Here is a 72,089-nt window from a genome sequence, read left to right as displayed (position 1 = left end):
ACAACAGTCCAGATTGCCTTACATAAATAGTTGGTTTTCAAAACATCAGAAATCCACAGAATTGACGTTACAAACATTTCTGTATTAATGTTCATTTTGATTAGAGACCTGTCTGCTCCTGACAGCTTCCTGTCTTGGATTCTAAGAAGAAATTGAGCATCTCTGGAGTTATTCCAATTGTGGTGAGTCAGCCACTAGGCAAGAATTGCCTCTCTCCATCTACAGACAAATCACTGTCCAGAAAAGGACACACTTGCAGAATAGTTGATTGATTATATCTGCCAAGACAGAGTAATCAGCCCTTAATAATTCTGCATCACTAGGTCTGTCAGATGATCCTGGGCCAGAAGGCTGAAGATCGTGTTTAATTTAGGAGAGATGACTGAGGTTCTGCTTAGTCAACAAAATGATGGACTGGGTATTAGGTCTATCTTGCACCTTACTGACATAAATTGGTATAGTTATGCTTTAACTGTATTTTGAGAGAAAAGTTTTATTTTAACAGGAAGGGTGATATGTAGGAGGAGCTAAGGTGGGAGGAATAAGGAGAGGAGGAGTAAGGAGAGGAGGAGGAGAAGGAGAGGAGGAGCTAGGTGATGAGAGAGAAAGAGGGGGGGGGCAGACATGGAGGCAGATGTTCACATGTCTCTGCCAGTCAAAGATAGTTGATATATCTAGGTTAGGTATTAGGTTACACTTCTGATTGATATTGAACATTACCAAACTTATAAAGCCATTGGTTAACATTAAAAAAAAAATTGTATAAAAGCAAAAAGGAAAAGGAGGTATGGGATAGGGGTTTTCTAGGGAGGGGAAATAGGGAAAGGGGATGGCATCTGAAATGTAAATAAAATATCCAATAAAAAAAAAAGAAGGCATTTCAAATCTTACTACCAACATTTCAAGGGTTAATAGCCATATGTAGTGAGTGAAACCCATCTTAAACAGCCCAGCTGTAAAGGCCAACACAGGACCTGACTTTACCCCGTGACTTACTGTGAATAGGGCCTATAAATTCCTTTGCATTGTTTTTTGAAAAGATAGTTTGGGTGGGATTGTCTTTCTGGCTGAAAGTATCCTAACACGAGGCCACGTGGCTCTTCTTGTTATTTGAGGCATTAAAAAGTCTCTGGTAGAGATCTTTGCTAGCATGTGTTCCTTGTTATGTAAGCTTTGGTCATAATGGCTAAGAGTACTCCTTGTGTGGTCTGAAGATGCTGTTTCTGCAGGAACAGCCAGGCATCTTCCTGCATACCCCGTGGTTACAGATTCAGCTTCCTGGGGAGGACCTTGCTCCTCTATGAACATGCTTGTTTACTGCCTTTTCTCTTTCTGTTTTTTTTTAAAATCACTGTGTCTTACCCTAAATGGGCCTTCTTTGCTTGTGATCTGCTCTCATGGGTGCAGGATATTTCTTCATGGCAGAAGTAGTAGATCCAAATGTTGAGATGGAAGCTCAGTTAAAGATGAATGAGCAGAATCGAGGGAACTCTCTTGACCACAGTTTGAGGTGCAGGAGGACAGAAGGACTTTAAACAGGGTTGTCAGTCTCAGAAGTTGGTAGGGAAGCCTGGTGTGATGGTGCAGATTTGTAATCCCAGAGCTGGGGAGGTGGAGGCAGGATGAAGCCTGGGGTTTGCTGACCACAGCTGGCCAAGCTCAATTGGCAATCACCAGGTCAATGAGAGACCCTGTATCAAAAAAACAAAAACAAAAACCAAGGCAGACAGCTCCCGAGGAATAACACCAGACACTGTCCTCTAGTTTAAACACACACACGCACACACACACACATATGCTAACACTCAAATGCACACCTGTACCCACTCACTCACAGAAATCAGTGGAGATTTCACAATGAAATTATTTACAGAGTGTTTCTTTTCCTTGGAAGTAGCAGGCTTAGGTAACTGAAAACACCTGGGCTTGCAATACAGCCTTTCACTCTAAGAACTGTCAGTGTTAGGATAATGAGCTCATCCTGCATCCTCCGATGCCTGTTCTAGGTGATAGGATTCAAGAGTTAGTGATGTTAAATGAGCATCCTCAGGACCGTAACCTGCTCTCCCAAACGTTTGTTTAGCTATCCACAGAAGTTGCCATCGTAGTCCAGAGTTCGCATCTATATTCCACCCAGCTTTCCCAGTGGTGTCTTACAGAATCACAGCCCACTCAGTTCTTAGAAATAGAGTTAATAAAATACACTGTCAATGGCAACCTTGACTCAAATCCCTAGGGCCCCTTCCCCTTTCACCATGTATTCTTTCTTTTGGGAAGTTTGTTCAATGGGATTTCATTACATCTGCCTGACTACCATCATAACCAGGACACACAACTGTCTTAATTAGCCCAAATAAACTTCCCTGGTCCTGACTTTAAATCTTGGCACAGAATGCTCTTTTTGATGTCACTTGGACATTATCTGGAGGGGCCCTCAGGAGGCACTCTCCTCTCACTCAGCATGAGGCCCTAAGGATCCATCCATGTGTTTGGTTGTGTACACCAATAGTTCTTGTGTTTTTATTGCTGCGTTGTTTATCATTGTGAGGACATACCCTGTGAAGGACGTGTGGGTGGTGTTAAAATTAGGGCTGTTTACAATAAAACAAAGACTAAACAAATAAACAAATAAAATGTGTTCTGGACGTTACACTTCTAATTGTTTTTCTAGTTCTATGAGCTGAATTTTGATCTTTAGTAATTGTTAATATTTATTTTTACGTGTGTAGGCGTGCATGACTATTATGTGCCCTCCATGTATACAAGAGCCTGAGACAGCAAAAAGAAGGCATTAAATTCCCATGAACCTGGAGTTACAGAAGGTTGTGAATTGCTAAGGGGGTGTTGGGAACTGAACCCAGGTCCTCTGCAAGAGTAGTAAGTGCTCTTAACTGCTGAGCCATCTCTCCAGGCCTTACTTGTTATTCCTATTATCTTTCTACAAACCTTACTTTGTAGTATCCTTCCCCTGGCTAGCAGAGACAGAAATGATAGGAAGAAATACAGGCTGATTCCCAAGTCTTAGACCCTTCCTCACCAACCCGGTTGACTTTGTAGATCAGACATATCACCAGGGAAGATATTTCTAAGATCAGTTGTTCTTAAGGAGGCTCCCAGAGCATGTTACCTGGACCCTGAACACCCATCAGATAGACTTCTAGCCACCCCATTGCCTGACCTGCTGAGCCAGCAATTTGCTGGTGGGGCCCGCAATCTGTTTTAATCTTTTTTAAACAAATGGGTAAGGTAATAGCGGCAAGGCCTCATGCTTCCAACAAAAGGAGTGGTTTAGAGGTTGGTTGTGCACAGTGCACAGGCCAGGCGTGCAGGGAGCTGATATTCCAGTAGGTTGATGGACACTGACCCAAATCTCTGTTTTCCCTTTATTTGGAGACCGAGAAAAGGCTAGCTAGTGAGTCTACATAATCTGATACATTTTCCTATGACACTTGTACATTTTCTTCCTTCCTTCCTTGCTTCCTTCCTTCCCTTTTTTCTTTCTTCTTCCTTTTTTCTCTTCCTCCTCTTCCTTTTCCTCATCTTCTTCCTCTTCCTCCTCCTCCTCATTTTCTTTCTCCCCCTCCCTTTGTAACTCTGGCTGTTCTGGGACTCAGTATGTAGACCTGGCTGGCCTCCAACTCACATAGACCCACCTTTGCCTCCCAAGTGCTGGGATTAAAGGTATGTGCCACTCTGCCTAGCCACTTGTACATTTTCAAAGTTTCCCTTTCCTCCTTTGGACTAGGTAATGAACTCCTGGAAGATTGACATGACTTCAGAGCCCCATTGGGGAAGTTCTGGCCCTCAAAGGAGGCCACTTTTGTGGAGCCTCTGCTCCTTTATTTAGATCAGTGGGAAGTTCTCCTTTGCACAGTAAGTTCAAAAGTTATTCAGATAACTTAGTGGGTGAGTGCTTGCTGGTCTTCTAGAGAACAGACTTCAGTTCATTCTCCATGGGTGTGAGCACACATGCACATCTTGGCATACCAACTCTCCAGCCACACACACCCCGCCCCAAATCTTAAAAAACAAAACAAATAAAAAAAAAAAAACCCATTGCATTCATATTGCAGATGGATTTTAACAGCATTAAATGTACCAGGTATAGAATATATAATAGAATAAGATTCATTCTGACCTTCGGCCACATCAAGAAGCAGGGAATTACTGTGTTTGTCAACTTCTTCCTGAGTATTGGATTCCTAGTCCCTGGACTCCTTAGAGGATATATATATATTATTCTCCTTCCTTGCCATCTTTCCCAGAGTCTCAATCAAAGCTTCCGTTTTCCTTTGCAAAACCATTAGACCCCACCCCCTTTATGGATGTCGTGAGGATAAATGGATAAGGACAAGCGCCTCCCTCGATTTTGTAATAACTTTGGTAGCTCCGCCCAGAGATATGCGGCCACTTCTTCCTCACTTTGCTTGAGGCTGGCAGTGCGAGGCAGGCAGTTCAGGTATGCCATGGGCAGTGTGTGGATGGCGGATCTTCACCTCTGTGTGTCCTGTGGAACCAGTCAGGGGTTTGTCTTGCTGATGATTTTCCTGGATGCCTGGCCCTGAGTGTGTGTGAGTGTGATTAGTTGGGGTGATCATGGGTAGTGACCCATGGCGGGCTGGCCAGATGTCTTCTGAGGAGCAGGCCAAGGCCATTCTTCAGTTGCCTTGTTCAGGAGTAGTTATATGTTCCAAGTTAAGGGGTAATGGTTCAGGTCAGGGTAATCCCAATAACTTCTCTTCATTTTTCCCCCGTGTATTCTGTTATATATTTAATTATTACTTTTGAATTTATCCTGACTTGTTAAAAAGCAAAAACTGACAGCCGGGTAATGCTCACAAGTCTCCAGTCCTTGATGGGGAGCATTTTCCTCTGGCCAGGGAGGCGGGGAGAGGGATGGGAGTGAGGTTGTTTATTGCAGAGACAGATCTGTCCTGGTCCCAAAGCATAGAAGGATGGGGGCCATCTCTCCCCAGCTTTATCCTAACTCCCCTATAAACTTTTAAAAAGAGCCTTTTGTGTGTTTGTGTGAATTGGAATTCTAGCCCCCACCCCCACCTCCCCAGCACACACACAGGGAGAATGGAAGGCCAACACCCGCCCTAGCTGCTTCTCAGGGCAGATTCTAATTCCTGAGTGTGAAGTCGGCACCGACATTCAAAGAAGCGTTATTATTTCATCCAATTTAAAGCCATGCCTGGTGCTGAATGGGTGAGCACCTAATTTCACCTTCAGAGGCAATTGGGAAGCTTTTTGTGCTAAGAGGAAAAAAGAGAGGATTCTGGAGGATAATTGATTGAAAATCCCTTTAAGGTGCCAGAAAAAAAACCGGCTCCCTTCTAAAAGGGGATGAATGAGGTCAAAATATATTTGTTAAAAGTGTGGAGGGGGCCCTGAAAGCCTTAATTATTTCTTTGGAGAGTCATGTCTTTTAAAGATTTAAACAAAAGCTTCAAGAAGGTAGATGCTTGGAGAAATTGCTCACTGCTTTAGAGAGGTGAAGTCAAAAGGAAAGCGGTTACTGTTTGACAACGGTGTGTCAACCGTGTGTGTTCTTCCAACTACGGCACCTGTGCTGGGAGGAGACCCAATAAGACTGCCTGGCAGCCCTGCCCCAGTCATTGTTTGGCAAGAAGTGGGAGCCACCAGACACACATTTGCAAATGAGGGCAAGTATGGAGGCTGGCTGGCCAGTGAGCTCCAGGAATCGGCTTGCACACCAGGCTTTCTTTACCATGAATTCTAGGGACTGATCTCACACATGTCCTCAGGCATGAAAAGCAAGCATTTTACTAATGGAGCTATCTCTCCAGCTCTTTTTTTTTGTTGTTGTTTGTTTGTTTGTTTTGTTTTGTTTTCGAGACAGGGTTTCTCTGTGTAGTCCTGGCTGTCCTAGAACTCACTCTGTAGACCAGGCTGGCCTCAAACTCAGAAATCCGCCTGCCTCTGCCTCCCAAGTGCTAGGATTAAAGGCGTGCGCCACCACAGCTTCTCTCCAGCTCTTATCTTTATTTCTTAACCTCTAAGGAAAATACTATTTCCTTTGGAGCAGAGTGCTGGCTGGGCTGTTCTCTAGATTTAGACAGATGTGTGTTTGTAATCTCTAGTTCTCTACTCCTTAACTTCATGCTTTCCGGCACATTTCTTTATCATCACCTGTGAAGTGGGGGACATGTTATCCCTGACAGATGTTGAGAACCAAGTGAGGTGCTGCTGATCCCCATGTATAACAGATGGTCCTCTGCATAGCTTGTGCCCCACCAGCTTATTAAGGGCAGCTCCCTGCAACACATTGGCTTCTTGCTCATAAATGTATCCCAGTGCGTCCCAGTTCATTTGGATGAAGTCCCATGTGCTTTATCTTAGTCTGAGTGACAGGGCAGTCACCCTGTCATCCCCTGTCCTTTGGGACCTGGGATGGACTATCTATGCATTGACTTTCTCATTGGAAGGGATCTGGCATCAGTCCTAAGACTGGCAGTCCTGGGAGTAATTTTCATTCCAGCCCCTTGTCATTTGCTTCATATCTCAGGGATTGGTGTCCTCCGTGACAGATGTTGAGAAGGGAGTGTCTTGGAGGAAGCCATCCATCCAGTGCCCTTGCATTGCTGTGTGTTTCATTTTGTGAATTTATCCTGTTCTGAGATTCACCCAGGAGCTATTCCTGGTTTGCCATCTATTGTTTTTGTGGCAAGAACTGACAGTCCAGAGTGAACCCTCTCGCCTCTTTTCCAGCTGGGTCAGGACCCTGTGTGGTGTTTCTGGCTGAGAAGAGTCGCTTTGTGGATGGTGGCTGGGGAATGCCTTCTTTGGGAGCTGAAAGACAAATAGAAAAGGCGACAAAGCCGGGTTGAAAACACATACCCAGGAGGTAGTCAAATTAGCATATGCAAAGATTTCTTGAGGGATTTAAAGAGTGGATGACCTGAATAGATTCTGAAGAGACCATTCCTTTGGAGCCTGAGCTTCAGGGAGGCTTACTGCTTGGGAAAAGGCTTCTACAGTGCATCTGAGTTTTGCAGGCAATGGACCTCTGTTTCCTTTTAACAAGCAACATGGTGGGGGGGGGGGTGTCTAGTAAGAAGTGGCAAGAAATTGCACCTCTTTTCCACCTTCCCAATGGTTTAGCAAAGGGAAGGGGGCTTCCTGGGGGATCTGATTTTCTAGGTGATTGGAAGCCTTCTGCTCTAGTTTCTTTTCTGTTGCTGTGATTAAACACTTTGACTGAAAGCAACCTAAAAAGGAAGGGCTTTACGTGGCTTACATAATCAGGCCACAGTCTGCTTTTGATGGAAGTCATGGTAAGAACTTGAGGCAGGAAGCATGGAGGAATATTGTTTGCTGGTTTGCTCATTGAGCAGTGCTTAGCTTTCTTATACAGTTCAGAACCACCTGCCCAGGGAATGGTGCTGCCCATAGTGGGCATGAGAATACCCTACCTGGACAATGCCTCTCTCTGATCACTCCAGGCTATGTAACCATCAAAGCTACATAATTTACACATGCACACACATATGCACACACAAATAACTTCTAGCAGGCAGATTGGATTTTGTAGTAACTAGGGATTGGACATCTTGACAGAAAGAATTCTAAGACTATTAGAGTTGTGGCAGCTGTAGTTTGATTTTCTAATTGCGTCAACCCCTCCATCCCACTTTTGGGTGCCTGGGATACATGTCCTTGACTTCTGGCTTTATTCTTGTTTTCTAAATTGGTAGTGTTCAGTTTCAGGAGCATATGTGAGCACTGTTTAAGACAACATTTTAAAGAATACTTGTTTTTGAAAAAATTTAAACATGTATATAATGTATTTTTATCTTATTCACCCCCCTGTCTTAGTTAGGGTTTTACTACTGTGAATAGGTACCATGATCAAGGCAACTCTTATAAGGACAACATTTAATTGGGACTGGCTTACAGGTTCAGAGGTTCAGTCCATTTTCATCAAGGCAGTGACATGGCAGCATCCAGGCAGGCATGCTGCAGGAGGAGCTGAGAGTTCTACGTCTTCATCTGAAGGCTGCTAGCACAGACAGCTAGGACTAGGATCATAAAACTCACACCCACGGTGACACACCTACTTCAATAAGACCACACCCACTCCAATGAGGCCATACTCTCTAATAGTGCCACTACCTGGGCTGAGCATAAACAAACCATCACACCCCTCTCCCTCTTACCATATCCTTTCAATGTCCCTCCAAGGCCCACCAGTCTGTTTCCCATCTGACTTCATGTCTTCTTTTTAAGTTCTTGTTATTGTTAATGACTGACTCCAGTTAGTATTGACCATGTGCACACGGGTGTGAGACGATCCACTGAGGATAGCCACCTACCAGTGGCTATATTCCCAAAGAAAAGTGACTCTCTGTCCCTCAGCAGCTACCACCTGTCTATAGCTCTTCAGTTAGGGGTAGGGCCTTAGGAGACCCTTCCCTATCCATGCTGGGCTTTTGACTGGCTTCATTTTGTACAAGTCTTATGCAAGCAGGCACAGATGTTGAAGAATACATCAGCCAGGTCAGGTCTAGGAGTCAGCATTTTGCAACTTTTCTCCCCAGCCTCCAGCGGTTGCATTACTTTTGCTAACTCTTCTGTGATGTTTGGTGAACGTTGGTCAAGGGGAGATTATATAAATGACCCATCTTGTCCTTGAGCACACAAGTCACTTGGTCTAAGCACTCTGAGTTGTGAATCTCTGCACTAAGCAATACCCACCATCCAAAGCTTTTCTGACCCACATTTACAACAGTGTAGATGTATGGATATACACATAAATATAAAGGTGGTTCAGGGACGTGACCCTTGATCAACACACTATCAGTAGGTTCTCCCCTGGGGCTATAATTTCCCTAATCATGCACCAGACATAAGAATTTCTATAATTAGAGGCATTTCTAAAGTGTGAGCTTTTCTGTCCTAGGAAAATTGGGCTGTGCTGAGGTGGAGCCCCTAGATTCTTAAGAGGCTGAGCCAATTGCAAGGTAGAGTTCCTAAACCTGGTTCCTCCTTCAATCACCCTGACAGCTTGGGAGTGACATATCTACTTTTCTAGTCCATCAGACCTATTCAGAGTTGAGGGCTACAAAGATGGTCTAGGAGTTTACATGGTTCTAACCCTCCCCAGGCAAGTCTCCTAAATATTTTGCTCTAAGCTGCCTTTCATTCTAAGAAATGCCTCTCATTCTAAGAGCCTAATGACATTTTAAAAAATAAATCCACTCTCGGATGAAAGTCTCTTATGATGCTCATTACTGGAGGTGTCCTTGTGGTATACACCTTTCTTAGTTATCTCTGGAGCTTCTGTGAGGTGTGTGAGATTCCTGCACCCTCTTCCTCAGCTCTTTCCTTTCTCTCCCTTTATTTTATTCCTTTCTGCCCTTTTGTCCCTCCCTAGTTTTTCCCTCCAGAATTAAGTGCTGTGGATTCACTACACTTCCTAAAAGCTCATATGTTAGAAGCTTGATCCCTAGGGTGGTGATCAGGGAAGTGTTGGAACTCTTTATAGGTGAAACTGATTGTGAGGTAGTTATGTCATTGGGGGCGTGGCATTGGAAGGAAGGATGTGATTCTCAGGGGCTCACACAGGCTTGACCTTGATAGGACAGCTGGCCATTGTCTTGGATTAATACAGGAACCATGTAATGAGAATGCTCTGAGGTAGATAGAACTGAGCTTTCCAGCAAAGCCACAAGATGAAAGATGTGAGGCCATGGTGACAGGGGTGTGAGGGGACTGCTCACTGTGTGTCAGGAAGCAGAGACGAATCCTGGTGCTCATCTCACTCTTTTTAAACAAACATTTTAAAAGCCTTGTTTTGGGTAGGTAGTGTGATTTTACATTTTCTAGATGAGTGAATCTATTTGTGGCACAGAGTCTACAGGAAGATGTCCTTTTCTATTGTTCTCTGCCTTATTCCCTCACTGCCCCATGGGGCATCTCATCCCCCCTGGGGTATCTCATTGCCTCTGGAGCTTGCTGTTTTTCCTCTAGGTTGGTAGTTAGCAAGCCCCAGCAGTCTTTGTCTCCTTAGCCCCAAGTGCTGGGGTTACAGGTGTGTGTGCAGCCATGCTTGGCTTTTTATGTGGTGCTGCACGGTAAGGATCTGAACTTAGATTCTCATGCTTGTACAGCAAGGCCTCTTATTCACTGAGCCATCCTCCCTCCCCCATCTCCTGAGAGAGAGAGAGAGAGAGAGAGAGAGAGAGAGAGAGAGAGAGAGAGAGCGAGCGCACACTCGAGCGGGTTGCCTACATTTAGGGTGTGTCTTCTCACTTCAGTTAACTCAGTCTATAAAGTCCTTCACAGTATGCCTAGGTGATTCTAGACCCTGTCAAGTAGACAAGTTAACTATCATGGGTAGTAAGAGTTCAGTGGTATATGTCACCATATGAGGCTCTGACATAAATGAAGCATATAGTAACATGGTAACATTCTTAAACTAAGCACCAGTAGCAGAAGCAACTTAGCAATCTGCCTGTAAAATAATATGTAGCTATTTCTCAGTATGGAGACGACATGGTCTTCATGACCAGGGGGATAGCTTTATGTTCAAGGTTATGGACTTTGCATATAGCTCACACAGTTTCAAGGTTTATGATACCTACTATAATGTAAATACTTGCTACACTCTGTTTAGGGAAGAATGACAAGAAGAAAGCCTGTATTGGATTGATATAGAGGTAACCATTGAAGGGCTAGAAGAAACCAGTGCTTTAGGAACAACTGGTGAGGGACTGAGCATCTACTGATGGTTGGGTGTTACAGCCGCGTGTGCCTGCACATCAAAGCATTTACTTGGATTCAGTGTAGTGTTCTGCATGGTGAAAACTCATATTTTGATTTTTAAAAAAAACTTTCTGGATTTTTTTTTTTTTTTTTTTTTTTTTTTTTTGACAGGGCTTTACTTTGTAGTCCTCACTGACTGGGGACTCATGTTGACCAGGATAACCTTAAATTCTTACAGTGGCCTGCCTTGCCTCGTGAGCCCTCCTAGAGGTTTTTTTTTTGTTGTTTTTTTTTTGTTTTTTTTGTTTTTTTGTTTTTTTTGTTTTTTTGTTTTTTTTTTAACTAAAGTTGGATGACTCCATAGGATATAGCTTTAGGATAATTATCACTCTGATGAAATACCGTGACCAAAAGCAATTTGGAAAGGGATCATTTCATCTTATACTTTCAGGTAGACAGCTACTCAAGCAGGGAAGGAACCTTGAAGCCAGAACCTTGTGGCTGGAACTGAAGTTGAAACCATGGAGGAATACTGCTTGCTGACTTGCTCTTTATGGCTTCCTCAGCCTGCTTTTTTACACAACCCAGGACCATCTGCCCATGGGTGGCACTCCTATCCTTGGCTGGGCCTACCCATGGCAATCACTAATTAAGAAATTGCTCTACAGAGTTGCCTACAGGCTCTGGTGAAGGCATTTTCTCAATTGCCATTCCAACCTCCCAGATATGTCTAGGTCCAAGTCAAGTTGACAAAAACCCAACCAAAACCATGAAAGATCTTAAGCCATTGAACCATAATTATGACTTGATCCTCAAAGATCCAGATGGATAAAGGATATTACTATAAACTGCTCATATCATTTTTATGGTTCTTCACCATGTTTTTTTTTTTTTTTTAAAGGTTTCTTTTAAACTTTTATGTGTACATGTTTTACCTGCGTGTATGTACACATGTGACCTCAAAAGTCAGAATAGGGGCATTTGATTCCCTGGAACTGGAGTCACGGGCTGCTGTGTGTGCTAGAAATGGAACCTGGGTTGTCTGCAAGAGCAGTAAGTTCTTTTAACTGCGGGGCCATGTCTTCATCCTTAGGGTTTGGGTTTTGTCTAGAGGGACAGTGACAGTCTGCTTATCATTGCACAGTGTCTCCAGAGCTGAGTAAAGAGGGCGTGGTGGTGGGACACGGGTAACTCACTGCTTACCTGGTTCAACGCTAGGGAAGAACTCACCTGCTGTCTGATGCAGCCCCGAGGTTATGGGGGAAGGGAGATAGATGGGCAGAGCAGTGGGATGACGGCTGTGACCTCACAGACTCTCTGCGCTGGTCCGCATGAGGAGCGCAGCTGCTACATTTACCCTTCTAGGCACCACCTTTCACCAATGCACTCTCAGTGCAACAACTCTTTACATAAGAGGCCAAAGACGCGTGCACATGTAGAACTGGCAATGGTTTCTGGGGTACAGCATCTGTATCTCAAGATGGCTGTCAGGGCTCTACGTGAGCTCTCTCAGTGTGTTGCTGTGAACACAAATGAGATGAAGTGATGGATGGAAGTCCTAGAGTTACACGCAGGGATAGGAGTGGCAGTGTAGGGTGACGAGAATGTTAAGTCAATTACTGCAGACTGGGCCTTTAGCACCCTGTGCTGGAGGCTGAAAGTCCAAGACCAAGGTGTGAGGCCTTTGACTTTTCCCGAGGCCTTTTCCCCTTGGTTTAGCAATGGCTGCCTTCTTGCCTGCCCTAGTATACCGCTTTTCCTCTGGGCATACACTCATCCCTTCATGCTTCATATTCCTTTTTCCTGGAAAACAGTCCTGCACCATTCTAGACCCACAGGAATAGCCTCATTTAACCTAAATTATCTTTTTAAAATGCTCTGTCTCCAGTAATGGGGGAGCAGGGCTTGAGCCTATGGCTCTCACAGGGATACAACTCAACTCTAACACGTTGGGTGTCTGTACAAAGGTTTTTCTACTGTGTGCTAACATTTCCCCTGATTTGTGGCAAAGTTCGCAGGGTAAGCCATCCGCTCTTTATTCAGCTGAACTTGATTAACCCTTCCTTCTTCCCATACCTCTGCTTCCAATGACATGTTTCCTCCGCTCATTTGTGTCTGCCAAAATTCAAATCTGCAGCACACACCAGAAGTTAGCCTGGGCTATTGCAAACTCTCGACATGCCTTCCTCATCCCAGATGTCTTCATACTTCAGGGTATGTATAGAGAACACACAGATACAGGGTCTCAGACATCCTCTTCCCACAGACACACAAACACACACACACACATACACACACACACACACACAGATGTTCATACATAGAAGAGACATACATACACATATATACACACAAACACACATAGACATTCACACACAGATACACAGATATATACATACATACATAGACACACATATGTACAGCAAGACATGTAACTTAGCTCTTCGGTTGTTCATGGTTCCTCCTTTAGGCACTAGCGTCTGGGCACAACCACAGATCCGCCTGAAGGTTGCACTTGCAGGTATTAACACACTGTTTAGAAGCTTTAAAAAGGACAGAAAGCATAACTTGGCCTCTTTACCCAAGTGTCACACATCTTTAGAAAGCCAGCACATAATATCTGACCTGATGACCCTCATTTGGGCTTGTCTATCTCCAGGGTCCCCAGAGACCATGTCTTGGTCTTATGGAAACAGAACCTTCAGTAGACCATAAAGTAATTGCATGAAAAAGCTTTATTGAGGTAGGTAGCATGGTTTTATGGCTTTGATAGGCTACCAATAGCATTTAATACAAAAGTAGAGGATGGAAGATGAAGGTATCCACCAGAGATCATTTTATCCAATATACATGGAAGTGATAGGCAGCAGGCCTGGTGGTCCCCAAGGGGGACATCATCCTTTGGTGAGTCAGGAAGCAGTAGTCATAGCAGGAGTGTCTCACCTGTGGTCAATGTTTCAAAGCAAGAGCCACAGATACAGGCTGAGGGGTGGCAGTGGGCTCTCCTTATACATGGCTAAGGGGGTTAAAGATGAGCTAACTCATGTCTTTTCTGTTTGTTTGCTTTTGGGGAGATGGGTAGTCACTTCTTCCTGGGCTTCCCTAAAATAGTAGGGGTAGGAGTTCTGGCATACCAGGTCTGTGTGGCATACACAACATGACCTGTTATTACTGACATGACCACGGTTCACACGTAGAACCTTTGTGCTCTTTGAAAGTTAGACGTTACCTTGCCGTGAGCATCACTAATCTGGGACTTTGAAAGGAGTGGGAATCCTTGAGGAGTGTTTTGGAAGACCGCAAAGCTGTGCAGGAGAGAAGAGGGCACGTTGTGTTCCACAGAGTGCTGTCCTCTGCATTCTGACCCTACAGGCCCAACCTGTTCTCGTTGTTCTACCGTATACATCCTGCTTACAAGAAGCATCTGTACTGCCCCACCCCCTTTTTGTTACTGTAATTACATACTCTAGGCAGACTGCTATATAAAGACTGAAGGTTTATTTTAGCTCATAGTTCCGAACATATGCAGCATAGGGGCCTCATTTGATGATGGTATTAGAGGCAAGGTGGGACAAAGCAAGAAATGGGAGTGGGAGAGTGTGTGTGTGTGTGTGTGTGTGTGTGTGCACGCACACACACATATTCTTTTGACTACTTAGCAATTATCAGAGCTCTACCCTCATCTAATTTTAATTAGATAATGACCTTCTAAAGATTCTACTTCTCTGTTCTATGGTCAGTGAGGTTTCCACCTTCTCAATACTGCTCATAAAAGATTAAGCTGGGTACCCAAGGGCATTCTCAGTGCCATCCTTGCCCTGGGGGATCTGGAGTCAGAAGTTCACTAGTTCCCGATTCCAGTTCCCAAGCTTTGGGCAGTGAGTCATGGAGGGTCCACCACATTGCTTATTAGGACACCATGGAGGGGTTCTGTTGGTTCAAGGTCACTTATATCTTGGCCTTGGAAGTCACTGTCAAGGTGACTTCTTTTACGAATGAGGTTGAAGCTGAAGCTTTTTGACTAGTTCCTGATTAGTGAGCATTTTATGCAGGATTGTTTGCCTGCTGTTCAGGGAGACCTTGGAGCACTTAACAGTAGGTTTGCTAAGAAAAAAAAATTTTTTTTTCTCCCACTTTTAAGTTTAATGACGGATGTATTTGTTCTCTTCAGGGGTCTGGGTCTTTGTGCATTTTCCATTTAAGTGAGATCATGCTACCACTTTACCAGGCTGAAGCCCAGCAATATGACAGTCGAGCTTAGCCTAGGCAGCCCCCTTATGGGCCAGTGCATGGCTTTTATTAGCATTTTTGAAATACTGAAGGGAGTTGTGAACATTCTCGTTTTTTTTTTGAGAAGCTTTGAGGCCTCAGACTTGCAGGGTGGGAATGAGGCCTTCAGCTCCCTTTGAAGTTGTTCTGCTGTGTGGTCTGAGTGAGGGAGAGAGAGCAAGGCAGGGAGAAGCATAGTGTGTCCCATGTGGAGCCTGCCCTGGTGGGGTGCATTCCTGGCATACACTTGGTGTCACCACAGTATGTCAGGGCGGGTTAGTACATTTCAGACCTTGGCCTTGAACTCACATGTCTCCTCCCCTCCCCGATAGATACTAGGAATCTTGTTCCTTCCCTTTTTGGAAAGGTGGAGCCAGTAGGAAGCAGAGGTGGGGGTGGGAGGCTGGCATATGGAAGATGATGCAGCAAGATGCAGCATTCGAGAACCAAGTTTAGGACATTGCTAGGGAGAAAAGGAAAGGAGTTCCCCCAAGAGGGTAGGCTGATAGGAAATCACTGAGCAATATGGAAGCCACAAATGAAAGATGGGGGGGGGGAGGGGCAGGGGGGAAGGCGATAGGAAAGGCAGGGAGGGGGAAGAGGGAGAGAATGAATGGTCTGGTTCACCTTTATATGTTAGATCAAAGTGACTACCTTTTCTTCTCTTCCATCTCTTCCCTTCCCCACACACTCCCCCCTCTTCTCTCCCCTTTCCCTCTCCTCCCCACTACCTCCCCTCCCCCCTATATAAACTTTACTCACTGTCCTCATACAATCATAAGACAAACCCCATGGCTATGTTTCATAGTAGGCTGGTGATTTATCGCAGACCATTTTAGCCACGTAGCCAGCCAGCCATTGTGAAACCCTGCCACAGTGCAAGTTAGGGGATAGCATACCTGTCCTCCGCAGGGCTGCTCCCCGCCAGTGCTTTTACACTGGGCTTAGAAGGAGTAGGGTGTCTGTCAGGAACCTTTCAGGGTAGGTGTTGGTCAATCTGGGACTGTTTACAGTGGAGCAGGCTGCTTGTTGGCACACATGGAAAACACGGAATGGAGCAGGAGGCCCTCATGCACCACTGCCCTCTGAGCCTGGGATGGGAAAAAGAGCATAGAGCCCACGTGTTGTACCATAAAATCCTAGCAACGCTCCATCTGCACTGCAGGCCTGAGAATACCCAGCGTGACAGTGTATAAAAAAAAAATTCCTGGTTTATGCTTCTTAATACCAGTCTGCAAAAATAACAGTCCAGCTGCATGAGATCATGGGGGTGGGGGGAGGGAAAGGGCGTATGCAGGGCCGTATGCCATGGGTGCTGAGTGACATTGTGAGGCTGAGATCCTGGAACTTGGTTTGGGGAAAATCAAGAAGGCAGACAGGTGTGAGGAGCTGGGAGCAAAAGCAAGAGAGCAAGGAAGAGGTAGCATGAGTTTATTTTAGCAGAACTAATATTTGTCAATTATTGTCATCTTGAGGAAGATACAGTTGATTGCCATTGTACTGCTGTGTGTCAGGGAATGGTTACATATTTTTATTTTGTTTCAATCTTCTCTACAGTATCAGCTGGGGTTGGAAGCCCACAGGGAATGGTTACATATTTGTATCTTGTTTCAGTCTTCTCTATAGTATTAGTTGGGTTTGGAAGCCCAGAGTAGGAAGGCATGCTTCTTGTAAAGTCAGTAATTTAAAAGTGCTAGAATCGTGGAGACAGTATTCAAAAACCCCAGGTCTTTAAAGTTGCAGGCCCACTGCCACTGTCACTAGTCTGCAGGATTTTCACATTAGGAGGTCACTGGCTTTATCACCCATGGTGAATTATATCTCAATAAAGTTGCAACCAAACATGGTGAATTATATCTCAATAAAGCTGCAACCAAACATTTAACTGGCCTGGGCTCTGCTCCTGCCACATTGTTTCAGATAGCTTGAGCAGGCTTGGTTCTCTCAAGCCTCTGAGTTCTAGATAACTCTGCTCACCTTGTAGCTCATTCTTTCTCTAGCAAAAGGAAGGGGCACTTGTCCAGTAATCCAATAAAAAAATCTGGTGATTTGTCTTTGTTGTCTAAGGCTTTCAGTTGGTAAAACTGGAAGCTGAACTGTGATTGGTGGAAATCACAAATCCCTATTTTCATGCCATACCCACTGTGACCCATTCTGGCTATATGGCACACACATTTTGAGTCACCTAGGAGACACCTCTTATGCTACACTCTGGGGTCCACATCCTTAGGTCCAATGAAAGGTATCTTCCTAATGGTCTTTCCTTGAATACGTGATAATGTTTATCATGGGTGGGATGAGCTGGTAACCCAAAGAGGAGATGGTAGCAGAAGGGGCCGATGCCTCAGTGGTAGCAAAGCAGTCAGGAGTAGTGAGAGAATCCAGGTGACCAGGTATAGATAGAGGTAGTGGACAGTGATGGATGGTAGAAATATGGAGAAGGCAAAAAGAGGGCAGAGAGCCAGCAGAGCTGACAGTGGGACACTTGAAGATCTTTGGCAAAAGAATATTGATGGAAAGTTCCAGTGGTTCTAAGAGTCCTAAAGGGCTGAGGGCCACTGCATCCAGAGCCTAAGAGCTATCACATTAGCCTGGGATGTGCTGGCAGTCCTGACACCAGAGGCTTTTGTGTAGTCAGTGCTGCTAAGAGACAAGGATGACAATGGCCAGAGCAGCCATCTATCTAATTCTGGAACTTTCCTCCCACCACTGATTATCTCTTTTCAGGAGGGACCAACAAGCTCCTATCCCTTTAAGATCACTGGGTGTGTTCTGGTTATGAAACAGGGCCTAGGGTGGTAATTGTCAGCAACTTACTAAATTGTGTTGAGAATTCATTTAAAAGCCCACTGTTACTGCTACTGACTACCACTGCTCCTTAAACGGGAAACAAAGATCTTTTATTCTCTTTCTCGAAAGGGGCTCAACTTAAATTTTTTTAAACGTATTTTGTAGTAGCTTGACTGAGATATAATTCACCTGCCATACAGTTCAGCTGTTGAAAATAAACAGTGTAGTATTTTCTTAAGACATTGACAGAGGCATGCAAGCCTCTCCCCACAATTCGTGAGCGCTTTCTTTTCCTCAATGCAACTTTTTTTTTTTTAAAAAATCATAGAAAAGAAATAAACATTACACAAAACTGAGCAAAGGATGAGGAGGTCCCGTGATCCCATTGGCTGGGTTGAACCTCCTTCTTACCCCCTCTGATCTCTATTTACAAACAGACAGCGTTACCTGGTTACCACCACCCAGCGTATTGTTTTATGTCTGCTTTTTTAAGTTGACAGTTTCCATGCTGTTACTTTGCAGTTTTAACGGCCCATGATATTCTCTCATAACTGATGTGCAGTAATTTACTAACCTATCCCTTTGTGGAACCATTGGGTTTTCTTTTTCCCCCAAAATCATAAATAATGTTGTAGTCAACATCTTTGCACATAAAGCATATTTCCCTTGTTGGATCTATTTCTCTGGGCTGTGGTCCCAAGAGTGGGAGTTACTGGGTCAAAGAGCATGAACATATTATAGTCTTTTCTCCCAGCCCCCATCCCACTATCTTTATTTCTGAACAGGTGACACTTTTTTTTTTAATATGGCTTGGAGGGTCCCTGGAACTCTTCCAGCAAACCCCCTCCCCCCACTACTTACAAATTAGATACAAAAAGTCATTTAATGTTACTAAGGTTTAGAGTTTATTATGTAAGACTGAGCCCCACCATCACCACCAAAAAATTTCTGTGAGGCCAAACAGCATCCATTTCTGGAAAGCCGAGAAAGATTGTCCTTTATGTGTTCCACCTGGTGGCTTAAATAACTTTACTATTTCCCTTAGAAAATTATTCCCATGGAAAATAATTCCTTTAACCTCCTGACCTTTATTGGCTGCTGTCAGCCTGGGGCAGCACTTTGTTTCCAGCTGTTCTTAAAAGCCAGTTCAGCAGCATTTAACCCTTTGAAGACCCAAGGGAGAACAAGGGCAGGGGGATGGGAGGGAGTTACTAAGGATTAGGAAGGGGGAAGGGAGAAGAAAGGAATTGTGCTTCTATAACCGGGGAAGAGCTGTGGCATCCTATAAAGGCCAAACAGCTTGTTCTGTTAACAGTAACAGTTGGGGAAGCTGCAAGTCCTTAGGTTCCGTACAAGGAGGGTTGTCAGTCAAGACTTCTCCAGGCAGAGAAGGTTGGCAGGGCTCCTGAGGACTCATCTTCCCAGAAACAAAATTTGAACTTCGGGATCTGTGGCCTTTCTTAGATGTCATCTAGTGATCCAAGAGCCCTTCTGGATTTATAATAGTTTGTAATAAGATGTTTTGGATTGTAAACTACAAAAAGAAAAATCCAAATCCAACTAGCTTAAAAGAGTTTGTGGGTCATGGTAGAGTGGAGAGTGAGTGCTGATGCCTGGCAGGGCTTGACCCTGAAGCCCAGCAGACAGAAGGGACCATGTTTCTCCTCTCCACTCTCCACACTACCTGCATTCTAAAAATGGCTCCCCATTTGGTCTCCGTGCAGCTGCAGGAGTAAGGGGAAGGGAAATGCATGCTTTGTCATACATGCCTAGCAGGGGAGGGGGTTGGAGTCCTTCTTTCTCTTAACCACAGAGCCTAAATCTAGACCTCACTGGGACTGGATAAACTGAGGTTCCCAGGCTCATTTTTGAACCAATTATCATGCTGGGGTTGTGTGACTCTGTGGAATAGTAAACCTTGGTTTTGACTATCAGGGCCTGCTTAAGAGTGGGGCTGGGGCTGTACAGGGGAAGGCAGCCAGCCATGCTCCTTGGAATTGCGGCAGCCCCTCCTGGGCTTGTGGCACTTGTTATGAACTGTAAAAGAAAAATGATTCTCCTCTCCCCCCCACCCCTAACCCCCGCTGCCCAAAACTATTTGGGAACTTGGAGCCACTGCTCAATTCCTGAAAAACAAAAAACAAAAACAAAACAGGCTCTATGCATGGGAATTATTGTAACGAGACAGAATGGATCTACATGCAAGACTGGGGAATCATAACAGGGAAGGCAAAGCCACAGCCGTGGCTAGCAGAGGAGGCAGGTCAGGCAGAGAGAAGGAAGTCAACCAACTGTAGACAAGAGGCATGACTAGACATTTTCCCGAAACCTCCTCCTAAACTAGGTGGCTAGTGGGTGTTTGTTGACGAGACTTGTTAAAACATTTGGTTGAATTCCAGAGTGGAACATCCATGACCAAATGGATGTTAAGTAGCTAACTTAAGAAAAGGAAGTGTGCACCTGAAGCTGCGGGGCTCTGCCCAGACAACCTTTGCCTTCGAAGAGACAGTTAGCAGCTGTCAAGCATCAGGGCCACAGCCTTAATGCCGAGTGCCAGCTCATGGGCATTGGTTTATGCTTGTACAACACTGTTTACCGTCTGTGTGTCTTCAGTTTTGCACCTAAGTAGCCATTTCAAAAACAAAAGCAGAGAGAGGCGACTCCTGGGAGGCTGAATGGCAACTCTTGAAGCAGGAACTTTCCAGTGGGTCCTGACTACCTGAGGCCTGGACCTGGGGAGAACATTAGGGTGTCTCTCGTCAATTAGCCAGCCCTCCATGTCCCCCTCCCAGAGCAATTAAGAGGATCTGGGGGAGCCGGATGAGGGAGGCAACAGTGTTGACCCAGAAGCATCCAGAGGTGCCTTCCTTCCGTCTGCTCCCAGCACACTCTTCCTGGTTTCCTAGATGTCTTCCTGCATCTTCAGTCTTGCTGCCAGATAAAAAGTAGGCATAAAAGGCAATAGAAGGGAGCCCAGGGAAAAGGCAGAAGGGCAGGGAGTGAGGGACTTGATAATGTGGAATTCTGTGAACTTGCTGACTCAGGGGTAGGAGGGACTTGAGGTAGGTTCTAGATCAACCCCAACAGCCCTTTAGGGGCAGGGCTCAGGGCATCTTAGAGTCTGACTATGACGTCCTTCCAGTTAGGAACTCCACTTAGAGGTCTTCCGTTATAGCCCAAGGTACAGGATTTGGAGGGCTAGAATCCGGTATGATAGACATTTGCCCCGGTTCTTCTGTCCAGGTGCTCTCATCTAAGAAGGTGCTTCTTTTCTGGGCCAGAGAGCTTTCATTTCTTGGGCTTTTCATTAGCTGAGTGAGCCAGTAGGTGGTTGAACTCATCTGGCAGTCGAGAAGCCGGGGCTAAGTGCTAATTGCTAACTCCAGTGTCAATAGGCGGTAGGTGTGGCCTCCTGCTGGGTTATTTGCATTTTATAACGCACTCCTAGGAGACCAGAATTCTTTAAGAAACCCTTGAAAGAAAGGGACTTTAAAGGCAGTGGTGTGTGTGTGTGGGTGTGTGTGTGTGTGCGCGCGCGCGCGCGCGCGCGCGCCTGCGTGTGTGTGCGCTCCCTTGGAGCGTGGGGCTTGAGAGAGTTCGGGAATGGGGGAGATTATCTAAAATTCATCATATCTTAAATCTGCTCCTACCCTCGATATATCAAAGGGTACAGGCTGCATGACTTCATTCAAAACTTTCAGTCATAGGGGTCCTTGAGGAGGGTGTGTAGGACTTAAAAAAACTCAACATTTCAATCAACAATAATTCTCTTGTAAGCTAACTGAAGTGCCCACTAGACAGTGCGACTGTCTTTGGAGGATGATTTCTGAGATTCTACGAGTGGAACGTAATGAGTGGAGGAGTCAGAAGGTCACACCCCAAGTCTCCTTAGCCACGTGAGGTTACCACCCCTGGCTCTTGGTCTTCACAAAAGGACCTCCCCACTTCCACCCCAGGGCCCAGTACCAATGCAGAAACACCATCTGAGACTAGTCTGGCAAATGCTCAATAAATGGTTGTTGAATTCTGCTATTGGGGTCTGTTATGTATGAAAAATGACCGATGCTGGGAGGAATCTGGTACAGTTAGAGTCAAATGGGTTCTGGAGGCTTCATCTCTGTGTCCTGCTGGACTCTTCTCCATCCTTGGAGGTAGGTAGTCACAGGATAGACTGAGCTTGCCCTCTGCTGCCCAGCTGGGGTCTGACTAGGGCTTTATTTGCCTAGCTCTTGCCTGAGGCTGCAGGAGTTCAGAGACTAAAAGTAAACTATCCCCCTCACCCACTGGCCATCTTTCCCAGGGCTTTTGTGGGAAAGGGAGAAGTTTGGAAAACTTCATGGGCGTGGTCATTTATTTCTCTACCCTTTTCTAATGCGATTGCTAGTGGTAGCATTATGTGTGGTTGGATGTTTAACGACACATGCCAATTATCTTGAAGGTCCATCAATAAGCAATAGAGTGGGCCAAAGACTTATTCGGAGTGTAGGATATATGCATGCCCCCCCCCCCTTTTTAAACCACAACAGTGTATAAAAAGGTCACCCAACAGTATAGGGGCCTATAAGAGACTACTATTTAAGTTCAGGTACAGCACTGAAGGAGAGCACCTAAAACTATCTGTAGCCAGCTATGGCTCTTTTAATCTCAGGCAGGCAAATCTCTTGGGTTCGAGGACAGCCCCGATCTATAGTGTGTGTTTCAGGACAGCCAGGACCCCACAGAAAAACCCTGCCTCAGGACAATGCACTAACAAAATATAATATAATCTGTAAAAGTTAATTTTTTTTTCTCTCCTATCTTTATATGTCAACCAAAAGAATGTAATTCAGAAGCCTGTGTTTGGTTTCAGACCGGGGACAAGGGACTGAGGTGCATATTTTACTTATTAAAGCAGACTTGGCCTGCAGCAGCATCCCTCTCAGTCCCTACCAAGCATACCCTGTTCCCAACCTCCAACCTTCCAGCCCAGGGCCTAGGCTGCCTTTCCCACAGAGGCTCTCTATATAATCCAAACCTTTTGTTCTCTGGTGCTCTCTCCTCTCTGCAAGTGAGCCCTTTCTTTCTCTCTCCCTCCCTTCCCCTCCCCCCCCCCCCCCATGACAATTGCCTTGGTCTCCTTCGTCGTCCTTGGGGCCTCGAGCGAGTCACTTCCTAATAAACCCGCCTTTAATATAATCTAATCTGGCTTGAACTGGCTCATGTCACCAGTGGAGAAATAACCTATCAGCCTGTAGGGCTACACAGTGAGTCAGAGGCCAGCCTGGGCTGTGTGAGAGCCTATGTCAGAACATGAGAGATTCCACCAAGTTTAAGGCTCATGATTGTTCTACTTGGTATTGTAGAATTGGACAGAACTTCCTTTCATAAACTGTGGGAGCTGAGCAAAGAAAGTTTCTATAGGTAGGCAGGGGCTGAAGAGCAACAGAGTAACTGACTGGATAACATGGAATTAACTTTTTTCCATAAGGATTGAAGCGGGGAACCTTCATTATGCCTATTTGAAGCAGACTGTTAGAGAAGCTCGGGGATGATCTCTTTCTTCAGCTAGTGGTGTAGAACATTAGCGTGAGTTGGGGCTGGGAATTCCAGCTCAGTGGGGAGCGTGATGGACAGGCTCAGAACCTTGCAGCCACTCTCTAGTACCATATAAACTAGATGTGGTGGGGCAAGGCCCGCCTAGGCTAGAGCAACTCTGTCTAAAAGAAAACCAAAAAGGACAGAAGTAGAATTTTACTATGAGTAACTCTGTCGGTTTAACATTTTAAAAGAGAATCCAGAATGGTGACTGATGCCAGTAGTCTCACTAATGAGGCAGTAATATTGTCATGAGTTTGAGGCAGAACAAAACAGAAGCTAAGGGTAGAATTCATCTGCCTTTCACCAAGCCAGACATCAAAAAGATTTGCAAAAAAAAAAATAATTGCCTTCTCACCTGATTTAAAAATTAGTTTCCGTCGGGCAACGCCTTTAATCCCAGCACTTGGGAGGCAGAGGCAGGCGGATTTCTGAGTTCAAGGCCAGCCTGGTCTACAGAGTGAGTTCCAGGACAGCCAGGGCTACACAGAGAAACCCTGTCTCAAAAAACCAAAAAAAAAAAAACAAAACCAAAATAGTTTTCATAAAAAGCTATTTATGTAACACACAGTTACAAAAGTGGTTATTGTTAAGCAATGTAAACTTTTAAAATTCCACATGTATATATATATATATATATATATATATATATATATATATATATATATTTCTTTACCTGAGACAGGATATGGCATAACTCAGGCTTCCCCCAAACCTGATAATATATAGTTGAGGATAGCCTGGGATTCTGAGTGTGGGAAGCCATGGCAAGGCCTTACTCTTGGCAAATACTCACCCTTGTCTCTTCTATCCACTATTCTTTCTGTTTACTTTCCATGAATTTACTTGCTGTATTTTCAGTTCTCAGAGCTTTAAACAAGACCTCATAGCAATCCACCCTGGCAACCCTTTCTCCTGGTCTTTAGATTTAGCCAACATCCTGCTAGACAGATGTTTTTAGAACCCCTGGTAACGGCAAGGCTTTGTGAGAACAACAGGATAACTTAGTTAGACCCCACAGCTGCAGCTAGTTTCCTTCACCTGCAAAGCCTCCTTTCCCTTCTTGCCCCTCCCCATATCCTGTTTTCAGAGTACATAACCAGTTTGAACAATAAAATCTTTGCCAGCTTGATCAGACTTCTTGACTTGCTGTGCCTCTTTATTTTCTTGTGCATCTCAGTCTTCTCCACAGGGTCTGGGGGTCCCACTTGATTGTCCAGCTGGACTGACCATCTGACCTTCCTGCTTCCACTTGCCTAGAGCTGGGAATTCTATGCGTCAACCAGCTGGGGTAACTGCAAGCCCCTTCAGTTGTTTCCCACAAAGGTAGTGTGGATGGATGGAGCAATTAAGTAAAAGCCCCTTGGAGTTTTAGATATTGTTACTTTTAATGAATATAAAGAGTATGGTTGTTAGCATTCTGTCTAAACACCAACACCTGGCAATGGCCAGGTATGCTCCTCCCCACAATTACCTGGCAACAGCCAGGTATGCTTCTCCCCACAGTTACCTGGCAACAGCCAGGTAGGCCTGGCCCACTATAAAAGGGGCTTCTTGCCCCCCTTCCCTCCTCTTGCACTCTTGCCTCTTGCTCTCTTGCTTTCTTGCCTTCTTGGACTCTTCCCTCTCCCCCCCACCCCCATGTGCTCATGGCCGGCCTCTACTTCTCTATTCTCTCCTTCTCTCTGCTTCTCTCTGCCTCTACTACCCTCATAACTCCCCTCCCCATGCCCTGAATAAAGTCTATTCTATACTATACCATCATGTGGCTGGTCCCTCAGGGGCAAAGGATGCCTTGGCATGGGCCCTCTGAGACATCTCCTTCCCTCATACCTCACCACACCCCTATAGAACATACTCTATATATCTCTTTTGTCTTTTTATAAATACATCAATGGTCCTGTTGAAAGTTTTGAATTGTTAATCTAGAATAGGCAAGTGGCATTTTAGAAATCCACAAGGATAAGACCAGACCCCAACAGAAAAAAAAAAAAGCGTAAAAGACTGAAAAGGGTAACTAACAAGACAAGCAATCATGTGTGGGAAGAATTGCATAAATTCAACATTAGCCAGAGAATACAAAAACATGTCCCCTTTGTTCTTGAGTTTACGGTTGGACGCCAGGGGCCTTGAGCACATCAGTCGAGTGAGCTTTCTATTACTGAGCTACACCACTAGCCCTGCTATCTCCTCTATGCTAGCAGAATGTAGAAAGTCAAAGAATGGCGGGTGTGGGTAGACTGTAAGGCTAGAGGGTTGTGAGAGCTTATTCAAGTCCAGTTACTTTGTTAAGCACTCCAAGTAGTCTTTTCAGTGAAATATGCAGTGTTTATGGCATGGCAACCTCATCTTTCAGTACATAGACAAAAGAAATTGCCACATACAAGTCATCTGGCATGTAAAGCAGACCTGTTGATCTCTGTCTGCCTTCTGCAGCCGGAGATAGCTGGAAGGCCTCTCTGGCTGTGTACAAGCTATGGATGAGTCACAAAGAACATGTTACTGAAAACAAGGGTGGAGCAGCAGTGATTCATGCCACAACGTTATGCATATATGTTAAAGATACTGTTAAAGCGATTCATTTTGCAAGAGCTGCAGTAGTCTTTGGCGTTGTTCCTTTGTGGCAAACTTCACAAACAGAATGGCCCGAGACAAAAGAATTTATCCTCTCATAGCTCTGGAGGCTGGAAATCCATCCAGATGGAGGTGTGGACACAGCTAGTTCCTTCAGGAGGCTCTGGAGGTGAACTGGTTTCTCTCTCCAGGCTTGAAGTGGTTTGGCTTAATTGTAGAACTTTTCACCCTAACCTCTGCTTTCATTTCCTCTTTCCCCATTTTCACATGTAAATTACTCTCTCACTCTCTATTAGGCTAACAGCCATTTGATTTGGGGCCCACCTTCAACCAACAGTTACCTAATCCTAGCTTGATTGTATTTTTAAAGGCTCTGTGTCCCAGGCTCAGGGTAGCTGCTATGGGCTTTGAGGATGCACTATCCACACAAGTCTATATATCAAATCCGTGTTAGAATTGCTGGTTGTGTAGGGGTGGAAGGGTGCGACGAGGCACACAGGCATCAGCAAACAAAGAAGAGATGGGTCTTGATGGGACTAAGAACTGTGCAAACACAGGAACAACCACCCTTGGATCTAGATTAGATATACATGAACAGCAGAAGTTATTAGAACAAAACCAACCCCCAAAGATGCATGGTTTCTCTAGAGAACTGTTTTGTGTGCATATGTACTCGAGTGTGTAGGTGCACATATGTATGTATTTATGGGTGTCAATCTTCAAGCGGTATCTATTTAAAACCTTTATGCGTATAACTATTTTGTCTGCATGTACATGATGCCTAGTGTCTGCAGAGGCTGGAAGAAAGTATCAGACTTCCTGAACTAGAAGGATCGGAGTTGTGAGCCGCCTGTGAGTGCTGGGTACTAAACCTGGCTCCTCTGCAAGAACAAAGAGTACTCTTAAACATTGAGCCATCACTCTAGCCCTTCCTCCTCTTTCTGCCTTTTTCTTTTGGAAAAAGGGTTTCTCATTGGCCTGCAACCCAGGGTACAAGGCCAGGGTGGCTGCCCAGGGAGTCCCAGGGATCTACCTCCCCAGTGTAGAGATTACAGTGGTGCACCACCATAGCTGGCTTTTTAATGTGGGTTTTGGGGATTGAACTCAGGTCCTCATGCTTGCAAGGCAAGTGCCTTACTGAGCCATTTCCCTAAATCCTTCTGGCGATTCTTCAGTCACAGTCTAGTCTTTCAGTATGTTTGGAGCTAGAATTTATAGGAAACATTCCAAAAGAGCCAATGCAGAAACTGAAGCTTAAAATAAATGCCTCCTGCCATTGTCTTAAATAAATCCAAATCTCCTTTGAAGGAATTAAAACAAAAGAAAACCCTTTTCACTTAGACCCCAAGAACTTTCACAAAGTTCTTCAAAGGCGAGTGAGACAAGAAAGAATGTATGAGTTGGATTTCTGCTGTTGTAACAAATTCCAGAGTCAAAAGACTTGTGAAGAGGCTCATTTTGGCTCCCAGCTCTGAAACTCCCTTATCTATATGATAAGCTGTCTCTGTCGCTCTTGGTCTGTGGCAGCAAGTCACAACTCACCTCTCAGTACCCAGGAAACCGGGTGCAGGGAGAGAAACACCCAGGTCCTAATCATATGGCCCCCATGGTGTAATTTCCTTCCACTGAGCCCCACCTCCTAAGGCTCCGCCCTCTCTCAATAGTATTGCAGGCTGGGGTGGGCATGAGGGCGGGGAGGAAACACAGCAACTTAACTTTCACACATGTAGAGGGAAGGAAAGAAAGCACATTTCTGTGAAAGAAAGCAAATAAGGCCAGGAAATAACAAGGAACAAATTCCTTAACTTGCAAAAACCATAACAATATCAAAATGGATGCAAATGTTAGAGCATGCACCATGAATATACAGTTTCTGTTCACCAGTGCAGGCACAATGTCAGAGGGATTACAAGGGAATACTCTTCTATCTGGATTTTAACTGAAATGTTAGTACACAGAGCATGTGGCGAAACACAATTTTACAAATAAATTGTCTATAAATGCTCATTCTTCAAGCAATGTTAATATTAGAAAAGTTATGTTCCCCAACAAAAAGATTTTTTTTTTTTTTTACCAGAATGTAAGATTGGTTAAAATCAGAAGTTGATTAATGCCATTCACTAAGTGCACTAAAAGAGAAAGACATGATTATAATAATAAATGTGGGAGACTCATGTTAAGGATTCTTTTTTTTTTCTCCCTTCTTTCACGTTTTATTTATTTTATGCACAACCATTCTGCTTCTGTTGAGATTTTTTTCAACATGAAAAAATACAAGATGAAGCCAAAACTATCATATTGAAGTTGGATATGACAACCCAACAGGAGGAAGAGATTCCCGAGAGCGGGCGCAAGAGTCAGAGACCCCATTTGTTTTCAGTCAGGAGTTCCATAAAAATACCGAGCAAATTAATAGTATGATATATACACAGAGGATCTGGTGCAGACCCACAAAGGCCCTGTGCATGCTAAGGCTCCTTCAGCAAACTAAGAGCAGATCTTTTTTTAACTTGTTAAAGGCAATTCCAAAGATGACCCATAGACAATCTCCCGTGGAAAACCATGAGAACTGTTTAACAGGGAGGATCAAGATTGCTTACCCTTGCAACATCTTTTAAAACATTGTATTGAACTCTTAGTCAAAGCAACAAGTTAGGCGACCAGTGATCATCACAACTTGCACGTGGAGATCTGTGTCGAGAATCCAAAAGAACTATGGGAAATCATTAAGATAATATTTGATGCTGCTATGAAATGGACACATGAAACCAAACTGCATTTATATGCAACCATTAGGGCATATTAAAATGATAGGGGATGGCACCTGAAAAATAAATCAGGTATTAAAGATTTGTACATATCAAATACATTAAACTTCATTTAGATTTTAAAAATATATTACATGTATGTACATGGGTGTTTGCATTCCTATACGTCTGTGCACCACATGCATGCATGCATGCCTGGTGTCCGCGGAAGGTAGAGGGTAGCATCGGATCCCCTGGGACTTGAGTTACATATTGTTGTGAGCTTCCCCGTGGGTGCTCGGAGTTGTGGAAGAGCAGCCCAGGCTCCTAACCTCTGACCCATCGCTCTAGCTCCATTATTTAGACTTTTAAAGAAGACCTAAGTAAATGAAAAGGCACACTATGTTTATAGATAGAGCAAGTGGAGGGATTCAGTCCTTAACCGGATGTATGCAGTTTTAATTAGGCTTATCTTTACACCATCATAAAGTATTTCTAAAGCTTTCATGGAAGAGCAAGGTGCCAAGCACGTTGAGCTCACAGTGCCCTTGAAGAAAACTCCAAGCCAATGTATGAGCATATTGTACTTTGTGCTTTTTAAACCACCCACTCATTGAACGGAGACTCTTTGAATGCTTATCATGTGCCACAGCATAGAGTGGTAGAAATAATGAGCACGTCTCCCGAGCTTTGCAAAGTCAGATAATCACACAGACAAACATTTTCAAGCCTTGCTTTGTGCTTCGAAGGAAAAGCAGTGGGACATGAAAGGGCAGATTATCAAAGCTGAGCGCCTTTCACGAGAAAGCTGTGGCTTAGGGGACCATGAAGCAGAGGTAAAATGGAGGTGGAGGCTGGGGGATGATGGTGATGGAGGTCGAAAATGCTCCCTGTACATTAAGGCAACCCAGTGGAGGTAGATGTAATTTCCTGTGACAAGGCCGTGGAACTTCTGCGCATTGTAGACTGTGGTGGCAGGGGGTGGGGTGGGGCATCTGTGGTTCTTCTAGGTTTGGTGTTTCTACCAAGTGGCCTTCTCTCACTGATAATTTCTATAGAGACTGCCTCTTCCTATCATGTTTCTGAGATTCTCTTAGCCAAGTAAATGATGGAAAAGTATAGTTTTTCACTCTGCTTGCAGTATTTGGAAAAATGATGGGAGGGATCGTAGAAGAGGCTGGAGTGAAAACAAGGGATTTAGAAATAGAAAGATGAAGTTCTGCAAGATGATTCAGTGGGTAAAGGTATTCACCTGACAAGCCTGGTGACCCAAGTTCAATCCCTGGACCCCACATGAAAGTGAATGGAGGCAACTGAACTCACAAGGTTGTCCTCTGACCACCATATGTACATTGTAGCATATACCCATGCATGTACATGTACATATATAGTAACACACACACATACACACACACACACACATACTAATAAAAAAAATAGAACATGTTGGTTGGAGAACCCAATCAAAGCTGAGTTTGGAATCAGAACTGTGACCCATCATGTACATTCAGTGGATAGAAATAGAGTTACTGCACTGGTCTCCCTCCAAGGCTGTGGCTAAAGGAAGTGATGAGGACTGTGGATTTGGAATCTGAACACCAGAATTCACTGTGGAACATGTTGCTACAGCTCACAGGTATTGATTTGTGCCTCAGTTTCTTTTTTTTATGTGAAAAATCTTTATTGGATATTTTATTTACATTTCAGATGCCATCCCCTTTCCCCATTTCCCTCCCTAGAAAACTCCTATCCCATCCCCACTTCTCCTTTTTGCTTTTATACTATTTTTTAAAATGTTAATCAAAGGCTTTATAAGTTTGGTAATGCTCAATATCAATCAGAAGTGTAACCCAATACCCAACCTAGATATATCAACTATCTTTGACTGGTGGGGACATGCAAACATCCAACTCCATGCCCCCCCCTCTTGTCACCTAGCTCCTCCTCTCCTTATCCTCCTCTCCTTACTTCTTCCACCTTAGCTCCTCCTACATATCACCCTTCCTGTTAAAATAAAACTTTTCTCTTAGAATACAATTAGAGCATAACTATACCAATTTGTGTCATGTCAGTAAGATACAAAATAGACCTAATACCCAGTCCATCATTTTGTTAACTAAATAGAACCTCTGTCATCCCTCCTAACTAAAAGACTTAATTCTGAACCTGGCTTTTTTTCTTGGATTTAGAATGAATGTCAGCTGAAAACCATCCTCTCAAACCTTTTCTTTCAAAGTAAATTGTGCCTCAGTTTCTTTATGCTCCATACAGGGCACTAAATTCTCCAGTGTGCAGTGAAGGCACTGCATGTCACAATTAACTAGGCTGAAGAACTGGGCTGCTTTCCCATGGTGGCAAAAGAGGATTCTGGGAAAGCTCTAGACTTGGAATTAAAGGCATGGTTTCTAGGTCCCTCCACCTTGATCAGTGATTGGTTGTTTGATCTCAGAGAAACACTTGATAACTATAATTTTATTGTTTAGTTAGCATTAAACTATGAACTTCTACATTAAGCACACCATCACTGTTAGGAGTAAATTATTCACATTTAGTTGATAGGAAGTAAAATAGCTAAGTTCAGTGTCCCTCTTACATCAAAGTCTTAAGCTCTAGTGACTATGAGTGTGGTACATAGGAAAAAGGTCTCTGCAGCTACAGTGAAGGATTCCCAGATGACATCATCCCAGATGTACCAAGGAGTGTGAGATTGACACATGAAGACAAAGCACAAGATTGTCACCTGAAGGCAAGGCAGGGATTACTTACCCAACTACCAACCAAAACATATCAGTACTACCAGAGCATCCAAAGAAAAAGGTTAACTTTTGAGCATACAAGACCTAGTGAATCCAGTCAGAACTACAGAGGAGGTCTGGGGACTAGTGCCATTTGCCATCATAAGAGCAAAACTGCCTAAGAGACACTCACTCGCCTTGCTCACCACTTTGGATGCCATGATGAAAATTTCCTGTGCCTCCATGCCTTAGTGGGAGCAAGAGCTGTATGAGAGGGCAGCTGGTTTCTGCTTTAACTTTCTACCACTTCTGAGGCTGACAGGAAGATGGAAATGATGATCCCAGCCGATTGGCTACTTGGTGGTAGGGCTGGCCATCAAGGCTGCATCAAGCTACCCCTGAGGCTGGCATCTTGATTCCTTGGTCTGACTATAGAGTTCTTCTTTAATACTGAAGAAGACTCCCAGGATTCTGTCTATCTAACCAGCTCTCTTTACCAGGGAGAGACCTGTGGCCTACAGAGGGGTGTGAGGGTCTGCCAGAAAGTCTCACATTGATAGCAAGCTTCAGAGTTGGGACAGGATGTCTGGAACAATCCACTCTATCTTTCTATCTCTCTCTTTTCTGTCATTTGGGTACTGAGGGATTCTGGCTCTCTAGATGCTTTTATCACTGAGCAAACACCAGGCTTCCCATTTCCCTCAGTGTAAACTGGAGTCCCGAAGCTGGACTCGAGCTTGGCTCAGGTGGTGTTATCATCAGGATTAATTACATGGCTGGGCAGAGACTGAGCTCTTCCCTAGGATAAAAGGTTACTTAAAAGACACTATTAATGTTTTTTTTTTTTTTTAAACTTCTTGGATTCATTGGTAACCAGATCTCTTTAGGATGATATTAAAAAATAAATATAGAAAACGTTCAAGGTTTAAGCTCCAGTCGTTGCTGTCATTTCCTGGCCAGCATATGAAATATTGAATTTTCCATTTAAGTGCTCATAGAAGAAACAAAATACCTAGGTATCAGGGGCAATTTACTCCTTAGACTGTAACCTGGCAAATCAATTTTTAGGAACTGGAGCATGCAGTTTGCCACAAGCCAAATCTGCTGCCCTCTAATATATGTATATGTATGTATGCATATTTATATATCTGAAGAAAAATCAGTTTTTGAGATGGTACCTGGCTCACTGCGAGTCATTTATTGCCCAACCAGAACAAGCTTCGGGGCAGCAGATGTGCATCCAGGTACAAAAGGAATGTAATTCTATCTGAAAAATCTGAACATCATCTGAGATACTTCTTCCTATATTTTCCTTTTAGAGATTTTGCGTATGGGTGTTTTGCCTACATGTACATGCCTGGTGCCTGCAGAGGCCAGAAGAGGGGGTCAGATCCCTTGGAACTGGAGTTAGAAGGTTGGAAGCCATCATGTGGGTGCTGGAACCCGAGTCATCTGGAAAAGCAGCAAGAGCTCTTAACTCTTATCTGTCTTTCTAGTCTACTCCTCTTTTCAAGATGGAAATTAGCCTTGAAAATGTAAAGAACTTAAAGCAAAATTGCGTTCATGTACTGAATCACGTCGAACAGAAGCATCCAGTCTCTATTTACTTAGACGGGGACTCACTGGATGACCAGGAACTCGCTAGGTAGAGACCAGGCTGACCTTCAACTCATGGAGATCAACCTGCTCCTGCCTCTTGATTGCTGAGATTATAAGTGTACCCAATGCCCACTTTCCTTGTTTTTTTTTTTTTTTTTTTTTTTTTTTTTTTTTTTTTTTTTTTGCCTAATTCCAGAGGTTTAGAGTCTTGGGATGGGGCATTTCATGATTTACCAGAGGGAAGGTAGTTCTGAGCACTTTGGGGATGGTGATTTCTTTTTAAATTATTATTATTTTTTACTTATTCACTTTATCTCCCACTCACTGCCTCCCTCCCAATGTGCAGGTCCTTCATGTGGGCACCAAACAACTGGAATGAGGGCTGTCCCAAAAGGTGTTGCCTATACATGGGATATGTTCTTCTAGCTGGTCTGCCTAGTCTGGCCTCAAAGCCTTGAAGAGACTTGAAGGAGATAGTGATTATTAAGGCTGGCTGCTCTGGCAAAGCCAGATCCTAGGTGCTTGCATTCTCCTTGTAGAGACTGTGACTCAAATGGCTCTGGGTGAAGCCCAACATCAGATTTAGAAGAGACCCAAGTAAGGACTAAAGCCCATTTTTTTTTTTTTTTTTAACAGAGGTCTGATGTCAAGTGTAATTGACATAAACAAAGGCAAGCATACCCAGAGGAGGAGCAGGGAACCTAGAGCTTCAGCATGGTGACTTTCCTCCTTATCCCTCCTTGGGCTCCCTCTTTGCTTCCTCTGTTCCTTTCCCAATATCCCACATCTCCATTCCCTACCCTCTCCCCCAGTTCCTGATGAGCTAATACAAACTCTGCCCTTTCCAGATCCTACTGTACAGTCGTCTATGTTGATCATCTGTCTAAGTGTGTACATTTGGATCTCCTGGGATGTTCAAGGGTGGGGGTGGTGTTTGTAGGGAGCATACTGTCTTCAGAGACAGGTGGATGGCTGGGAGGAACAGGGTGTATGATTTCTGCCAGAGTGTTGGGGACTGGTCTTTTGTCTACTAGGGAACCTCCTCGGATTGTACTATCATTGGAATCAGGGCATCCCGTGTATGCTTGGTGACAAACATCTGAGGGAAATTGTTATGTTCCTTAGGTGTGGAGGCTCACACCAGGCATGAAGGGGGAAGGGTAGTTCCAGGCATGATCTCAATGTGGAATAGCAGGTGGTCCCAAGGATTCTGTGTATTGGAGGTATAATATGGCAGGTATGTGGTCAACTGGCCCTCAAGAGCCTTCCCTTGCTTTTGCTGTCCCCAGGACCTTGTACTGGCTGCATGTTTAGGTGCAAGGGGTAAGCAGGTACTCACTGGGATAGTCTTTGGCACACACCTTGGGCTCCTTTTATAAGAGGGCCTGTCTGTCAGTAATGTGGACCAGAGTTTGAACTGCTCTCATTTCTTCATGTCTGATCTTAGGAAACAGATGAATGTGTATCAAAGTTCACCTCTTAGACTGGGCAAAATGATCCAGTAGCGGCTGGGTGAGGGTAACACTTCAGGGTTGTTATAGAAAGTCAGTTTCTCAGCTCTTAGGGACCATAACCAGCTTTAAGCAGCTCAAGAACCTCCATGAGCCATTGGCTGGCCTCACACAAGCTCGTGGGTGTTCAGGAAGAGGTTCCCCTGCTGCCACCTGAGGGGACCTCTTCCTGGAATTGCTGGTTTTGCCCTCTTGTTGCAGCCCTTGTGGAAATCCTATTTGTTTGGGGGTTTGGTTGCCTGCGTGGTTCAAGAATAGCTTTGGCCTCATCTTTAACTTTTTTTGTTTTTGTTTTTGTTTTTTTTGTTTTTCAAGACAGGGTTTCTCTGTATAGCCCTGGCTGTCCTGGAACTCACTCTGTAGACCAGGCTGGCCTCGAACTCAGAAATCCACCTGCCTCTGCCTCCCAAGTGCTGGGATTAAAGGCGTGCACCACCACCGCCCAGTTTAAATTTTCTTTTTGAAATTGTTGTGGACTTGAAAAAAGGCAATTAGCCTTGGAAGTCTGTTGGAAGAAACAAAGCTTTTTATTTAAGATGAGCTTCAATTGACTGTAGAAGTCAAGAATTCTTACCAAGACCGATATTGGAAAAGACATACATACACAAGTGATTTTATTTCCTTATTACTGTTTGCATTGGAATTAAAACTCTCTCAAATGAAGAGTCTGTATGTCGGATAAAAATTATGGGACACTTCTGAGATTAACAACCCTGAAATATGGTCCGCCGAGACGCAGCGAGAAGTTTTTCATCAATACCCTGTCGGATATAAGTATCCTGGCTTCTGGGACGAAATCACCAAGGCTGGGAGAGTAATTTGATCTTCGAGTAACTTTAATCAATGTGCTTTTGTTAAGCAAATACTTCCAAGTTTTCGGCAGGTCTGTTTGCTGTGGGAGTTTCCTTCCTCTGCCAATATGCTGAGCTGGCATCATTAGTTTCCACAGGTGGGACAGTGCTGCCGGCCTCTCAGGGCTGCTCTCTGGCATGCTGGGAACTGGAAAGGATAGAATTTCATGAGCCTTTGCAGCCAGCTGCAGAGCACCTGGGGCAACGTTTGCGCCCACCGGGGTGACCACCCTCCAATAGTGAGAACCCCCCACGTTGCTGAGGCGTGCTCAGTTGTCTGAGGTTTACTTTGGATGCATTTTTAATTATATTGGTTGGCACACACAGGGAAGGCTGAGGCAGCCTTGAGACATCCCTGAGCCACAGATGTTCCCTCTGGAGAAACTTTTGGGAATGTACCCTGCTGAAGAGCCTGCTTGCTTGCTGGTAGTGGTGGTCTACATTCTGTTCCTGAATCAGAGCAAAGAAGATTTAAGATGCATTGCCCTGTGTCCTTTTTTTGGGTCAACCTGAAGCCTTTCTGGGCATCCTTTCAAGTTATAGGATCTGACCGCATCGAGTTGGCTCAAGGAAAGTGTCCTGTTCCTGCTGTCTTCAGCCACACCCTCCTCCATCAGCCCTTGGTAGACTGAGCAAATTAAAGTGTGTGTGTGTGTGTGTGTGTGTGTGTGTGTTTGTATTGCAAAGAGACATTCAAGAAGCAAGATTGAAGCTGTGCAGAACACAAGGCTTGTTTGTGCACAACATACTCCCAGCTGCATATCCACAGAGCAAGATTGAGCCTAGAGCCCAGCAGGATCCTCCAGAACCCTTTTCATCGTCTGTTTTCTGGTTGTTCTGGTGGCCCTCTGTCCCCAGACTGTAATGCTTCCCCCATCATTAAGGTTCAGCCTGAACACTGGACTCAGAGACTCCAAGGCACTTGGTTTTTGTATTTTGGGTATTGGGTGGCATTGACGGCTTTAGTCTAGTGCATTTTTGAGCTCTTCTGAGGACAGAGACTTTGAGTTGGCTCCAGAACTGGCTCTCTGTCAGGCATATAGAGCCTGTCCCTGGTGCCTCTAGCCTGTGCCTGGTTCAAGCAAGCTGGCCCAGTGGCTACTCTCTGTATTTCTGTTGATGAAGCCCCTCGAAAGTGTTGTATCTACTCCAGTTGATGGCTTCCTGGCATTTTTTTTTTTTTCAGGAGGAAGTAGTGCTTGTTTTATTCTTACTTCAGATAGTGTCTCATGTTGCCCAGGCTGGCCTCCAAGTCCTGATCTTGTTTGTTTGCACTCTGGGATCACAAGCTTGTGTCACCACTCCCATCTGGAAGCCGTGTTTCTAATCAGCTTATGTAGAAAACCCCAAAGACTGAAGGGTGAAACAGCCACCTTAGAACTTCATCTTTTGGCAAGGCCTAGGTTGAGAAGTCTTCCCCGGTGGCAATGACAGTTACGCTTCCATGTGTCTTCTCTGAGTCGAGGGCAGTGCTCAGTGCTTTGAGAATATACTTTGATTTCCATGGCAGACTTATGGAGCTATATATGGCAGAAGTCATATTCCATCAGCAGAAAACATATGACATTCATACCCAAAATGAGGCCTAGAATGGAAGTAAGGGCTACCTGGCATGAGAGGCCATATCATATAGGTGACATGCATACCCATAATGAGGCCCAGAATTGAAGTAAGGGCTGCTTGACGTCAAAGGCCTCACCACTTTGGGTGTCCATTTAGAACCCCCTCCCCCTCCTCCCCCACCCTATCCAAACCTTAGGTCTCATGGTTCTTTGACTCAAAACTTGCAGTCAAGGCCAACACGTTCTATGTGCTGTCTTCTGAGTTTTGTACCCAGGTTGGAGAGTTCCTTTTAGGTGGTTTCCTATAGCAATGCTTTCCCATAGCTTCAAAGAGATCCTAATTAGCAAAGGAGGACACTTTAACAGAGTGTTTTAATCTCCTGAAACCCCTGGTGCCTTTCTTTGGAGTGAGATGTCTGTGTAGGGTTTTTTTTTTTTTTTTGATAAAAGTGTAGTTGGGAGCACCCATTTTTTTTCCCCCTGCTGGAGGGTAAAACAGAGCCTATTCCAGTACCAAGGCATAGCACCAGCATTTCAGAAGTGGATTGATAGCTGCTCCCTGGTCAGGGAGGAGCTTGCTTTCGTCACTTCGTGTGAGGAACTGGGGACTGAGAGAAATCTTAGCGGACATCGGTCTCTCTGTGCTGGCCCACTTTTCTCACCCTGCGATTTCCAAAGGCAAGGGGATTTGGAAAAAAAATAAACAAAAATTACAAAACCCCCACAGATTTTGTTTTCATAGTCGGCAGGGCGGCTGACTTGGTCACAAAATGTAAGCTGAATGACATGCATCATGATGGACCACTGACATGACTGTGTGGCCCACAGGAGGAGGCTGTCCCTGGGACGGAAACCAGGAAAATGAGAGATGGTTTTGTGGCTGCCTCTTGACAACACACTCTTCCCATCTCAACCTGTGGGGGTGAGAGATGGCTGCACACTCCAACTGCTTAGCATTGCTGAGAGCGAGGGAGCAGGGCTGTGTGAACATCCACCTGTCATGGGATTGCTTCAGCAAGCAATCCCGACCCCACAACACAAGTTCAAACCAACCTGGTCCTGCCAACCCTTCCAGCTCCCCCACAGCTCCCACCCTGCTGATGAGCATGTTTTTGCAGGCAGAAGTGGAAGCACGTGCTCCACCTTGAGTCAATACAGCTTTAAATCTATGCCGCATGACTCCTTAGCAAAAGTCCTGGCTTTAAGGTCCATAGCCTATGACATCATCAAACAGCATATGCTGAGTTACTTGAGATACCCTTAATTGATCTTATTTCTGCTCTTCATTGTGAGCGACTGGGCTCTTCTCGTGTCTAGCTGCAACGGGCACTGTTTGATTTCAAAAGACTGCCTGAAGCCTGCCCGAAGTAGTCTGGGAACGTGCGTTGGGTAGTAACTGGTGCGCTGCTCAGACAGAACCCTGAAGTTTGTTCTTACCATTGGCTTATTATGGGACTTCCACATGCCAGAGCCAACTGAGGGCCCTTCTTAGAGGACTGCCCCCAGGCTACTTGAGTGCACTGACCCCAAACTCGACCCTTTCACCTCGGGCCACCCAAGGAACTGGGTGGCTGCCTCAGCTCCTTTGCACAATGCCTCTCAGCTGCATTTGGAGACACTTTCCTGTTACTGAAACTTCCTGCTTCCTTCAGCTATTCTAAATCCTGTAATACAGCTGGCCTCAAAGTGAACGGAAGCAACTGGATACTTCAGCCATCAGAGGGGATGGTGTAGTCCAAGGATGCACCACAGAGCCCTCTTGTAACCCATGGTCACCTGGTGAAGCTTGCCCAGGCATGGCAGCCACGAAGCTGAGATCCTTTGGAGAAAGCATGGCTGTCAGCACTAGAAGTGGCTGGCTATTTATACATGACTGGCTATTGCTGAACTTTTCTATAAAAAAATGAATGGGAGCTATAGCCCGATTGATTCCTGTATGCTATCTAAAATATAGACAGTAATTTCTGGAGTATTTTGATGAAGCCCCTTGCTCTAATAGCTGTGGGTTCTGGAGTAGCTCCCAACCACTGGCTTTCAAAGAACCAAGAAATACCATGCTTCATATTCAGTGTTTGATTTTTCTTTTGATTTGGGTCAGAATGATACCATCAGAGATTCCTGAGTTCTTTGATTTGCCTCATCTTAAATACTAACACTAAAAGAATGCTAATAAGCCCCCCTCCCCCCCCCCATGTGAGAGAAAGAAAACACTGTTGGATGGGTACAAACATTACACATGTAAAGAAGATGACCAGGTCGAGGAATACAGTGAGCGAGGGCCCACACTGTAGCCTTAGCTCATTCACAATGCTCTAACAAAGTACCCTGGGCTAAGGGAGCGTCTTATAAACAACAGAAATTTATTTCTCATAGTTTTGGAGCTCACAGTTCAAGAGGAGGTACCAGCTGGCCAAGTTTTGCTGACTGTCCTATTCCCAACTCCTTGGGAAAATGATTTATGCTTGTTTCCACACCCCACGAAACAAGAGGAACTCTGGTGTCTTGGCCCCTTTGTTGGGCTCTAAGCCCATCTGGGAGGGCTCTATACTTTCACCCTGATCCTGTCCATAGTTCCTGACCTATTTCTGTCACTATGGAGATTGGGTTTCAACATATGAATTTTGAGAGGACCCCTAAATTCTAAAGGACCATTAAGTTTTTCTGAAAAATCTGAAGGTTTTCCAGTCACCTGAGACTTAAGAGCCAGACTTGGCCATGAGCCTTAAAGCTTGCAAGACAAGCTCTGATGAACCATGTGATGAATCAGTGATCATGATTATATAATTTAAAAAAAAAAAAAAAAGCACCAAATTTACCTCTTTAGGAGCAAATGATGCTAACAGATACACACAAAATCCCCACTTGTTAAAACAAAATCTGGAAAACTGTGAAAGCAAATAAAAGAAAGAAGAAAATAGTTTGTTCTAAGCCAAAATTATTAGCAGTATGCCTCATGGACGCATACTCAAGTCACCGGAGACAAAGTAAGGACAGTTTTTCCATGAAGAGATTAAATATTTATAGTCCCCAAGTAAGGAAAGATGGGGTCATCATGCAGGCAGCCAACAAAGAGGTAGAAAGATACACAAGGTCGGATGTAGTCTTCAGTGAGGCCAGGCAGTCTCACAAGTTCTGTGCCCTTCGCATCCCCAGCCGTGAACTACCTAGGATTGGGATCTGATCTAGTTGTCATACTGTAGCCTGGGATCCCGGGACTCAGACAGCAGAGGCAAGAAAAACTGCTGCACGTTCCAGCTCAGCCTGGGCTCTATGATGAGCCCAGCCTTTTTCAAAAAGGCTCATTTGAGATCTGAAGAGGACACCCTGATGCTCAAACCATGAAAGAGGCATTTCGTGCAAGAACCAAGCAAAAGAAAGGTAGTGTTACTCTGTGAAAATCAGAAAATGGAGGAAGCAAAAAGTGGCCATTAGAGACTCAGAAATGCTTTGAGGAAAGAGGGGTTCTGAACCCCTTGTTTGGCCCTTCTCTTTCTGTCAACTTTGTTTAGTGTCTTTTAAAATGAGGGTGTAACTACACACAGCAAGATTCACACAGTGATGCTGAATTCTATTGAATGTATTTGATACCCAAGTTACCATGTAGCCAAACAAGATAGAGAACATTTCCATTATCCTAAGCCAGGAAAGCTCAACTTCTGATCATCAACGCATGGAACATACCTGTTGTTCACTGTGGGGGTCTTCCAGGGTGCATTACAGAATGACTAACTGTAACCTTCCTTGACCTTTAGCCATTAGATGCCAGGAACATCAGGTTTTAAGACACTGCTACATTTCTGTATGGGGGACCAAACACTCATCCGCAGTTGAAAACTACTGCCATAGAATGATCTTTTCTGGTTCTTGCAGAAGTAACTTCCCTTCTTCCTTCTCTCTCTCTCTCTCTCTCTCTCTCTCTCTCTCTCTCTCTCTGTCTCTCTCTCTCTCTCTCTTTCTCTCTCTCTTTTAACTTATTAATGTTTGTGTCGTGCCAGTTTATGTCACATGTATGTGGATGCCCATGGAGGCTGAAACAGGGCAATAGAGCCCCTGGAACCAGAGTTACAGGTGGTTATGAGCCACTTGAGGTGGGCGCTGGGAACTGAACTCAGGTCCACTGAAAGAAGAGCAAGCACACTTAACCACATAGCCCTTTCTCCAGCTCCAGTAACTGCTCTTTTAACTGGTATCTCTGTTGGTTCACTCCCTGTCCTGTGCTTTAAATAAATGCACATGCATGGCATGCACGTTCCTGTGCTCAGCACAGTGTACTCAGAATCATAGTCCCAAGTCGAGTCTGTGGTTGCAGTAGGGTCCTTCCAGCCAGCATGGCAAGGTCTGGTACCCATTCACTTTGTTTCCAGCATTTGGCTGTTGAGAACCTTCCTGTGAAAGCCTTTGGACAAACATATGATTTCATTTTTTTCCCCCTTGGGCTAACAGCCAAAACATATGGTGAGCAAGTGTTCAACTCTGTAAGATGAGTGCTTTGCCAAAATAGTTATGGCAATGTACAGTCACCTCTTCCTACAGGCACAAGAAGAGGCAGTGGCTCCATACCCTTCATGACATTTGGTGTCATCAGTCCCTTATCATAGCCATTTTCAGTAGGGGGCCTAAAGTATTACCTCATTAGGTTTTAATTTGCATGTCCCGAATGACTATGATTTTCACCAGCCTTTAACATGTTTATTTTGATTTTGTATGCATACATGTTCAAGGGCATTACTCTAGAATATGTAAAGAGCTCCGTGAAATGAATGACAAGAGTGTAATAAAAGTGAAAAAGAGACAAACAGAAACAACAGAGAATATGAATGTAACACCTTTATTTTTGTACCTTTTCCTGACCCACACTGGCTATTTCTACAGCAAATGCTTCTCTTTCTTTAACACCATACTATCGACCCAGCATCTTTCTAAGCGTTTGACAATGTTGACTCACTTACTCTTCTGCGTTAACTCATTTAGTTTCTCAGTACGACCTGTTAAGGCAGTCCTCTTCCCATTTTACAGAAGAGGAAGCTGACGTGGCGAGGCTTAATGACTTAGTCGGCATCATAGTTTATGTAGGAACTAAGATTGCAACACAGGGCAAACTGACTCTAAGGCTTTAGCCACAATGTGCACTTATTATAAGACAAACGCCAGAGTGGAATGTCTGTCCTACTGATGCAGTCCCTCAGAATCTGCAGGCACAGACTTGCTGGCTTTCAGACACCTTGACAACAAAATCACTGTTGCTCTTATCCCTGTTCCTATGGCTGGTTGCTCTCATGCTGTTCTCTTCCATGGTGGTGTCAGGAAAGCTGGGAACTTCATGCCCTCACAGGGAAGGAGCCACTTTCTAACTTGCCTACGATTTCCCAGATCTTCTTGTGGTATTGAGAGGGGTTTTATTGTCTTTTTATGGGGGTGGGAGTGGTGAGGAGAGGAAAGAAAAGGAGAAAAAATGTTTTACTTTGTGGCATTTCCCAAAGTCCTTATGTAGTCTTATCTCTCCAGTTTTCCAGTTTCTGATGGTAGTGGTTGGAGTTAAGCTACCCAGGAATAGCAATATTGTGGTTCCTCTGGATGTCCTTCCCTTCTGTACCACCCTCATGGGATGGGTCACATAAGTGCCACCTGTTACTTTTTTAACAATTCAGTAGGACCATTGTGAGATTCTTCTCATAACCTCATTTGGCCTCAGTAAAGCAAGACTTAAACTTAGTCAGAAGTGGCTAGTATATCCACATAAACATCCCTTTCACTTTATGTAGAATTACAAACCAGTATTCATAAAAGTCCAGAGAACTATATCTACCCAGAACTATATCTACTTCAACGACATTTATCGAGTCATTGGCTAGCAGTGGAGTAGTTTAGAGCTTGTCATCAAGGTAGAGGAAACTCTCGGGCAGATGTGCTCTCGGTTAATTACCACAGAGATGAAAACCATCTTCTCTAGTGAAGGAGATTTCGTAGAGTCCCCCGTATCCCCACAGTAGCAGTAGCCCTTCAGGACACCAATCTGGAGCTGGCCTACTCTTTGTCAGAATCTCTCCCTCAACCCCAAATGACTCGTTTGGATCCCAGTGATAAGTGGACAGATGTGAGGCAGCACTTTGAGTACTCCAGAGGATCTACTCAGAGAAAGTCATGAAGTGAGTTTTCCAGTTAAAAAACTGCCCCACACTCCTTGTGTACCAGACATTTCTATTGTCTCCAAGCAGTAGGGACCGAGAAGCAGGGGGCAGGACTTAAACATTTCCCCAGATCACTTTTCCTCTCTCAAGGTCACATAGAAGCAATATGCAGACTGGACCTCTTTTAAGAGTAATCAAAGCTAAAATGCCTCTTAACTACTTAGGTTAGGGTCTTCTCCCCAGGCAAGCACAGTTTCTCGTGATAAACGACAGAGATGCACGCCCCCTCCCCCCTCCCACCCCACCTCGAGCTCCTTCTTCTCATGAAGGCTTTAAATTGAGGTTAAAGGAGACAGCACATTTCTTTGAATACTTTGGAGATAGTGATGACATCTTGAGAAATATTTCAATAAACATGTACCAACTTTCAGAGGAATTCAAAGAATACATGCCAACTTCATGCAAGTACACACAGTCAACGATTTGGTTTTGTGTTCCTCCAGGAGGACCTCCAAATATATACCTAGACTTCTCAAGCCTGTTGTTCAGGGCAGGTTTATAATTTATAAGATGTTGAGCTTTTATTTAGGTAAATATATCTTGGAGGTAAATATACATAGGTAAATATATCTTGGAGGTCCAGAGTTATGAGTAACAATACTTGCCATCTATCCTGAAGAGCTAGATTGTCTCGTGCCAAATACCTGAGTCCCATAGCCTCTCTTGACATAGCTTTTAGCTCACAGAACATTTCTGAAAGGAGCAGGACACACGAGCTTCTATGTGCATGCTAACCAGAGAGCAAATGTGCCATGCTAACATTTGGTGGGGAAGTTTGTGGCTTTGAAGATAAAACATCATTAAACGGTCAGCTTTGCTTCTCCCGAGAACCCAGTTGAAAACACACTCTGGGAGGTAACACTCTGCTTTATCAAATGGTGGACTCACTGTGTCAAATCTCCTATGTTCCCTGATCATCAGTAGACCTAAGTAGCAGTGACAATTGCTAGGGAGAGGGGTCATACAGGAAGCTCCAGAGATTTAGTATTCATGCTGTCACCCATACTGGGTGGGCCTTTATGCTATGCACCCATTTGCCCTTTAATCAACCATACTCCTGTAACCCCTTAACTATAGTCTCATGAATTAACCCATTAAATCGCTGGCTTAAGCCAGACTCGACTGGGATAGTTTCTTTGGTCTGCCTTTGGGTGCTCTGTCTTGAGTGGATAGACATCTGTCTATGCCTTTCCAGAAGTCACACCACAATTAACTGAGTGCATATTCTCAGGCAAGTTACCCCTCTGTGGCTTGGTGTCCTTAGCTTTTAAAAGCTGCACCCACATCATGATTTCCCCCAAGTTGGAACATGTCTGTTGCAATGCACATTCTGATTAGAGTTGTCCTTGGCAGGACCCTGGGATGCTCCATTTCTAGCACGTTCCTTGGGTGGTAACGGCACCACTTGTCCAAGGTCCCCGCTTTAAGTAGAGAAGACATTTAAAAGATTTGTTTCCAAGACTGTATGAGCAGATTCATGTAGGAAGGGCAAGTGGTGCCAACAACCAAGATTTGAAAAATAAGTCTCTCTTCAGGACGCTAAAAACATGTCCTTGTTGGTACTTGCTAAGTGTTACACACCAGAAACTTCTTTAGTGACAATTACGTGTTACCCTAGCCAGCTTTCTGGCCAGACACCTACAGAGGGTTAGTCTATCAGCCAATGGAAAGGAAGAACAACCACAGCTTATAAAATGAGAGGAGACAGCACCACTGAGTAGAACACAAGGTTTCCATATGTCAAGGGCACCAGAAAGACATTTGAGGGGTCTTTAGAAATAAAGTTTTAGCTGCAGGTTTGACTAGGGTTTCCATAGGCTACCTTTTATTTATTTACTTTTTTACTTTATTTATTTATTTATTTATTTATTTATTTATTTATTTATTTTGTAGAGCAGGAAGGACCTTGAGTGAAAAACACACACTCAGAGTTTGCCAAGAAATTAGGGAAACGGAGCACATGAGACCGGATAACAAACGACCAACACATCAAACTTCTTAAGCACCGTAGTAGCTTGTTTTCAAAAAGGAAGTTCTTGCCAGTAGGAAAAAGCTTCAAATTTCCTCCTTTTCCTCCTTTGTCTGCCCCCAAATCATGCCCTCCTCCTCCCTTCTGGCATGCTGTATGCCCGTCCTGCAGGGAGAGCAGGGTGATGCTCCCGTGAGGAGTCCCAACAGCAGAGCTTCTCAAGCCGCCAGATGCTAGAAAGACGGTTTAAGACAACGCCCTGCAACATGTACGTATTTGATTCTTTTGAGAAATGCCAGAATGGCTAAGCAGAAATGAGATCATCTCTCTGAGCAAAGCTATAGATTCAGTCTGCAGACATTCTCTATGGAGTCTCTGACTTGAAGAAGGGACATAGTTTTTAGGTACCCAGGTTTACACTTAGCTTGAGGTCCGATATCCTGTGGGAAACTGCTGCTGCTGAATAATGCTGTTGGATCAAATACTTCACACAGGAAATGACGTGAAGGGTTCATCACAAATGCTTCCCATGCTCTGGATACACTTAGCAAATTTTAGACCCCCGCCCCTGAAAAGTTTGTTGAATGAACAGATGGATGGACAGACAGACGAACGAAGCTTCACAAGCTGTGTTTTGTTTTGGTAGGACTCTGTGCTCTTGGTTATTTGAGGTCTACTTTCTCCATGCCTTACTGTTTTCTGTGTGGTCCCCACCCTTTCACTGCTGTCACACCAGTAAGAGCCAGCTCTGCACACTCTCTGTGTGCTCCACCATTGTGCCAAAGATTAACATGACTCCAAGGGCCACAAAAACCTGAGAAACATATTCTGCCTAGTAGGCAAAGAAATCGGTCCTCACTCAAGACTAGCAATTGGCAAGTCCAATGTATCAAAACTCAGCTCTAGATATTTCTGAAGATCAAGTGAATGCAGAATGTCTGTGTGGGTCTTTCTTTCCTTGGGAGTTGCATGTACACTATTTCCTGAATGCAGACCCTGGTTCACATAAGACAGGCACTTTGCGCACCATCTTCTTTTTCTGCTGCTTCTGAGCAGTATGGATGGAGAGGAACAGGGACCTTGAGTGGCCGAGAGGTTATCTTTCAGTGTGTGAATGTTTGATGCTGACAGTATGTTGATGGTGACTCTGCCACTTCAGCCACAGGTGCCCTCCCTACTGCAACCTGGCACATAGGGGTTGGGGAGGGCATGGAGGTTCCAATTTGCCCTTTTGGGGAGACTGTCCCTAATGGAATCTGTCACCTTTGTCCTCTATTAGATAAGCAGTCTTTGAAGGAGTGTGATAGGTGACAAGCAAATAGGTGAGGAATTTAAAGAAGCCTTCAAAACCAGCTCTTGATCCCCTTGGTTACCGTTGACTAGGAAGAGGGATTGCCACAGGTCACACCCTTCCTTTTGTGTTTTCTGAGAAGTAGCTGCTCCACTGTTTCCCTTCAGTCCCCTCTGGTCAACAGTCACTCTTTGTTCGGTCACTTTCATGAGCTCTTGCCCTGACCTTGCTTGGTGCATCTCTCTCGAAACTACTCTGTTCAAGAGACCTACACAGTTTCCAGCCTCATCCCCACTCTCCCTTCTCCCTTGTCTTCCCTGATGCTTTTGGTTCTTCCCTGGACCTCTCAGAGATACCCGTACCTGTAGGGGCAGCCTTTCTTCCTTTACATCAATCTGACATATCCTGGCACACTGACTCTAAAACCCCACCTACCCATGCGTGCTTTGTTTTCGTAAGGACTAGCCCTATATCTTCAGGTGCCTCCACGTGGCCGGCTTAACCCACTTCCATTCATGTGTCAAACTCAGCCAACCCCAGATAGACTCATCACTGCCACCACTCTGATCTTTCAGGACTTGATTTTCAGTTCTGTGAGCCTGACACAGCACCTACCATTTTCCAAAAAGTCACCCAATTAAAGCACCTATCTTTACTGGCCATCTGGGAATCAGCTGCTTGAAAATGTACATGCTCCTTACAGGGAAAGAGCAAGACACTGTCCCTGCCCTCAAGGAGCTCACAGTCTAGCAGAGGTCACACAGACTTGCCGGATGCATTGTTACCTGCCCAAGGTGTAGGGCAGGAGGGGGCAGGCAAAGTCATTCACCCTGTCCACCTAAGTTTTCTTGGAGAAGGGGGTTGTGGGTACCTTCAATGGAGGAAGAATTTGCAGGCTTAGTTTTCTTTCTTTTTCTTTTTTTCTTTTCTTTTCTTTTTTTTTTTTTTTTTTTTTTTTTGAGATTCACTAGCCTGATTTTCTGTACTGGCGCTTGGCTCTCTGGGTTTGAAGAGCATGCTCCAATAGTCTGCAGGCCAGCAGTCCGGGTGGTGGGTGAGAAGCAAGCACCTCCTCAGTCACTTCCAGCGCTGTGTGATTTGGCTCACCAAGAAAGCAGGGAATAGACAGAGAAAAAGAGCCACTTCCTCTTCTCAGTCTGCTCTGCTTGCTCCTCAGCCCTCACACCCTGCCTTGCAAAGGGGATGCCATATGCCTTTGCTTTTTCTTAAACTGTAGGGTTACTTAGTCACTTGTGGGAGCTGCCTTCCTACCAAGTTTTAGGCAACTTCTGGCCATCCAGCAGTGACACTAAAGCAGGTACTTTGGTAGATCCATTAGAGTTTCTTTTCAAAAATGGCTTCTCAGAGAACATGAGGACTGTCTCCCATTTTATGGGTGAGGAAAAACCACAAAAATATAAAAAAAAAAAAAAAAAAAAAAAAACAAGTGAAAGGGAACCTTTCACTTTGAGCAGTCATGATCATAGGGAAACAGAACTCTGGTAGTCTTAGAAATACTTTACCTAGAGGTAGGTAGGGGTGTGTGTGTGTGTGTGTGTGTGTGTGAACTTATTGTGCGTGTCTGGTGTGTTTGGCCCCATTCCACTGGCCAAGGGCAGATTAATGTTCAGTCCAGCTCTTTGGGAAGCTAGGAAAGCTGCAAACGAGCTTGAAACCTGAGGCAGTTGTGATCAAATCTGAGAGAAGAGTGAGGTTCATGATGGGTGCTAACAGCAAAGGCTGCCTGTCTGTCTGAATGAGGGAAACTTGGGACTATGAATAGGTCCCACTTCTTGAGCCCCTACATGTACCCAATGTAGGCCCAAACAAGGCATATATGACCACCCTTATACTATAAGAAATAGAAGTTACTTTTGCATGACAAAAAGGAAACTGAGGCACAGAGTAGAGCCATGCATTTGTTGAGTTGTAGGATAGAGGCTCAAACTGAACCTTCTTATTCTTCTCATCTTGCCTTCTTATTGTTTTGAGACAAGAGTCTCATGTAGCCCAAGCTGGCTTTGAACTCACTATGTGGCCGAGAATGACCTTGAACTTCTGATCCTTCTGCTTCCACCTCCAGAATGCTGGGATTACAGGTGTGCACCACCATAGCCACCCTCACTCCTGCTCATAACGTGTGACTCTGTGGTTTGTTGGACAGAGGAACACCAAGAGGGCACTGGCCCTCACACTTTCTCCCAGACATTCTCTTCCTTTTGAGAAAGTTCTTGGTCTTCCTCTTAAGTTTGCGATTCTATCTTCACAAGGTATCTGGTGACACCCTTTCTTGTATCACTTCCTGCACCCTATCCCATCCCACCATGCCCGTGAAGCCCACCGAGATATCCCTTACTCCATATAAAATAATTATATGCTTTCCTTAAGCAAAGTCTCGTCAGCCTTTCCATGGTTTGAGACCTCTTCTTGTCATGCCAGTGGGGTCTCCTCCACTCACAACTCTGCCTGTGCCACTTGCTGTACTACCTCGTGCTGCCCCTTGACTCCCAAGAGCCAGGCGTCAATGGGCAGGGTACTCAAGTGAACAATACGTGTAACGCTTGCAGCGCAGTCAAGTCATCAAGTCATGGGTGAAACCCTTGCCTCCGAGTGCCTTTCTTGGTTTCTTCCACATAGATCACATTTCATCATATATTTCCACCTTCTTCAAGACTGATGAAAGCCCTGGGCAGACATTTGACTGAGGGGTAGAAGTAATAATATACCTTAGAGGGCTCGGAATCACTCATTGAAGAACTTCCTTTGAGAAATGCAGCGTGGTCCGGCTGAACTGCTCTGCTGGGACCAACAGTCCCCGTAGGACCTCCCGAGACTAGATGTGGAAGGAGCCAGGAAAAGTTGCAGAGCCTTGGAGAAGCAGTAGCTGGTGTGCAGGTTACAGGAGTCTCAGGAAAAGACCTGGCAGCCAGAAAGTCCGGGATAGAGGAGCTTTGTCTCTTTCCATCTTCTGGTCCCTGGTCTGTGGTGGTCCTGTCTCTGCCGGGGGACAAAACTCTCTTGTGCAAGAGCTAATCTGGCTGATTTTCTGTTTAATAATTATTTAAGACCTGTGCTAACAAGTGTTAGGAGCTTCTAGGCTCTTTTTTTTTTCTTTAAATTACATTGTAAACCTATATTACAAATTAGTAAAATGTTCTTAAAAATCTCAAGTTGACCAGACAGGAGAGTTTCAAAACCTTTAAAGGCATATTGAGAATACTGCTTCCTAAGAAAGGTTAAGTTGTTCTCGGAGAATTTCTCAGTACTTAGTGGTCGCTAGAGGAGGAAGAGACATTTTCTTCAGTGTTATAGCCCCTGGTAAATTTCCTCTGTTCCAGTAATATGCGCCTGTGAACAACCCTAATTCATTCACCCAATTAAAAAAAAAAAAAAAAAAAAAACCCAACACATTTTCCACCATCAAACCGGGAGATATCTTTAGGTAATTAAAAAAAAAAAAAAAAAAAAAAGCCCAACAAACCTTACAGCAGACAGAATCAATAATCAATAGTTTATCTGGTTAAGGGGAGGCTCGCACTCATTTCTTTTGGTAAAAAGACTAAGCTGAACCATTGATAACCATTGATTACTAGTGGAGATGCTAGGCTGGCCTACATTCAGCCTCCTGGCCATGCTCAGTTTTCAGAACAGATGGGGATTCTCAGCTGGGATCAGCTACTTTTGTCTCTGGGGTTAGAATGCTCTGGGTGGCTGTGTCTGTGGCAGTACCAACATTAAAGTGGCAGCTGAGTTTGGGTCCTGTCTTTTCTGTTATCTTCTTCATTGGCATCCTCTTTATGCTGCCTCTGACAAGGAGGACCCCCTGCAGAACACTTGTATTTAAATCCCAATATCTGTTTCATTTCGCTGCTTGTTTTGCCTTCTCTGTGCCTGGCTTGTCAACAATATCCATCATGTTGACTTGAAGGCCTGGAGTCTGGTGGTTGAGGTCCACCCGGGGCTCACAGCAGTGAGGTGAGAACCATTGCATGTGAACAGTGGCTGACATTCTTAGGCCTCTCCCATCTTTTTCCCAGTACAGGGCTGGGAGTTGGGAGGCCCAGTACATGGATAGGGTTTTTATAATGGTTACCGTTTGCCACCTGTTTATAACCTTAAGGAACGCAATCAGAGCCTGGTAGCTAACATCTGTCTCTAACCTGACTCTTTCCTGAGAGTTTTGGCTAGGATGCCAGCTGGCAAGGTGGACTATCTAGGACTCATTGGTGTTGGGTTTCCTCATGGTCTGGTCTCCTCCCCACTCCTGGAACTTTGTTTTCCTGTTATAGAATTATGTTAGTCCTCTTCAGAGCACTAGGCTCCCCTTCCGTGACGTGGAAATTCAGAAACCAGAATCCTCTGAATGCATGCCATACTGGGGGTTACCCATTCCATCTTGGGTCCCATGGCATTTGTAGCCCATTGACAAGAACTTCTTCCTGGTGGCTGCTCAAACCTTAGCTTCCAGTAGCTCTCATATGACTGCTGAAATGAGATCCACTTGTATCCAAGAAAAATCAGCCAAGGCACAGCCTGGCCACTATCAGCCACGAAGACAAAGTAGTTGTTGTCCTATTTTGTCTTCATTTTAGAACGATGGATGGACTCATTAGAGAATCCAGTGAGTGGGAATATCAGGGGCTTTTCCTTTACATGGTCACTCACGCTCCCTAAGTTTATGCTGTTGACCAGAGAGAGGGACCTGGTTCTTTTAGGAACCGAGGAAGATGAAGGCCAAGATTTGTTGTAGGTCCAGTGGCATGGACCCAGAGGGTTCTTTTTGGGGGGCTCTTCTGGATCATTTGGAAAAGATTCACTAGCAGGAAACTGGTACCGTAATCCTCTTCAGACCAGCTTTTCACACCCTTCCCTGATTACCAGGGGAAGTTCCAAGGTCACTCACTCCACGTGGCAACTTTGTTGCAAAGAGATGCTGGCTTGTAGAGGAAGGGAGAGGCTGTGGGACGGGTAGAAGTGAGATGTCAAGCTGGTACCAGAGGCTTCTGTGTCCTAGGTCTCTGGTTATGAGATTAGATTGAGGAAGAGTGTGGAGAAAGGATTACCTATGGCTTTTTGGGGGTGTGTGTGGCAGTGCTTTACTTCCCTGGGAAGGACCGCTAATAATCAACACTAGTGATACATTGTGGGGAAGGACAGGAATCAGTGGTTTTTGCACCAGTGAAGAATAAAGAAGGCAAAAAGCTTAGTAGAGGCTTAGGTCCCCAAGTCCCAAAATACACTGGAGAAGCAGAATCTGAGAGGCAGAGGAGACATTTCTATTTGTACTGTCCGAGCTCTGTAAGAAAGGCCACTAGGCTGAGCTTATATTTTTATTTCTCAGGAGTCCCCAGCTCACACTCCTGAATGCTGAGCAGGGACCATAGTTAATATCCAAATAATATGTACTTTTTTTTTTTTTTTTTTTTTTTTTTAAAGAGGGCAATGGCTGCCCCATTTTGTGGGAATATGCTTCCAGACCCCTGTTTTCATGGCTAGCTATGCATTCCTTAAAACTTCTATCTTAAAGAATCTTGTTACACATCTAAGATACACATCCTAGTAGTGTTTGGATCCAGAGATTATCAAGGAGTCCAGATACCCTATCTTACATTGGAGGAAAAAGGAAACAGAGTTTCTGCAATTTTTCTTCCCTTGCCTGCAGCCCGCCCCTCCCAGCATATTTGCAACTGGCCGGCCTCAAACACTGTCCAAAACAGAGCTTTAAGCCCCATAGGGAGTAGTTGCACGCTAAGGCCTACATATTATGCAGCAAAAGACCGAGGATGGAGAATTCCCTTCTTAAAACTTCTTGAGTCCCCATGGCCTTGCTAGTTCAGGCAAAAAAAGAGAAGTATGATCTTGTGTCACCATGGGCTCTGAGTGTGACCCCTAGAGAGCATCAGGCACACTACCCCTGGGTTAAACAGCATTGAGTTCCTTCCTAGAAGTACCAGAGTCTTCATGCCAGACCAATTCATTGCAACGAACAGTTGCAAGCAAAGAGGTAGGGATGAAAGTGTGTACTGCGGGGCACACTGTGCCACACTGCAGCATCCACAAAGAGATTTTCTTTTTCTCTGTTGGGGGGAAGGTCGCAAGGGTGGAGAGCGAATATGAGGGGAGGGGGAAGTTGGGTGGGGTTGGGGTGCATGATGTGAAATTCACCAAGAACCAACAAAAAGTTTAAAGAAAGAAAGAAAAAAGTACTGTGGCTGTCGGCTGACTGATGGAAGCTGGGATCGGGTAGTACTCTGAAACCTGCACTTGAAGGTCAGCATGGAGGTCCCTCCTGCTCCCCTGCAGGCTCCATAGGTTGGCTGTTCACACTAGCAGCGTTTGTTTCCGCTGCTGGCTCTGGGGCTTGGCTTCCATAGCGTAGGCTGGGAAGCAGTCTGTGGAACCGTGCCTCTGAACAGGCAAGAGATGTGCTCTCGTGTACACTACTAAGAGCATTGTACTAAGTGTATGCTGAGGTAACATGTTTAAAAAGACATCCTCCTGTTACTAGTCCACAAAGGTTCAGTCTCCAAAAGTAATAATACCTGCCATCAAAGTCAAGTTCATAGTAAAAAACGTAGAGGGCCCTGCACTCATGATATTTTGCCTTGGAAAGAACAGGCCATGAATGGAGGGGTTGGGAAGGATTCGGGGGAAGCATGTGGGAGGAGGGTGGGGTTTCATGCAATCAGAGTACCTTCTCTGTGGTGACTTTGTCTTCACCTCCCCTGGCCTAGTCCTACCCTCTGTGTAGCTGCAACTAGATTCTTCAATTCCCTGCCTCCTCAGACATCCTGGACTTGAAGACCATCACAAAGTCAGGTGGTTAGAGAGCCAGGATGGGTGTAAACAGAGAGCAGAGAGCCAGGGCTGGGCTAAGATGGAGGAGGGGGTGAGGAAGTCTGGGAGGAAAGGTGAAGCTTATGGAGCTGTGACCTTGGCATAAAGAGAAACCCTGTTAGGGGTCCATTCTGCAGGAGATGGGTGAGTCTTTGTGAAGTCTAAGAACAAAAGCCCGAGAAGCATGCCATCTTGCTTCTGTCAGTCCTTTAAAACAAAAAGGAGCAGTGGTCAACCATGAGATGAAAATACTGAGGACCAGAAACAGAGGAACCACGTGATTACCACTCCATTTGCTGAGACATTTAGGGATGTCAGGTCAAACTCAGTTATGATTGGTGCATACTCTCTTGCTTCCTGCAGGCTAAAATGGCACCAAGAACTGCATTTGCAGCAGTATTGTAGAACATGAGAAATGACTCAAGTCAGACAGTCAGACTTAGTGCCCTCCTTTCAGTATCCTGGGTGGTAGTCACGTATCTGGGTTTTAAAGGGGTGTGTGCCAGGCACCAGCACAGCAATCCCAGCCTTAAGGTCTTCCTTAAGGAGTGCTGGGCTCTAGATCGGAAGTGCCTATGACAGCTCTATTGTCCACGGCCTCTTGGCATGTACCAAATGTATCTGGGGACAGCGAGAGTAGGGTGTTGATGCCAAGAAAGGTTTCCCAATACTAAAGCAGGGCTGGTGCCATTCTCTTAGCTCCCATTAATCCATGGAAGGCGGCAGTGGAGGAGGGAGTAGGTATGGAGAAGAGAGAAAGAGGGAAAAGGGAAAGATCTCTTTTAAAATGGGTAGAAAAAAAAGAGAGGAAGGACTGGAACACAGTGATGACTAGGAAGGTTTCTTGGGAGGCTTTGGTTGGGGGGAGTAGCTCAAAGCCTAGGTGAGAATGTAGAAAAGGGAAGAACCCTGGCCCATCATGGTGGCGAGTGATATTCTTCACTGGATGGATTATCATGGTTGGGGAGTTTCCTAGGTGCACCAAGGGGTGTGGGACCTGAAAGTTGGGCAAAGTCTATTGCCCACTTCTGCCTGCATTAGAGACCACTGGCCCTTGTCTGGGGACAGAGGTACCCTCCCCACCTGGAGCAGGATGTGTCTAGCCTGTCCTTCCTCACATCTTCCCAGCAGAGCTGCCGTGAACACCCCATGCTTAGTCCTGCCTTCAGTCCCCAGGATTATAAATAACAGGAAGAGAGAAATGAGATGCACAGAAGGCCATCTTGAAGAGGGGGGTGTGGTGAACCCTGTCCGATGCCTAGCCTGCCTCTCCCTGCCCCATAAAACTTTGCTGGCGGGGGGAGGGGGGCAACAAAATCTCCTGTAGCAAAAGCCTCCTATTGCAAAAGCCTCTCAAAGCAGGCTGTGGAGACTGGCACAAGGATTCCTGGGTTGGTTCAAACTATTTCTGGAGAGAAGGCTGACAGACAGAATTTCCTTGAGAATACCATTTGCACCCTTATTACTGTGAGGGGTAACCCCCCCCCCCCCCAGAGCATGGCCAATTTATGTTTGGGAAAGAGTCAGACCAAGGAATGGAAGGCCTTTCTCTTTGCATGGAGCAACACTAAGATGTAGTGTTCTCTTAACACTGGTTTCCATTCTCTGTGAAGGCACCATGAATGTTTGTAGAGGAACACTTAGGCTGGGAGAGGCCTTTCCCTGGGAACTTTGGTTGGCTGAGATGGGTGCATGAAGCTTGGTAGGTTTCGTTTCCTTGAGACCTCATAGTGTCTGGTACGAGTAGGCTGGAAGAAAGGAGCTGAAGGTTTGTGCGGAAGAAGAGAAAAGGCATGGTGATTGGGTCCAGGAGTAGATCAGGTGGAGCTGCCAGAATCCCAGACGACAAGGACAGTGAGCCTAATAAGGGGTTGGACAGGGCAAGGGGAATCCCCGGAGAGCTCTTCATAGCTGAAGTTTGAGCTTTCTTGGGGGAGCAGGCACAGGTAGCAGGACCTGAACTACTTGCTGAGATATATCTATAACAAGTAACATCAGTGGGAGGAACCCAAGGGAAAGAGTGGGGGCTGAGAAGTACTGTGCCATTTCACAACATGGGAAGTCTGCTTTCCAAAACAGCTCTCCCACCTCCCCTATTCATCCATTTCCACAAGGCTTGAATAGCATTGGCTGTGTCCCTTCTGAAGTCTAGGACAGACAGGGCACTAATCCTGATACACATCTAATATATGTGACACTTGTCACCCAGGTAGATGCCACCTTCATCTTTTCAAGTTCTGTAACTTATATGGGTCACTTAACGTTGTGTCTCTGGCACCTGGATAAGCTCACATCACAGGCTCCTCTCTCCCTAGTTGGGCTTGCCTTCTCGTTTTATGACTTGGAGACACTTTGCTTTAAGCAACTCACTTAAAAGGTTGGAAATCCATAGTGCATATTGGATTTAAATTCGATTGGCTTTTAGACTTTGGACAGAATCCTTACCGGAACATGTTTTGGAGACACGTTGAGTAAAGCTTATTACTATTTATTTCACCTGCCTAATGAGTGCTGGTGCAAACATTGTCGGGTCCATTTTATATAGAGAGAAGCAGGAGTTAAAGCCAAAGACAGTCCCAGCCCTCATTCGGATTCATTCCCCTTTTGTTGCTTTTGGACAGGTCTATACCTTGTCTTTTTTGAAGTCTTCGTTTGTCAACTGTAAATAGATAACAATTCACCTCTACTACACCCATTTGTGTTGGTAGAGTGCTGCACACTTCATTACACATACACAATCTGAACTTAGGTTTGTCTGTCACTGGCTGGACCACAATTTAACCTTTGTAGGTTTCCATGCTTAGAATGCCCAATGTTTCCTTCTCTATAACTGATGCTGAAGTCAAGGGCACAGATTTCCTTATTAAGTAGATGGAGTCTAGCTCATGACTCCAGACTCCTTCAAGGCTCAGTATTACCACACATGTGCTCACCGCCCTAAGATGTATATGGACTGTGTTCAAAGCTTCTATATTTGGCCAGCTACAGCCTTGCCATTGATTACTTATGGCTTTGCCTTCAGCAGCGAGATAGGAAAATTCAAGTATGAGCTCCAAATTTAACATTTGATAAGACCTCCAGGACCATGAAGGGGATTTGGCTCATGTCTGTGCACACCTTGCCTTGCTGTTGGCAATTTGAATATGCCATGTCTCTCTGCTCTTAGGCATGGCTAATGAGCCTCCTTCTGCTTAGAATCCTCTTGTTTTTCCTTTAAAATGCCAATCCAGTATTGTTACCGTTAAGCCTCCATCAGGCAAGAACTACTACTCATTTTGCCTGCTATATTTCTTACAGCCCATAAAAGGTGCTCAACAAGTATTTGTTGAATGAATGAAAGAATGGTGTTAGTACTTGAAATTGGTTTCTAATTTGTACCTACGAGAGTGGGTATATCTGGACTGGATGTTGTCCTGATTCCCAAAGAACAGCTTTTTAAGACTCATGTCTCGAGACAGAGGCCAACTCTGAAAGAACTTGTTGGCTCAGCTGGGGAAGGCAGAGATGCTCCACTTTGGGCTTGGCCCCCAAGTAGATTTACAGTCACGGGGTGACTAGTCATCATTTGCATTCTGGCCTTCTGGTCCTTTTGGGTTCTCAGCCCTTTGGTACTCTGTGTCCTTCTCTTCCATCTCCTCATAGGCTCCTAAGCCTCTTTCCTCCTCAGCAAACTTTGTTTCCAGCCTTGTATGTCTTTCCTGGCTGTGGGCCCTGTTGGGATGTTTCCATCTCTGAAGGTACTCTGTAGGGCATTTATTAGCTTCTTCTCAGCTGTGCATCTTGTCCTGCTCTGGGCCTTAGTGTCAACTGTTACTTTCAACTGCCATCAGAATGTTCCACCTTTAACATTCTCAGGGGTTGGCATCCTGGTACTAAGGTACTAGGGGGAGACATAGACCCCCCCCAGGATAGGATCCAGGTAACATCTTCCCAATGGGCTCAAGCCTTTAGTGTCTTGTCTTGTAACCCTTCAAAAGTTTGTAGCCATTAGTTTTTTCTAACCCAAACTTTATGACCTCTCTGTGATGGGTTCACAATTTTACTGGATTCTTTCAGTTGAGAAGAAACCTCAATACATTGGCAGAGCCAGCTAAGGAAAGCTGCAGACCAAAAGACTTTCTGTGATCGAACTTGGCCCACCTGCCTGGGCAGCTTTGACCTCAGGCTACAGACACCTCAAAGCATCTTCCAGGTCCAGGCTATACAGGCATCTATTCCTCCACTCCTTGTCCCAGGGCCTTGGCAGACAGAAGGCAATGTTGATGTCTCAGATACTGCACATGTCATTTACCATGCCATGTAAGACTTTCGTCTGAATGTTTACAGCTAAGAAATATGTTCCCTTTCCCTCCCCTTACTCAATTCTCTTTTGAATTTCCATTGCTGTTGGGAAAATTGGCGATCCCCTCTCTTGTTATGTCTTTAGCAAAGCCTAGTGCTTGGGAACTAGAGACTATCAAGGGCTATCTTTGTTCCAGTGCTTGTCTTGGTCATTTTTAATACTCCTGGAAAGGGCATATTTTGTCATTCATTCATTCATTCATTCACAATTGAACACCTATGTGCTTGGCCTTATCTAGGTGCTAGGAATGCAAAAAGATTTATGGAAACAGAGATGGACTCTTTATCCTTGGAGAGATCTCTTTGTGATGGTCAGGCAAGTTGAAGGGGCATTTGATTGGAGCACAACCTGGACTGAATGTGCATGATAATGGTACCAGCCTTGGGCCCAGAGAAGAAGCTAGGGTGCCTTGGAAACTTCCAGACTAAATTTATTTTCATTTTTGTTTTAGAAGATCTAGGGATGTGGTGCTGTTGAAGAGTTTCAAGCATAGGAGACTGTATGGATCACATTTCGATTTCCTTGTTAAAGAGAGGACATGATGGCCATAAGAGGGCAGAAGTGAAGGTTGCTGATGCAGCCCATAGGATAGGGGAGCTGCCTGGAGGAGGATAAAATGGAAGAGCCCCAGGAAGGATGAGTGACAGATGGTGGAGTTGGGAAATCTATTTACAGGGAAGCAAAAATGGGGGATAGGGAGCACAATTTTAAGTTTTAAGCATGTTAAAGTGCTTTCTACTCCTTTACTATTTAGGGATAGAGCTCACAGGAGCCTTGAATACCAGAATTGGGGAATGACTTGAGCTAACCAGGTCATACGGGGGTGGTGTGGTGGTGGGGGGAATGGATGCTTCTGGAGATTGGGAAAAGGAGGAGCAAATCTCAGAGGAAGCGTAGGAAAGCCAGGAAGGTAGCAGAGACACCAGGGAATCGATGTCCCTACCAAGAGGAAGGCTACGTTTCTTTTGCTGTACCTTGATTTGCCTTGGGGAATTGAGGTCATGAAAAACACACCTTCTTCACTCTGACTGTGAGATACAGGGAGGGGAAGTGGCAGGGGCTCTCTTCATGTAACTGAGAGAAGGCCATTGGTGGCTCTGGCAATCCTTATAGATATGGTACTGCAGTGAAAAGAGCATCTGATAAAAGCAGGGCCTGGAGAAACCCGAGGACGTTCAGAGCTGGATGGCAGCATTTTTCCTCTGTCTGCAGGATTCAGGTTAGAGGGAGGGTCCAGGCCAGGGAGATATAAAATGAAAGTAACGGGTAGACGGCAGGCGCTGGGGCAAGCTCTTTGGTGGTGTGGTAGAGAGAAAAAGAGTTAAGCTCTGGGGAAAAACAAAACAGAACAAAACAGGAATTAGAAGTGTGTGAAATGAAGGCTGGCAGGAGAATGAAGAGAGAAGATGGGAAAAGGAAAAAATAGGTCCTAGCGGGGCATATCCAGCTCTACAGACATGCTTCAAGGATGTCCAGAGCATAAGGGGAGGAAAAGGGTTTCTGTTTGTTTGTTTGTTTCCTGGCATAGTTTTGTTTCCTAGAGAAACAAAAAGAATTACAAGACTGCATATCTATAAAAGATGAAAGTCAAAAGGAAGAAGAAGATGGAAGAAGGTAGAACAGCAAGGGCCTAGAGGGCTCTAGGAAGGAGCGCATTGACCAGCCTTGAGGGCCACCACTGCAAACACTAGGCCTTGGGCTTTTTGAGGCCTACTTATCACAGTCTAGAACTACATAGAGTACTCGAAAGGGTCCTGAGTAAAAGGGATGTGAGGAGGCAATCAGAGAGAAGAAGCTCGAAAGGGCCAGTATGGGCCACAAATAAAGCCCTTCAGCCAGTGGAAGCAGACCATCTGGGACTGGGCCGGCATGAGAAAAGCTCCAGCCACGAAATTGGTCACAGTCATTCCACACAGACCCCAGTTAGAGTCTCTTCAAATGGCCCGCTTTTTTCCCCCATTCAGAGGCAATCCAGTTCGGCAAAGGTGTAGGCTTTAGGCCCTGGATGCAATAGTGGGTAGCAGACCAGGGGAAGGGAGCACTCTTACTTTCAAATTTCCATTGGCGTGTGGCTCAGAAAACTCAATACCTCACAGATGCTACTTGACATTGTCATGATTTCAGTAGGCCTTGCCCATTTCCATGAAACAGTCTTTAGAGGCACGAACACATCTCCTATTGCTGCAGCCTTGTGCTGCCTCTAAAATCTTATATTTAAAGTTAAAAATGAAGGTATCGGTAGAATCTCATGTCTGGATTATCCACCAGGAGCACTGAGAGAAACTTGTTTCCCAAGTATGGTTATTAGAATGGAAGGAACTACAGGGTTAGGAGTCAGAGGCCACATGGATTCACTGCAGCATCCTTTCTGGGCTGGGACTGGTGCTTGAAGCAGACATGGTACTTGCATGATTGAAACCTATGATCCTTGTAGAGGAGACAGCCAAAACGTGTGTTAAAAATTGCAGTGAAGGGGATAGTAGGGTGGAGGGTTTTGACTGAAGCCCTGGAGAACTCTGAGGAGCTGACAGGAGGCAGAGTGTTGAATAACCAAGTTGGGGTTAAAAGATGCTTGTGGGGACAGAGTAGGTTCTTGGTGGAAAATGACATCTATTTATTTTACTATTCTATTATTTATTTTTTTGTCAGGATCTCTCTATGTAGCCCTGGCTGTCCTGGAACTTGCTCTGTAGACCAGGCTGGCTTCAAGCTCAGAGTTCTACCACCGTCTGCCTCTCAAGTGATGGTATCAAAAGTATGTACCACCATCACCGGCCAGCGAAAGTGACTTTTTTTTTTAAGGCTTTCTGAAGATAATATGGGCATTGGTGTCCACGATTGTAAAATGGGGATGGTTCTATCTACCGTCCCAGGTAAACACACGAAGCTGCAGTGGGGACCACAGTGTCATGGACCTGCTGCACTTATTATGGAGCCCAGATACACAAAGCCCAAAGTTTCCTAGTGAGAAAGAGTTAAGCAATTCTTTTTTGTGCTGTGTGGGCAGTGCATTTGGTTGTCTCTGTATAACACAATGGAACATGTCTGTTTGGGAGTGGTAGTGGGTGAAGGTTATGTTGAGAAGAAAAGATCTAGGAGCTGTGACTTGCAGCCCAAGGCAAATAAGAGGATTCTGAGGTTGGGACATAGCCAGGCTGCCTTCAAAAACGATGACACGATCCCGGGCTTTTGCAAAGATGAAAATCTGGAGATGATGTCAGTGCAGAGTAGCTGACATGATTGTGTTCCATGAAAACCATCTGTTTGAAGAGCCTTGCTGGAGAAGGTCACTGTGAGAATCTTCATCCAAGCCTCCGTGAGTTATAGTAATGAGAGAGGCATGTGTGCATCTATCTGGTTGCTCAGAAATACAGGCTTTCAACCAGTGGATCTTCAATGAGTATTCAATGAGACATTCTAGGGAGGTATCCTAGGGCGGCATGAGGTCCCCTGCCATGAGGGGACCTTGTGGGATCAGTATCCAGAGTGAACAAGTTCTCAATAGTCTCAGACAAGTGTCACATAAGCTGTGATGCAAGTGTTAAAATGGCCTGAGTCAAGGAGCATCTTTACTCTGAGAGGCCTTTCCCCTGACCCCAAGCTGGACAGTAGACAATCAATCAATCATTCTACGTTGCATCTGGTGTTTTGATTTTTTTTTGTTTGTTTGTTTGGAGATAGGTAGCCTTGGCTGGTCTGGAACTTAGACCAAGCTGGCTTCACACAGATCTCCATGTCTCTCCTTCTGCCTCCTGAGTGCTGGGATTAAAAGTGTGCCCTGCCACTGTTTGACTAGAAACCTATGCCCAAAGACTCTAATGAACCTGTTGCTGATACTCTATAGCCGGTATCAAAACCCAGTGACCCTCAGTCAGCACCTAGAGCTTTAGAACTGAGTCCTCTGTGTGATACTGTCTTGGTGACTATGAGAAAATTTGAAGAGAATCAGCCAATTGGTGAAGACACTGGCCATAGCTGTCACATCCCGATAGACATTTTCTCAGTTACACGTTCATCTCAAGGACTGGAGGAAGTAGCGGAATGATGGTCCAGTTTTCAGACGGCCTTCAGGTGAGAGGGTGACCCTCTTTAAGGACAGCATGGGAAGAGGGAGGGTCTCTTTCATTCAAGAGGGGAAGATCGGGAAGGGAAAGAGTTTACCTTTCAAAGGTTTGTTTGATATCTGTTTGGAGCTATGTCCCTGCTAAGGAGGTGTCTCAGGTCTGTGAACACTTTTGTTGTTGGTGTTTTTTGGAGACAGGGTTTTTCTATGTAGCCCTGACTGTCTTTGAACTCACTCTGTAGACCAGGCTGGTTTCAAACTCACAGAGATCCCCTTGCCTCTGCCTCCCAAGTTCTGGGGCTAAAGGCATGTGCCACCACCTCCCAGCTATGCTAACACTTTTAATAGAGTCCATGGAAAAATATTTTCTTAAGCTGAGGGAGCCTTTGGCTTTTGTCTAGAGAGAAAAAAGGCAGATGATTGAGATGAACTGTGGAAGGGAGGAAGGGAAAGCAAGGAGCCTGAACAGAGATGGGGACTGGGTCCCCGGGGGCATTCTCCAGAGATGGTGTTTCCTTGTGCATAGAGGCTGTATGCTGGCTGTAGCAGTCATGAGGAAGGTTTGGGACAGCTGAGGGACAGAGGTGATGATGATCAGGGAAGCCAGGCTCACGTGAGGACTAGGAACACAGGCACTGGGATGGTGGTGGGCCTGGGTAGGAAACGTGGGCCACTTTTCTTTCTCTTCTCTCTCCTCTTCAGAGCCTCAGTGTGGTGAGGTTCTGGGCCCAACTGAAATCCCTGTTCACAGCAGGCCATAAGGGCTTGCTTATTCCTGCACCTTGTAGAACAGGACAGCAAGTCATGACATGGCTAGCACTTCTCAAGTGAGCCGGTATGCTTGATACCATTCAATCAAAATGGCAGTGGCTTCAAAAAGAATTCTCTTTTTGGAATAGTACACTGTTTTGGAAGAACAGGTGACACCAGTCAAGATCTTATAGCGTGGTCCAAATCTAAGATTACTCAAACAGCACAAAGCTGGAGGTAAGAGAGCAGCGACTACAGAAAACCCAGACACGGGTTGGTCTGAAGTGCTGATGGAGGTGTGAGTGTTTGCGTTGCAATTTGAGCAGTAGTGATGCATGACTGTTTGGAGCCCAGAGATGGCCTCTATTAACTGCCAGCATTGTGCAAAGTCTGGGGTGAAGCAATGCCAGCGCTCAGAGTAGCACCCATCTTCTCCCAGAGTCCTCTTCTGTTCTCTGTCCTATCCTATTGTGCTCAGCTGTCTATCAAACTTCCCACTGATACTTCCATAGCTGGTTCCCTCAGGTCTGCCAGGAGAAGTCTGCATGATGCGCTTTATAGTCTTTAAAAGTGTGGTTAAAAAAGACTCTGGAGCCTCTCACTGTAAGGCAGGCCAGAGCAACAAGTGCTATGGTTCCAGCTTTAGTAAGTAACCTTCCTTTCTGCCGAGGTTCACCCCTTCCCTCTCAACTGCTCCATGTAGCTTTGGAATGTAACTTTTCATGGTTGCACATAGCTTGCAAGTGGTATTACCTAACAGTTGTCACTGGCTGGTCAGTAAGTGAAGAGTAAATCTTGAAGCACTGGCCCAGAAATCCCCTCCCCACCCTAGTGGCTGTGTGGGTACTGGATAAGGCCTGTTCTCTGAAAATCAGCGTAGGAGTAAACAAAGTCTTTGATAACTTCCAAACACCTCTCCCTATTTCCCTTCTTGTAATAGGGAAAGGCTCAGAGCACCCAAGTCCTTTTTTTTTTTTTTTTAAAATTGATTCTTTGTAAATTTCACATCATGTACCCCAATACCACTTATCTCCCCATCCCTCCATATCTGCCTTCGGCTCTTGCAACCTCCCCCACAAAAGAAAATAGAACAAACAACAACAACAAAAAAATAAAAGCATTAAAAAAGGAGAAAAAACACAAAAAAATTTAAAAAAAAATCTCACTGTGGAAGCTGCAGTGTGTCACAGGGTCTCACACAGTACACCCTTTTGTCCAACAGCTTTCCTTGCAAATGTTCATTGCAGTGAGTCTGGCTCGAGGCCTCTGGCTTCTGCTACTCTATCAACACTGGATCTTCACCAGAACTCCTCTTGGATATCTTGTTGTTGCCCACACTGGACACACCTGGAGATTCTGCAGCTTTGGATCTGTAGGACTGGCGACTTCACGTGCTCCAGTAGTCCATAGATGAGGTAGACGTTGGGGTGCATTAACTTGGAGCCCTGGATCTGGGCCTGGGTGGTGGCTGGAGCACCCAAATCCTTACGTTCTGGCTTCTTCTTGGGCAATCATTCCCTCTTTAATTTATTTCTCCATCTTCTTGCATCTGCAGGCAGTCTGGGAGAACCATGCTGTCCTTCAACACTCTGAAGATGTCTTCCGGTAAACAACCAACTGTTGGCATTCAAGTCCTTCCTTCCACAGGATGCTATGAATGCAAGTGTAACTAGTCAGGCCTGCACCATGCTGTCACACTGATGTCATAATGGCGGCTTCGTATCCTTTGTTCAACAGGGTTTTGCTCATTTCCTCCTGAGAGAGCATTAGAATGGGCTTCCCATCTATTCAACCAGCATTCTGTACAGGAGCATGGGCCTGTTTTCAAGGAAGATCAAAGTCTTCTCCATAACTCTCTTTACCTAATGGCTGAGTCCTCCTCAGAATCCCCTTTAACCAGCCTCTTCATGGCAATCCTGTGTCCATCTTGCAAATACCTCAAAGCCTTCCCACCTTTGTCACCGCACCCTAAACCCAGGTCTGCATTTTTAGATATGTTTCTATAGGATTCCCCCACCCCCACCCTTTTTGCAACCAGTTTGTTTTATTCTGATGTCTGAAGAATAAAAGAGTTGTTTAAACAATATTTTTTCTTCTTTTTTTTAATGCTGGAGGCTGGAAAATACAAGGTCAAGGTGCTAGCATACCTGGTATCTGGTTCCCTGTTTATAGACTGTGGCTGCCTTCTTCCCGTGTTCATGGGAGAGAGTGAGGTTGTCTCTTTCATGGCTGCTTTGATAGGGTTACTAATCCCTTCAATGAGGCACCATCCTCACGGGTTATCTCTCTAAGGTTCTGCCTTCTACACTATCAAATTGAGAATCTGGGGTCCAACATGAACATTCTGAAAGGGGTTCAAACATTTGTAGCATGGAAACTTAAAAAGTTTGATCTTTTGACTTTATCATGTTATTGTGTATCTGGAGACTACCAATTCAGTTAAAGTCAGGGATATGTAGTGCTTCAAGGAATGAGGACATGACTGACACCCAACGCAAGCTCAGATAATGTTAAACTCCTGTGTGCTGAACTCTCAGAACTTGTGCAGATGACTCTGTTTACACAAACTGTGTGTGTATCTGTCTGTCTGTCCATCTGCCTTCTCTTAGCCTCTGGCCAAGAAAAATGCTTAAGCTTAGCATTTGTCAAAATGAGTATAGGGGGTTGTTTCTATGGCTGGAATTAGCTTAGGTCAGGTAGCCATGGCTGACTTCCCAGCTTGTGGCAGATATTAAATATTGCTTTGAGATGTTCCTTAAACCTGCATTTCTGTTGGTCTGACTAGGTGGTTTTCAAACTCTAGTCCCCACCGCAAGTTGCAACCAGAGTTTGTGTGTGTGTGTGTGTGTGTGTTTTTCCAATGGAATTTTACAGCTAGAGACTCGGTACCTGTGCCCCAGTCTCCATTTATATTTCACATTCCCCTAGTTCTTGTTTACTGGGAGCTGTGGTCCTCAAATGGAATGGGGCTTGGGGGGTGATTACTGTGGCCACCTTAGGGCAGCTGCCCCGTGTCAAGGTAGTGTTTGGATGGGTCCTGACTTTTTCATTAGGTGGCACCGAAGGGTAAGGGGTAAAATCTATTTTTTAAGGGAAACAAAGCCATTTTGCTTCATGTGGGGAAAAAAAAAAGCACCAGCTATGAGTTTTCTCGCTGAGTTAGCTTTTTATGCATTGGGAGAAACACCTAATTGGTGTTCAGTTTACGGCGTTTGCTCTTGGTTTGTGCATCTCTCTTTTTAATCTGTAATTTAGTAAAACAGCAGCAACAACAAAAATCACCGTTGGCTTTACCAGTTTTAATGTAAGATATGATTGAGGTCCTAATGGAAACGTTTATTGATCCAAGTTTCTTCTAGTGTTTCTGTCAGGAGAGGCTAGAATTGGAGTACAGACAGAGGGACATAGAACATCTTCACAGCGGAGAAGATGACTCTCCTGGGTGGTGGCACTTAACTTGCTCATTAGCTTGCTCCCAGGAGGCGGTGTGACTCCCTCTCTTTATGGAAATGGCCTGTCTCAGGGATGTGATGTTGGTGACCCTGAGAAACCTTGAGGCTGCCACTACACTCTGTTCCCATGCCTGTTGTTAGTTTGCAAAGAAAAATGTCTGCCAGACCCTGACATATACAAAGATGGATGCTCACAGCTAACCATTGAACTGATTATGGGATTCCCAATGGAGAAGTTAGAAGGCTGAAGGAGCTGAAAGGGTTTGCGGGGTCCCATGGGGAGAGCAACAATACCAACCAACAAGAGCTCCCAGAGTCTAAACCACCAGCCTGGGAGCACATAGGGAGGGACCCATGGCTCCAGCTGTATATGTAGGGGAGAATGGCCTTGTCGGGCATAGGTGGGAGAGGAGATTCTTGGTCCCGTGAAGGCTGGATGCCCCAGTGTGGGGGAATTCGTGGTTGGGGAGGTGGGAGTGGGTGGGTGGGTGGGGGCACATCCTCATAGAAGCAGGAGGAGGGTGATGGGATAGGGGGTTTCTGGGTGTGTGGGGGAAATGGTGAAAGGGGATAACATCTGAAATGTAAATAAAATATCCAATTTAAAAAAAAGTTAATGACTGGGGTTGATGTAGGATGTCTCCTCAGAAGCTAAATGTCTTATGATTTGGGATAAGTTAACAGGCAGATGTGGCCTCTACCTCTAGGGGGACCCTTGAGTCACCAGGCACAGCACATGGATATCACAGAAGTGACTTGAGTTTTATGATCACAATGCTTCAATAAACCCAGGATATATATATATATATATATATTTATTTAAAATGTGTTTGCTTTAGGAAAAAAAAATCAAAAAACATGTTTGCAAGTGTGTGCCCTGAAAATATTCCCAGGATTAGGAGAGGAGACTGTGGCCGCCAAGGGAGTCCAAGCCTGTTCCAGGACACGAAGGTGCGTTACTTCCAGGTTCCTACCCTCATGCCCCTTCCCAGCTACAATCTCTGTCCATTTTAGGAAAAGCAGCCATGCTTATCGCTCATCAATGTGTGTTCACCATTTTTCATACTTTGGGCGATTGAAACATCAACCTGGTTGTGCAGTAACTTTAAAAATCCCAATTAAAGTCCATCTGGAAATGTCTAAAAAAGGAAGGAAGCCTCCCCTGAGCACAGCCAGGAGAAGGGTTCTTCTCAGTTGACATTATTCACAGATTCAAGGAGCAGAGACAACCAGAGGGGTCGAAGGAAGCTTGCTGAGTTTCCAACTACAACATTCCCCTTGGAGGGAGACAGGTAGCATCCTAACTCAGACCTTCTGATTCCAGAAAGATGCTGAAAGCAGGATGGAGAACTCACAGTATTAACCCCCAAGGCTTCACTAGTCCTTTCAATTCCTTGCCAGTGTGTACTGTGTCTCATGGACCTGCCAAAGACAATGAATGGAAGGAAGTATTTGGGAGTAGAATGATGAACCTGAACTCATAAAGCAGCAGAGACATCAAGTCCAGTGTCTTCATTTTGACAGAATTAACCTAAGATATGGTTACCCAGCATACTTGTACTTTTAGACTCAAGCTGAGTCTAAAAGAAAATGTGCTTTATGGCAAATGTGTGGCATTCTTTTATGGTCAGAGATATGCAAGGCTACCATCAGGACTCTGGGCTTTGAGAACACATTGTACTTTAAAACAGGATGAAATGGAGAGGAGCCGCTGGTACATGTGAAGTTGTTCTCTAAGGTTGATTTCCATACCTGGGCCTGGAGGTATGGAAAGGATGCATTTGCCATGTCTTTGGTCACCCTGGAAATCTGTGGAGGTGCTCCCCACTCCCCCTATGGAGGAGGTAATTAGGTCATTGGAAGCCCAGGAACTTCACACACCTTTGCTGTTGGACAGGATGAGGCACGGAGTGCTATCTGGAAGTGGCTGCTTGCCGGATCACATGGGAGGGATGAGTCATTTTAAGGAGCATTTGGTGATGGAACTAGACCTGGCCTCCAAGGTAGGCCAGTGGAATGCTTTTACAGGAGCAGTGCAAATACAGTCCAGGGGGCAGGTTTGCCTGACAGTCAGGTGGATAGGAGACTATGAGTCAGCCATCTGCCACAAGGGGGAAGGAAAGAGGTTGTGTAGGGAAAGAATAATATTAGCAAGTCAGACTGTGGGCAGGGTTGGATGAGGACAGGAACCCCTTGTAAGGGGGCTCCTTTAGGGAATTCGTGAGACCACTGTGTTGAAAGTGTGCGTTTCCTTTTATACATCTGTGTGCTGGCCTATGGATCAGGCATACCCCTCGGCAGACTGCCTGTTGCCTAATTTCATGGCCTTTCCTAACATAATTTCTAAAGGGGACCTAGCTAAGGCATTCAGCCAATAGGTGCCATACAGTACACAGGCCACCTGGAACAGGTCTGAAGTGGGCCATTTTACCCCAGCTGGTTAGATGACTATGGAACCTCTTACCCAGTCATGCGTACCAATGAGTCAGGAAGGAGATCTCAAAAGAGCCTCTCTAATGCATATTAATAAAACATATTAATGGGGCCCAGTGTGACACATGTACCCCATATACATTTCTCTGATAGTTAATGAAATTAAGCATTTTAATATATTCACCAGCCATTTCTCTCTTTGAAGAGGTAAAGTCAGATTGCCTATTTTCAATTGACTGTTATTTTTAAAAAATCTCTTTAGAACTTTTTGAAAAGAATTTAGCTGTGGACTTCATATATAACAAAGGCCTTATGTCACACACACACACACACACACACACACACACACAAAATGGTTAGGAAACTTGGTATGTTGTCATCAATCTTATTGTAGTTTGGACCTTTGAGTAGAAGAGAGGAGCGGGCTAGCCAAGTGTGGGTGGCTAGGTGGTGGCTGGGTGGGTACTTTGCTAGAGCAGTGCATTTGGAATATGTCAGGTCCAAGAGATTTTTCCAAGCTTGAGAGGTAGTGTATGTGATAACAAGGGTTTGTTAAAAGGGGGTCATCCAGAGCACACTGGAGAGAAGCTGCAGGTGTCAGGTTCTTCAAAGCTACAGAAGGAGCAAGAGGTTATCCGACAAGCTACATACCCATCACAGGAGAGATCCCAGGGACAACTCAGAAGACCCCAGTTCTGTCCAATTAGAGAAAACATTGGCTAGAAGTGAAGGAATCTCAGGTCTCAGCCTAAACTTAAAAATTAACCTCTCTGGGCTCTGGGAGAAGCGTATTCCAAAGGCACACATACATTCCAGGAGAAGGGCCCAAGATAAGAGAGTTAAAAAGTTATCAGGAAGCTGGGCCCTTAGAGCAATACACCTGGGTAAACAGGAGCTATGGTAGGATAGACTTAGCAAACACTCATTGTCATAGGATAATGTTGTCAAGAAACCAGGAGTGGAAGTGGCCGTTTGAGGTCAGCCTTTGGGGTTAACATTGTCTAAAAGGTGATTGTAAAACTCCCCTTGTAAACCCTGTAAAAATGGTATAAAAACTGCTCTTAGCTTTAGCTTGGGGTTCCTCTAGCCTGTGTGTGTGTACGGGAGGGGGGGGCAGGGAACCCTAGTGCACTGGAATCAATAAACCTCTTGCCTTTGCATCGAAGCCCCTGTCCATGAGTGCTTCTGTGGGAGTTTTTCTCACCAGTTTGGATCTTAGAGTCCAACAGAAGTACCTCCCAATCTCGGAACCTGAGGTCATAAGTTGAGAGGCCAGGTGGCTAGAAACTTGCTTCTCCTCCTTGTCTTCTTCTTCACCATGCGACTCTTCTTGGGAAGCCAGCAGAGGTTCCATACAGAAGGAAAGGGGCAGGTGGCATAGGCACCATTTTCCTAGCCTGGTGGCTTGCAGGATACCCTGGCAGGGGTTACCTGTGAAGTTCCCATGAATTTGGATTGGAGTGTACCCTGTTATTAGAAACTACATTGTAGTCTTGGAGATAAGACTGGTGACGAAAGGACCCCCACACTTTGTGCTACTTGAGAGCAATCACAAAAGCAGGACTCGGGGCTGCTAACTTTATGGGGATTATATAAAACTAGCACTCATTAAGGGATTATGGTGAAATCAAAATTACATTTCCTTTCTGATCAAGTCCAACATTAACTCTAGAATCATTCATCCACTCTCGTGACCTCTCTGCTTAAACCCCAGGATTATGTGTGAACTTAAGACCACAGCATTGCAAAGTTTACCTATTCAGAGAGAAAAACCCACAGGAAGAGATCAGGGAAGGGTCTAGCTGAGAGAAAAGATTGTGAATGCAGAGAGTCACTAACACAGTGCCATGCCACAAAGAGTTTCCAGATTGATCCGTGAACCAATGTGTGTTTGCCCAGGAACAGACAGTCTCTATGACAGCTAAGCACACAGTAACAGCATGAAGCAGGGACAGAATACCCAACACCCAGTGCCAAGACAAGTGATTAGCTATCTAAACAAACCAACCAACCAACCAACCAACCAACCAACCAACCAACCACACTAAGTTTGACTCTTCCCTTAAAACATTCTAATGAACAAATGAAGCTAGATTCTAGAATGAAACCAAGCCAGGTGAACAGGTTTTTCTCTTTTCGTTCAGGTCACGTCAAGGAAAGCAGTAGCCTGAGATACAAAGGACTGGGGTGTTGAAGTGGAACTTCATTACCATCTCTTGCTTGGCACCTGGGCAATCAGAATTAACATACTGGATGTGCTTTCTGCTCATAAAATGAACTCCGAGCCTAGGCTTACTGAGATAGTCGGTTGTGTCTGTTTAAGAACTCCTAAATGCACACATAAGATATTAAAAGGTGTGAAGGCAGGTGAGAGGTAGTCAGAAATCGTAGCTGGCTTTTCCCCCTCATTCGAGGTGGCTTAGTTTCTGTTACTGCCACACAAAAGGAGTCACCTGGAAAGAGGGAACTCATTTGAGTAGCAGGCTCCATCAGATTGGCCTATGGGCATGCCTGTGGGGCATATTCTTGATTTCTCATTGCTGTATCGAGGGATCAGACCACCATGAGCAGGGAGGGCCAGTCTCAGACAGGTAGGACCAGAGCATTTAAGGTGAGTGAAGCAAGCCTCAGGAACAAGCCAGTATGCAGCGTGTCTCATGGTCTCTGCTTTAGTTTGTTCTAGATACCTGTTGTGGGGGTCTTGCTTTGGTTTCCCTCGATCATGGGCTATGACATGAAAGTATAGGAAAACCCTTTCCTCTCCCAAGTTGTTTTTGGTCAGGAAGCTAACTAGTAAGCAAGACCTTGTCATATTATATATAGCCCAGGCTGGTCTGGAACTTGTGATCCTCCTGCCTGAGACCTATTGTGGCTCAGGCTACAACTTGCTTCATCTTCTGGCTCTTAACTGAACTTATTTGCTAAGATCATGGCATGGTCTCAGATTTAATGCCTGGTAACTAAGCAGGGAAGAGATTTGAACAGGAGACAGTTGGAATTCTAAAGAGATGCGTCATTTGAATGTTGAATTAGAAAAAAAAAATCTCACTATCGCACCATCAGAGGATGGCTAAAATACAACTTGGAACTGAACTGAGGAAGTGAGACTATTGTATGTCAGACCAAACCTTTTGTGTGTCTGCTGTCCTCAAACCTGCCATCTCGGAAGTCAATAAAACTCAATTTGAGAATTTAGCTTAAGGGAATGGTGATTTCCACAGGTGCCTGCCAAGACAAAAAGCTGGTTCCAGCTGGAAGACGGCTCCTCATTCTCAACCCAAGTTCTAGATGAAGACAAGCAGCTCATTAAAAAATAAAACCACAAAACAAAATAACAAGATACCCTGAGTGGAAGCCAGCCGGCAGGGAAACTCAAGACCCCTAAAGACCTCAGATGCTGCAGTGTTCAGATAACAAATGTTAAATTTCAGAGTAGAAGGGCCCAATCTGAAACTGAAGAACAGGAAGATCCCTGAAAGAGCCAGACATTTCAGGGGAAAAAAAAAAGGTTGACATTTAAAACTTAAAAGTAGTCTGCTTCCAGTTTTGGTCAAAGTTGAGGGACAGAGACAGCCTTCTTATACTTTAAAAAAACAAAATAAAAAATTATGTGTATGGTTGTTGTGCCTGCATGTAAGTATAACGATGCAGGTCTGGTGCCTATGGAAACCCGAGAAGGGTGTTAGATGTCCTGGAACTGGAGCTACAGATGGTTGAGAGCCATCGTGTGGGCTCTGGGAACCAAACCCTAATCCTCTGGAAGAGTAACTGGTACTTGTAACTGCTGAGCCATCTCTCCAGCTCCATTCTTATACTTTTGC

The 72,089-nt window shown here is 45.0% G+C and overlaps 1 long non-coding RNA gene across 1 annotated transcript; it reads left to right on the top strand.

Moving 5' to 3' along the window:
• The first annotated feature begins 57,169 nt into the window (after positions 1 to 57,169).
• On the top strand, positions 57,170 to 64,467 carry LOC143443312 (uncharacterized). Its single transcript, XR_013112189.1, has 3 exons — positions 57,170 to 61,641; positions 63,606 to 63,798; positions 63,939 to 64,467. It is a non-coding gene; the product is annotated as an uncharacterized LOC143443312 (long non-coding RNA).
• The last annotated feature ends 7,622 nt before the right edge of the window (positions 64,468 to 72,089 follow it).

Source organism: Arvicanthis niloticus, chromosome 1 (genome assembly GCF_011762505.2).
Source record: "Arvicanthis niloticus isolate mArvNil1 chromosome 1, mArvNil1.pat.X, whole genome shotgun sequence".
Classification (NCBI taxonomy): domain Eukaryota; kingdom Metazoa; phylum Chordata; class Mammalia; order Rodentia; family Muridae; genus Arvicanthis; species Arvicanthis niloticus.
This window is presented reverse-complemented; position numbering and strand designations above follow the sequence as displayed.